The sequence below is a fragment of the Homalodisca vitripennis genome, chromosome 7, assembly GCF_021130785.1.
Source record: "Homalodisca vitripennis isolate AUS2020 chromosome 7, UT_GWSS_2.1, whole genome shotgun sequence".
In the NCBI taxonomy this organism is placed as follows: Eukaryota; Metazoa; Arthropoda; class Insecta; order Hemiptera; family Cicadellidae; genus Homalodisca; species Homalodisca vitripennis.
The window spans coordinates 79,262,794-79,334,882 of NC_060213.1; the positions used below are offsets into that span (position 1 = coordinate 79,262,794).

The window sequence follows — 72,089 nt, forward strand, 5'->3', positions numbered from 1 at the left end:
TTTATTCCTTGAAATTTAATTTTAGGTACTGAAAACTGTTAGTTGTTATCAAAAATTCCCATCAAAGTTTAACGCGAAAAAATATATTAATCTAAACTTATAAAGTCACTAGTTAATTATGTTTCACATATAAACTTACACATAGCAGCTTGGTTGGTCTAAAATACAGATGTAGTTTACAGATTTGTTAATTATTAATAATATTTTGAAAAAATTGGTAATTCTCGAATACATATATTCTTATCTTAAATGGTATCAGTGATAATAGTTGTTTTATATAATTTGGTGTCATAAATATGTAAGTATTTACTAGCTTCTTCATGAATGTATAGTACATATATACGCATGGGTTAAAAGTTACAAAGGAACAAATAGCTATACCGGTAGACAAAGCTTGAAATGACACTCATCGTAGTGACCTGGGACAAGAATAACACTTCAGATAATTGTGATGATGGAGCATTAGGGTTTGTTTGTTGTCAAATCATCATAATTTGTACTCACTGGTCAGGCATCTTCATGGGAGATCCGGCGACTTGCCAGTGGCAATGATATTTCCATTAAGATTCCAGTCTTGTTGTCAAATTAACTTTGGCTTGATATTTTAAAACTAATTTATTAACTTTTTGACATATTAGAAATTATTTTTATGCTTTCTCAATGTTTCTCAGTCTTAAATACATTATACATTATGTTAAAATATAATTATCGAAAAGTATACAGTATACAGCTAAAGTCTACATAGCTTATGTAATTATTGGAGGTGTATTTTACAGACAATATTTATTAATAATATATATCCGCTATTTGCTTAAAAAAATAAAATGCACGATTTATGTATTTAACTATAGAATTTGTACTAGTCATTTATTTTTGGCCACAAGTCGCTTCTTTGTTCTTAGTTAGGCTTTTTCTTTGCAGTTAACCTACGACAACGTAAAATATAAGAGTAAAATACAATATTACCTTATGAATACAAATTTAAGAATAATTACATTTTAACAGTGCGGAGAAATTAATAACATATTTTTAACAGCAAAAATGAAAATGTATAAACTACTTCTGTAAATCCTCAATATGCATTAAATAAATTTGTACTTTTAATATGCAAATAGATCTATAACTAAGTTATTATAACTAATTATTGCTAATAAATCGTACCTTTTTTTCCACACAATCACACATTTATTCCTCTGACAATGTCACACCAACAGAATGTCAGACCGGACCCGCCTCGGCTAACAGCCTAAGATACATATCATTTAGTTTCGCCACAAAGCAGGAATAGCCATCGATGGAAGTAATTGTTTGCGAAAGGGCATTTCACAACCTAAGCCGTTGCATGCAATGACTTAATAAACACTGCAGTCCTGTGCTGAGGCATTCTAATAATGTACGACCTAGAGCAAGTGCGTTTATCTTATACCTACAAGAGACGTAGATTACCTCAGTGCAGGCCTATTATAACCAGGTTTTTGTGATGTGCATGTAGTCGGCACACTATGTAGATGTGGTTATCCCTGAAGTGTGCGTGTCGAAATGCCCATTTATGGTTAGTTTATTTTAACCTAGATTTTAGTTATATGTTAGGTTAGTTATTCACCTGAGGAAGAGAACATATTAAAGATCTAAAACCATAGTGGTTCTGGTTAATAGGTGAACTTAAAATTTATAATATCCTACCGGGCAAAAATTATTTTCCTTCACAATTCTTTCTTTGTAAAAAAAACCTTTGGGAAAGGATTTATTGATATATAAGAATTTATTGATACATATACTGGTCTTAAAATATATTATATTGACAATTTCCTTTGCTTTATTTGTATAAAATATTTACAAATATTTTATAATTGTTCTACTTTGATATATGCATTTTAAAATATATTTTTTAGCTAAAAAGTATTTTTTAAGAATCCATCCAAAATTTCAATGATTAGAAAGATCAAAATTTAATAATTTTTGTGTGTATTTAGAGTACTTTGTTGTTATGTTTTAAGTAACTAAAACCGGAATAAACAAAATTTAAAATGTAATATTATGTGCTTAAGTCATGTACATATATGTACTACATTGTTGATATTACATTATTTCCAAATATAAAAATCTAAAATTTACGTTGTGATTAATTTTCCTAGATGAAATGAGCTGAAACAACGATATTTATTTGTATATACAACTATAAAAACAGCACACGATCATCTCCCAAACTTTTAACAGTCAATTAAACAAAGCTACGTCACTCAGGAATTTGTACGTATATCTACCACTTCTAAAACTGTCTACCTCATCAAACGGGGAATCCATCAGTCAAGTCATTCTACGTCAAGGAACGAATGAAAATTTGAAAACAACTAAACACAATTAGGAATGCCTTAGAGTATTAAAACGTGTTCCCTTCTCCCACCCTTGAGTGGTACGCTTCGTTCCGCAACGTGTGCGGAGGTCAGTGTCAGTGTCGTACCAGAGGTTGTGGCGGCTCCCGACACCGCTGTTACTTTCTTCCTGCTAGTGAACTACACAGTGCCTTGGACTTCCCCTTTGGTAAAACTATTCCAGGAAAAATATAATATTTATTATAACAGTTATGTATTGTTAGTTATAATCCATTAATTTAACATATGCTGAGTTTCAAACTCTCTTAAAATAATAAATAGCTATAATTAAAAATTTTACAAATAACGTTCTCAATTCTTTGTTTGGATTTTATTTTTGACAATGGAAGGACTGCGAAGGAAACAAGATTTTTCCGGACATTTTCCACCGTTCAGTGTACAACAAATCATCAGTAATACTATGTTTCGAGCTCTGCAAACTGATCTATTCTTCATTTATTTTAACCTAATTTTTAATGAAGTGTTATGTTAGTTATATACCTGAAGAAAAGATCAGATTACAGATATCGAAACGTATATCCGTAATCTGGAAAATCCGGAAAAATCCTGTTTTCTTGACATACCAATAATTAAGATTTTAACTAAATGTATCAGACAATTTATTCTTACATGTACCTCCAGAGTATTATTGCAATGCAATCATAAACAGATGTCCTAAATAGGATGTCCACATACTATCAGCATGTGGTTTAATGTACTAAATGTTTTTATGCCTAATGTGTCATATATCCCAGTGTCAGACTGACTCTACTTTTCGGTTGTTTGTACGTCAGATACAGAAAATATGACTAAAAAACGGGTAATAGGTTATATGTATCTGGAAACATTCAAGGATTTAGGTCAAAATGTTTCCTCTTATTCTGAATAAAATTCTGCCACGGTGTTAAACTATCATAGTTATTGGTACATTTTGAAAAAAGTTATACATTTAATTAGTTTATTCTGTTTTGGGTTTTTAGGGAATAGTTCATAAATTACTTTAATTATATTTCTTTATGGATTTTAAACGAAGGATGTTTTTTGTAACATAATTGTAGGTTATTCTGTGAAAACACCATTATTAAGTATTATATTTTATGGTCGTGTAATATTATTTCCTTCATCAATAAGCAATTCAGAAGATGAGAGTGTTAAATTTTCTTAGATTTTCTTTATTAAAATTTTGTGACAGTGACAACAACCATTTTCATTGTGAAATAATAAATCCCTACAAACTTTTTTATCAAAAGAGAAAAAGCTTAAACGTTAACAAAGTTGTCATATTATTAAAATTATGTCATTATAAAATCCGTTTTTCATTATATGTAAAACTTTTGTGAATCCTGGAAATGTACCACTTCATTTGTCCTAATATATAAAATATCAGTAATATACCTAATATTTGTATAACTTATAAATGATATTGTTCTAATCAAAGTATCTTATCATATTTTAATCTTTATAATATAAATACATTTTTTGGAATAGTCCACATTGATATGGACGTGGATTTGTGTCGTTTTCATGCAATAAATAGTAAAAATTACTCATAAACAGTTAAATTTTTCATGTAAGCCTACCTGATAAATTAAAAAAAGAATATACTATCAGAAGGTAGATACAATAGTGTCAATAAATAGGATAATAATCCAGGCGAGGATTTAAGGCACAAAGTGAACATATAATTAAAGCGCGTTCATTACGCCTTAAAACTTTTACAGATACAGTAAAACTACAGTCTCGTATGGTGAATACTGTTTTTATCTGACAGATCCTGTTTTCACTAAAATGTTTGGAGTTTATACAAACATTTGTTTTAAATTTATCTTGCGTTTGATTAATGCATTAATTTAACACCATAGTTTGATTAATATATGGTGTTGTGTGGAGTTGTTTTTAAATTACTACAGGTCTTGAAATGTTGTCTATCATTAACAATTCTTTTTACATTCTGTAAAAGAAAATATCATAATTTCGTAAAAGTAGAAGCGGTTTTATTTAAATTACTTTCTTAAATAATTTGTTTTATTGACCTCATTTGGTTTTAATTTCAATGAAATAGGAAGGGATTTGTCGTATTCACTTCTACCAATCCAAAGTAGAATACAACTTATCAACATATATTTCAGAACCACATAAGTTCATCTGAGTTGTGACTTACCTTTACAATAGCTAACTATAACACATGTGCACGGTATGCAAACGAGCTAATTCCATATAAATTACAAAAATTATCATAATATGACGGAAAGTGACCAGCTTCCAACACTATAATCAGTAAATCCATCCGCCGTACAATCGCGAGCGAACTGAAGGCCGCCGTTTAAATGCAAGTCAATACTAATTGTACTGGAATACATAATAATAATGTAATATATACATTGTACGTAAGAATCTGTAGCTAACTCATAGACGAGTTGTACTGTGTAACACCCAACCTTTATGGTTTTTTTTCTGTAAAAGAGACATCTGACACCTTTAGGAACTTTATCTAGCATTCACATAAGATAAAGGCTTCTTTGATATTATCAAGATGATTGATTAGGGGATAAGTTACGGCATAACTGGAAAGTATTTTTAGCAAAGCCAGGATATGACTTTCTCACTCTAGAAATGAGAATCATGCTGATTTAAATGAACAACGAGTTTCACGTGTTTTTTAAATCCCGTAATCAGAAGTTATAGAGATTTAAAATTATTTTTCAAAAGTTTATAAAATCAATACTTATGTAAGCATAACAATTTATAGAATTAAGCATAACTATGGAAAAAGGTGCAATCAATGTTATATACTAATTTGTTATTGTAATATGGAATGCTTAAAAGAGGGGTTTAAAGAATATTTTATTACCATTCATTTAACGGTTACTAAGAAAAACATAAAGACCATTTTTGTCAATTAGAGCGTGTGAGGCTATGTGCTCCTCTTTTATAATGAATCTCAATATAATCCGTCAACTTTATCTGATTGGTTACCTGCTATCTCAATGTTCCTATTTAAGGATCTCAAAGTTGAGAATTTCTTCTGTCGGGCATTCACATTTAGAGAGAGTTATGCTTTGAGAAGCAGATAACTAATGGTCAATGACAATCGACAATGCATTGTCAAAGCCACAATACTTTCTCTCATACGAAGAGAATCCGCGATGTAACCAGCATAGAAAGATGCGAAATGATTTATCAATATCGAAAAGATTAGAAACGGTAAAACATCATCCATATATTCTTACACTATGGATTGCTATCTCCAAAGGTTAACGGCAAAATTAATAGTATTTGGAAACTAAGACGCGAATTTAAGGATGTTATATAGAAAAACGATTAAATTCACTTCTACAGCATGTTAAATGTAAATGAACTATTCTGTGTAAACATATATTTCTAACAGTGAAACCATATGGTTAAATAATTTAACCTCAATTTTTAATTTGTCTTCATTGATAGTGTTAAAAGTAAAGAGTAAGCTTTATCGTAACATTACATCATATATAAACGTTTTCTGCAACCGCTGTTTAGCATACAGTGAAAAAATATCCTAAAAAGAAAATTTTATTCTAATAGACATTTAAATGAACATTGTAAGTATACAATGTAAATATAAGTAAAGAATACAGTGTTTTGTTTGTACTGTATTATTGATATAAAAAATAAAATAATTTCTTAGTTTGAATATGTACTTAAAGCCTATTATAAAAACCATCTTAGTAGTCTTTTGACACAAGTACTTTTTTCTGTCCTATCCTGTCCTGTGATTTGCTGTGTGTGTGTGTGTGTGTGTGTGTGTGTGTGTGTGTGTGTGTGTGTGTGTGTGTGTGTGTGTGTGTGTGTGTGTGTGTGTGTGTGTGTGTGTGTGTACCCGTGTATATGTGTGTACTTTTTGCGATTCAATGTTTATTGTAATTAAAAATAAGGCTATTGCCATTTATACAACTTAATGTAAATAAAAGTCGTTTGACAGGTATTTGGTCTTCCGATCATATGTTAGTTTGCTTATTTAAACGCATATGTGACAGATACGGCCAAATACAAATTAATTGAATCGGAAAAAGTAAGCGCTCTGTGGTGTAATGGTAGCACATTCACCCGGCAAGTGAGAGATCCGGGTTCGACTCCCGGCGGAGCAAGTACTTTTTGCGATTCAATGTTTATTGTAATTAAAAATAAGGCTATTGCCATTTATACAACTTAATGTAAATAAAAGTCGTTTGACAGGTATTTGGTCTTCCGATCATATGTTAGTTTGCTTATTTAAACGCATATGTGACAGATACGGCCAAATACAAATTAATTGAATCGGAAAAAGTAAGCGCTCTGTGGTGTAATGGTAGCACATTCACCCGGCAAGTGAGAGATCCGGGTTCGACTCCCGGCGGAGCAAGTACTTTTTGCGATTCAATGTTTATTGTAATTAAAAATAAGGCTATTGCAATTTATACAACTTAATGTAAATAAAAGTCGTTTGACAGGTATTTGGTCTTCCGATCATATGTTAGTTTGCTTATTTAAACGCATATGTGACAGATACGGCCAAATACAAATTAATTGAATCGGAAAAAGTAAGCGCTCTGTGGTGTAATGGTAGCACATTCACCCGGCAAGTGAGAGATCCGGGTTCGACTCCCGGCGGAGCAAGTACTTTTTGCGATTCAATGTTTATTGTAATTAAAAATAAGGCTATTGCAATTTATACAACTTAATGTAAATAAAAGTCGTTTGACAGGTATTTGGTCTTCCGATCATATGTTAGTTTGCTTATTTAAACGCATATGTGACAGATACGGCCTAATACAAATTAATTGAATCGGAAAAAGTAAGCGCTCTGTGGTGTAATGGTAGCACATTCACCCGGCAAGTGAGAGATCCGGGTTCGACTCCCGGCGGAGCAAGTACTTTTTGCGATTCAATGTTTATTGTAATTAAAAATAAGGCTATTGCCATTTATACAACTTAATGTAAATAAAAGTCGTTTGACAGGTATTTGGTCTTCCGATCATATGTTAGTTTGCTTATTTAAACGCATATGTGACAGATACGGCCAAATACAAATTAATTGAATCGGAAAAAGTAAGCGCTCTGTGGTGTAATGGTAGCACATTCACCCGGCAAGTGAGAGATCCGGGTTCGACTCCCGGCGGAGCAAGTACTTTTTGCGATTCAATGTTTATTGTAATTAAAAATAAGGCTATTGCCATTTATACAACTTAATGTAAATAAAAGTCGTTTGACAGGTATTTGGTCTTCCGATCATATGTTAGTTTGCTTATTTAAACGCATATGTGACAGATACGGCCAAATACAAATTAATTGAATCGGAAAAAGTAAGCGCTCTGTGGTGTAATGGTAGCACATTCACCCGGCAAGTGAGAGATCCGGGTTCGACTCCCGGCGGAGCAAGTACTTTTTGCGATTCAATGTTTATTGTAATTAAAAATAAGGCTATTGCAATTTATACAACTTAATGTAAATAAAAGTCGTTTGACAGGTATTTGGTCTTCCGATCATATGTTAGTTTGCTTATTTAAACGCATATGTGACAGATACGGCCAAATACAAATTAATTGAATCGGAAAAAGTAAGCGCTCTGTGGTGTAATGGTAGCACATTCACCCGGCAAGTGAGAGATCCGGGTTCGACTCCCGGCGGAGCAAGTACTTTTTGCGATTCAATGTTTATTGTAATTAAAAATAAGGCTATTGCCATTTATACAACTTAATGTAAATAAAAGTCGTTTGACAGGTATTTGGTCTTCCGATCATATGTTAGTTTGCTTATTTAAACGCATATGTGACAGATACGGCCAAATACAAATTAATTGAATCGGAAAAAGTAAGCGCTCTGTGGTGTAATGGTAGCACATTCACCCGGCAAGTGAGAGATCCGGGTTCGACTCCCGGCGGAGCAAGTACTTTTTGCGATTCAATGTTTATTGTAATTAAAAATAAGGCTATTGCAATTTATACAACTTAATGTAAATAAAAGTCGTTTGACAGGTATTTGGTCTTCCGATCATATGTTAGTTTGCTTATTTAAACGCATATGTGACAGATACGGCCAAATACAAATTAATTGAATCGGAAAAAGTAAGCGCTCTGTGGTGTAATGGTAGCACATTCACCCGGCAAGTGAGAGATCCGGGTTCGACTCCCGGCGGAGCAAGTACTTTTTGCGATTCAATGTTTATTGTAATTAAAAATAAGGCTATTGCCATTTATACAACTTAATGTAAATAAAAGTCGTTTGACAGGTATTTGGTCTTCCGATCATATGTTAGTTTGCTTATTTAAACGCATATGTGACAGATACGGCCAAATACAAATTAATTGAATCGGAAAAAGTAAGCGCTCTGTGGTGTAATGGTAGCACATTCACCCGGCAAGTGAGAGATCCGGGTTCGACTCCCGGCGGAGCAAGTACTTTTTGCGATTCAATGTTTATTGTAATTAAAAATAAGGCTATTGCAATTTATACAACTTAATGTAAATAAAAGTCGTTTGACAGGTATTTGGTCTTCCGATCATATGTTAGTTTGCTTATTTAAACGCATATGTGACAGATACGGCCAAATACAAATTAATTGAATCGGAAAAAGTAAGCGCTCTGTGGTGTAATGGTAGCACATTCACCCGGCAAGTGAGAGATCCGGGTTCGACTCCCGGCGGAGCAAGTACTTTTTGCGATTCAATGTTTATTGTAATTAAAAATAAGGCTATTGCCATTTATACAACTTAATGTAAATAAAAGTCGTTTGACAAGTATTTGGTCTTCCGATCATATGTTAGTTTGCTTATTTAAACGCATATGTGACAGATACGGCCAAATACAAATTAATTGAATCGGAAAAAGTAAGCGCTCTGTGGTGTAATGGTAGCACATTCACCCGGCAAGTGAAGTGAGAGATCCGGGTTCGACTCCCGGCGGAGCAAGTACTTTTTGCGATTCAATGTTTATTGTAATTAAAAATAAGGCTATTGCCATTTATACAACTTAATGTAAATAAAAGTCGTTTGACAGATATTTGGTCTTCCGATCATATGTTAGTTTGCTTATTTAAACGCATATGTGACAGATACGGCCAAATACAAATTAATTGAATCGGAAAAAGTAAGCGCTCTGTGGTGTAATGGTAGCACATTCACCCGGCAAGTGAGAGATCCGGGTTCGACTCCCGGCGGAGCAAGTACTTTTTGCGATTCAATGTTTATTGTAATTAAAAATAAGGCTATTGCCATTTATACAACTTAATGTAAATAAAAGTCGTTTGACAGGTATTTGGTCTTCCGAACATATGTTAGTTTGCTTATTTAAACGCATATGTGACAGATACGGCCAAATACAAATTAATTGAATCGGAAAAAGTAAGCGCTCTGTGGTGTAATGGTAGCACATTCACCCGGCAAGTGAGAGATCCGGGTTCGACTCCCGGCGGAGCAAGTACTTTTTGCGATTCAATGTTTATTGTAATTAGAAATAAGGCTATTGCCATTTATACAACTTAATGTATTTATATATATATATATATATATATATATATATATATATATACTCGTGATAGCGAAACCAGTCAGTATGAACTAAGGAACATAAGTGCATAATTACCTACTACGTCAAAAGGCCAGACAATGTTCTTTAGCGTCTTAGATTTAGAAAACCCAACTTTCCCTCATGGCCAATTATATTATTCATGCTCACGTGGTTTTTAACCATCTAATTTATTATATTAGCAATATACATATTAAATAAAAATACTGTGCACCATTTAACGCTTAATTTAATTTTATTGTAATTAAGAATTACTTCATTGTTTACAGTCTAAATTAACCTATCCATACCTGATTGTTGAAATTTAATCCATTTATATGAAGAATTTTTATATTAATTACTTATTATTTACTTTACTGACTATTATTAAACACATAATGAGCATAATTTGTTGATAATATTAACCTAAAATAGCACAGGAAAGCATGCCAAGGCCAGCTGGTATTTATATAAATTCGTGTTTTTTCGACTTACTTAGATATCACACTCACATCTACAGCTTTGAGTTTTTTTAATAAACCTGGAGGTGATGCAGATGTCACGTTTACGTAGCGTATTTACATTTCTGTAGCGTAATTGGTATTAATTACAGCATCGAGAGACAAAGACGATTACAATTGTTGACATCCCTCTCAAGAAGAATTGTTTTTATCTGTTAATTTACATACGAGTATGTAATTGATGGAAGTGTTTCAGATTACCCAAGAGTTATATATATATCATGTAATGAATATACACACCAGTCTTTCCTTTATTCATTTCCCTGTTATACGTCAAACAAACATTATCCGTAGCAAAATTGTACTATGGTTCTAATAATAGAATTGTAAATGATCAACAATTATTTATAAGAAATAGTGATGCTTATCTTTGATTTTCTGCAATTATCGATGTTACAGTTACAAATTTTTCCTGATTATCCTCCAAATATCTGATATCAATGCACCACATTATTATGCGCATTGACATAGTGAACATAGTTATATAGTCCTCTCAGTAAAAGTACACAAACACAGATATACAAGAGCTAATAATAATTTTTTGTTTAAAATAGCTATAATTCTTTAAAGAAATTTTACAATAATGCACAGGATATTAGTTATAGATTTAAAAAAAAAATTAAAAATTTAGATTCAAATTATTCAATAATCTAGAATTATTTTTGCAGAATTAGGTTTAGTTTTTTGTTCACAAGAACTATCTAGGTTGTAAAAAGTTCCACGGTTTAAGAAGGCCCTACGTTATTCGCGTTTAAATTTTAGCTCTCATTCGTTTACTGCAGTTGTATGAAGTTTTTTTATTGTATTTCTTGTTTACAACTTTTCTTACATTTAATTCCCCAAAATGTACTACAAAAAGAGACATCGGTTTCAGAGTGCTTAAAAAAACTCAATAAAATAAAATTACCCTATGTTTATTTTTAGAATTTTTGTATTAACACGGCAGGTCTTATTTTCGTACAATAAGATTAGAAAATGTATAATAGGATTATGGAAAATAGCTGGTGGGAGATTTCAGTTTAAAGTAACATTTAATTTGTTAAACTTTATTTTAAATGAGAATGTCAAGTTTTATTCCTTATTAAAACTATTAGCTATTAATATCAAAGTATAGAAAAAGTTATTAAGATACAATTGTAAGAAAAAGTCATGTTTAAAATGCTCAAAAAATAATTAATGAAACTATGTCTAAAAATATTTATGGTTTGGTGAGTCTCATTTTGTTGAAGAGATTTGCTTAACGACCAGCTTGATAGTTTAGTGTTCTACGAGAAACAAGTAAGCTATATAAGGCCAACGATAACTGAACTGACCTAAAAACAAACACATAATTGCGTTCATTGTATTATTTTGAGAAAAAAGTTTACTTAATAACCAATTGTATAATATTTATGGGAATAATTGAACATTCATTATCACCTAGCTGTGAAAATATAAAAACAGTTATGTAATAATATAGCAGATACAAAAGTTTTACCTTACCTTCTTATTAATACCCGGAAATTTATCATTTATTTACCCTGGTTAATATGAAATGAATATACAAAAAATCTGTTTTAATAATAGGTGTAGAAGTTATTAATGTTTGAATGAATGCCACAAAAAGTAAGGTACAGAGTAAGGCATTTTGTACAAGTTACAAAAATGAAGTCTATTCTTACTTAAAACAAGGAAATGGATAAAACTAAATTATAAGAAATGTTTAATATTTCTGATATTATTCTACACTAATTGGTAAATTTGTTTAAGCTATGAGTTTAATTTTCCTCTTAAAAGTCTAATAAATATTGGTCTATGCGTATAAAACTAAAGTATCAAGTTATTATAATATTTGTTAATCATGTTATCTTTTACTAGCAAGGCCACGAAGTATATTTGGAAAAATCTTTATTAGTTGGTCTACAGCCTTAGATTACCACTATTTAAAACCTCAAACAAGCAGTTATTATTTACTATAAAATACGTCTATCACACAAAAATCAGTATAGCTTTCATTACACGACGTAAAAACTAAACTTTAACTCAAAAGTATGGGGAGATTTAATAACACTGTTTACTAAAACAGAATGGTACTCCAATATGTGGTGTTTTGTGCTTTAAGAAAGAAGAGGGTGTTTTTTATAACTCTTCAGTCACATTCTATGTTTAAAAATGAACTTAGATTCTCACTCTAAATTAAATTAATCTGGTTAAATCACTTAAATAGTCATAAAAAGGTCTTATGCTAATGATTTTTCAAATCAATACAGGTTATTTGTTTTATAACTCAATTATTGTTTTCAACATCTATTTGTAAAATGTAAATTTTTAAAATGTAGTCTATTATTTAAAAATTTCAAAAACTAATTCTCTTAATGTGGATACGACAGCAATGTAACGGAGCTCACAATCAATGATAATGTGGTCCGTTATCTTGATCTGAGGTTACCAGAATATTTACAGTCATCCCCACAACAAATACCGGCCGGTGACCTTGGAGTGACCGCGGCGCACGTGGCGGTATATGTCCACGAGGCTCTCGAAATGTTGACGTTTAGATTCAATCGTCATTCTACTCATCAACTTATCTTTCATTGTGTACGGCTCGACTGTCCTAGAGAGGCTCTGCCGTAGGCCGGCCCATGTCAATAAACACGGTGTTTGTTACATTAGTAAATATTTTCATTAGTTACTGGAAATTAACAGTGAAATATTTGTTTGTAATTTTAAACAACACCGATCTTCAATTGCATGAAATATAAAAAATTTACATTAATTTTGTGTAATGTAAGTATGTATTGCATAGTATTGTGGTTAAGACTATATTTAATACATTTTATATTATTAAGTAACTTTTGATACATAATATCTATAAGTAGTAAATTGCTGTATTCAGTCTCATTTCATCACTTTTAGAATTATATGGCGTAGACTGCAGCAGACTCTTTACGTAGCTAGGTCAAATTGAGAGGACTCATAGCCATTTAGTATAGAACTGGCGAGAATATGAACGTTTTTGTTATATATCAATACAAAATTGCGTAGATTAAATTCAATATATACAATGATAAACACTATGGTGGCAAGGGAGAATTGGATATCGGACACTAGTAACCGTTATATGTGTTTTAATCCTTTAAAATTACTCTTTAAAATCATCCATTATCTTTACGAAACTTTAAAACTTTAAACGTACAAATATTGAAATAGCGAGATTTATTGAAATAAATACTTATAAGGTTTGATAACTCACTAAAGATAATGTAGTAATATATTTTTATATAATGGTAATAATAAATTAAGAATCAAGGAAAAGTTATATTAATATGCAGAACTGACATAATGAGTATAGAATACTTTTAAAGCTTTTTTAAATCACAACAGATTTATTATAGAACACTATGCGCTATTTTAAAATAGTGTCGTTCCAGTAAATATATTAGTATACATCAAATATTTATGTCAATGTGCATAAAAAAATCTAGAGTATTTTATTGTTTTGTGTTTTCTCGGGTACAGGGCGAAAGAAAAGTGTAAAATAGGTAATTTACTGTCATAATAATGAAAACCAAGTAGTTTATTTTAGTGTAATAAAATTGTTTAATGTTATATTTTAATGCAAGCAATTTTTGTAAAATAAATGCCTGTCATGACATTAAAGGTTAACTGTAAGGAAAGCTCTAATTAACTATATTGACTAATTAGTGCTTTGTGTTATAACTATATTCTGCTGCAAATTACCCTAAAATATTTTAGTCAAGATTATGAATACATGAAATACATTGACATGAGGTGAATCGAGAAATAAGATGAACAAATGTCAAAAATAGCTGTCATGTTCTGAAAATGCCATACCTGTCATTTTTGTCTTTCAATAGATTTTCAAAACATAACCTATTTCCGGGAACAGTTAAAAAATAAATTAAATGCAAATAAGTATTAAAATTTACGGAAATGTGCAAGTAACCAACTTTTATTACCATTTAGGTGATATTTTTGTAGTTGTAAATAAATTATTATAATATACGAATTGAAAAAAAACCTTTTTAAAAATGTTGTTGAAACACAAGTATTCAGATAACTGTTGCGACCTTTAATTACGTAACTATTTGATAGTTTTAAAGATATTTGAACAGTACCCTCGTGAGCATAATGAAAGGTTACCAATTATTGTATGACTATTAACTGGAGATTTGTCTTGGTTAGGGATAATTAGACGTGCTAGTAATTATACCAATTCTGTCACACAGGCACAACCATGTCAGTTCTGTTACTGCTGGTCTCAATACTCTGCCTAATACCAGTGGTGTTGTACCTTCAGTTTCGGTGGAGACATCGGCATATCCTTGCTACAGCCAACAAACTACCTTGTCCACCGGCATGGCCTTTCATAGGCAATGCTCTATTCTTCGTTGGTGATATTACTAGTAAGTACTAATGTGATTTTAGTGTTATTCCTTCGACATTTTTATAAAACCAGCAAAAATTCTTCGTTGTAATATCTTTTAAGTAATTGTAAATTACATTATAGACTACGTATTGAAGAGTAATATTTCCAGTATCATAAATACTGTCACTAACATAACACCAAAAGTGAAACAGCTGATGGAAGTAAATCATACCACCTCTACTGGTTATTATATCCTAAACAACTAAAACTAACTCATAGCTTTTGAAAACCCATGGCATAAAGATATTCTCTGATGGGTATAACTGAAAGAAAATTCTATATACGATACTAAACTAATCAGAATCCTTACAGTATCTATAATGCTCGTAAACCGACATTGGTGCTGGACTGTCTGAAACCTACGTTTAATTTTGAAACCAGATTGACAAGTACAGGCGTAATATCAGGAAGATACTTTATATATAGTGTATTGTAAAAGGTGTATTTATAAATGTGCTTCTAAAGATTTAATGTTCAAGGGACAATACATTCGTTAACTATAATTTCTCCCAAAATTGTACGATTAAGAATTATTGATTGGATTTTTGAATATAGGCTATGTTAATATACGTTTTCAAATATTAAGGGGGCTGGCCCAGTAAAAAAAAATTATTTTTGCAATTTTGTTTTATATTTTTTAATTTTTTCTTGTTTATTTACAATTAATTTGATGTAAATATCATGGGCATGCGATTTTTTTTTGGCTGAGTTACAGGTAAAAGTGTAAACGTATGTCAGACAAGACTTTGTTTTGATTCTATTTTCCAGTCATTCATACCAACAAGCAGTTGCTTCAAACAGTCTTGGGACTTTTAAACATAAAAACACTATCCCCAAAGCCATCATGCTGGAGATAAACCCAATATTTGTAGACCTAACAATGCCAAACCTCCTCCAAAGATGTCTTATGGGAAAAACAAAGAACTCCAACGAAAGTTTCAACAGTATTTTGTGGTCACTGTGTCCTAAAAAAGGATTTGCAGGAAGGGATATTGTGGAAATAGCTGCTCATGAAGCTTCCCTGATATTTAATGAAGGGAATAATGCAAAGTCAAAAGTGCTAGACCACTTGAAAATCAAACCCGGAAAACACTTCAACAGCTGCATGGAGACTTTTGACGTTCGACGAGTGCGCGACGCAAATAAAAGAATTATGTTGGCAAGTCTGGAAGAAAGGAGAGCAAGGAGAAGGCTTAGAATAGAAAAGGAAAGTCAAGACAAGGAAAAGGAAGGTGTTTCTTATGCTGTGGGAGGATTTTACAGTACCATTTTAGTAAATTTATCAATAAAATATGTTTGTTTGCGATTTCCCGAAACATTGTTTTTTTTCCTATTATTTACATCATAACTCCAAAAGTATTGGAGCAATCTTCACCAAATTTTCACCAGATCTTCATTTTAGCTGTGTAAATGGCTTAAACTAAAATTAAAATGGCGAGTAAAGTATTTCTTATATTCCAAGCCTATTACCTTCTAAAAACTTAATTTTTTGGGGTAAAACTACTTTAAAATTCAGTAATTTGTTTTATTTGTACATTTTTTTATATATTTTTAGTTCAGGCCAAGAAAATATTGCCTAGGAACAAGATACATTTTATTTTGTGAAATTATCTCATAAGGTAGATTATTTATCATGTTAAAACCATTAGACTAAAGATTTTTTTTGCAAAAAAAAAACAAAATTTAAAAAAATAATAAATTTTATATTTACAATTTTGTTTTGTTTTTTCTTAAGTGTTTATAAAAAGTCTATTTTGACTTAACCTGAAAGTTTCAAACAAATTGGGCAATATTTGACTGAGTACAAAATTGTTTTCCAAAACCATGCAAAAGTGATTGCGATACTGGGCCAGCCCCCTTAATGAGCTCCAGATCTTCAAGGGCCAAACAATACAAATCTGTGAATCGTAATATTTCACATTACGTGAGTACAGTTACGAAGGTTATTTTAAATTCGTATTTATTTTAATAATAAATTCCACGTGTTATTGCTAAATATTTCTAAGAAGTATATTTGCTTTACTAAGAGGTACTAAGAGGTCTAAGAAAGGTTTGTTTACTTAAAAATATTCTCTTAAAATTTCTAACTGCTGACATAAAAAAGGTTATAAAAATGAGAAAACAAATTATTTTTATCAACACTTGGTTGTATTGTTATCAACACTTGGTTGTATAGTTATCAACACTTGGTTGTATTGTTATCAACACTTGGTTGTATTGTTATCAACGCTTGGTTGTATTGTTATCTACACGAAAAATATTGTTAGCAACATTAAATGTCTTGAAATTAATATAAATAACTTTAAAACAAATGTTTGAATGTTCTACATTTAATAATGCGAATGCATTATGAGGCATATGTTTTTACCGATATGAGTAAAAGGTAATTATCCTAATTGTTCCTTATACATATTGTATAAATAAATAAAGATTTATTTCATTAAATTAACTTAATATAATTAAAGCAAAAGAACCGTTTTCGAAGAATGATGATTATTTAAATGACTACAAATGGTCCCGAGCTCTAACTTTATTATCATTAATGCAGGGAACAGGTATGTAAATAATATATACTGTAACGTGATAAAGCAACGAAAAAGGTGGACTTATTGTATCGCTTGATTGACGAAATGTACTCTTGATTAACCAACTTGACGGATGACTGATTGATGTATTACTCGTCAATATGAACATACCCTCTTCACTGGTTTTTGTCACATATGTATTCGAGTGACAAGTGGATTGAGATTTTACGTAAAATTAACCAAACCTTTGTTTGACCTTCACTTACTACCGTAGAGGCAAAACTCTTAAATTGAATTTCACAAATTCAATTCCAGGTTAATATTAAATATTAATACAAGTGTTTACAACATTCCATTTAAATAGTTAGGACGGTTATAAAAGTTAATAATGGAAGCATTAAAACCAAAGAGTATCGGCTAGTAAAGGAAATTATTTTTAGTCCTCCAGTAATTGGTAAGTGAATTGCAACATGTAGAAAGTCAGGTTTTGGCTAGGATTTTATTAAGCAAAACTACGACAGTAATATACGAGAATAAATGATGATAACAGTTTCTTTTCTGTTTCAGGTATAACTAAAAATATTATAATATTTACAACACAATTCAAAGGTCTGTTCAGTATTTGGGTTGGTCCGGTTCCTGTATTTGTGGCATCGGATCCGTCAGACGTACAGGTAATCCTCTGGTACCTTTTGGGTGCAACTTCTGAAGCTATGCCTGTAGAGTGGTGAACTTGTGACCGTAAAATACGAATTAGCTAATAGATTATGGTACCTTTACATAAATGAAAATTTACTTCAGTCGAAAGTGATTTTTATGTTTATATTTTACAACAATGCCTACTGTGAAACTAAATAAAAGAGCGAACTTAAATTGTAGCATAGAAGAGGTAACTTAGTTCCTAATTTGTAATCGCAAGTATTCGTAGTTTTTTTTCTGATAAATTTAAAGAAAGTACGAAAAATTATTTGCTATATTTATACACTATTTAATTTACTTTTTATAAAATCATTACAATTTCGGGTTTTTCGGGCATTCAAAGATTTAAATTTTTCCGTAAATTTCACATTGGTTAAAAGCCAATTGCTGTTATACAATATTTGTGTAAAATTTTATAAAATAAGTTCAATCATAATATATTGGTGGCCTATCCATAATATTGTTTATTGTTCACACGTATGTAAGAGTTCATGGTTTTTTCTTATTGTTTAAACAATTTTTTATAACTTGAATCGCTGTATCAGTAGTTAAAATTATGAAATTCAATTCTTGTATTACGTTATATAAATAGTGTTACATAACTAATTATTGAAAAAGTACTGGTAATATTACATAAGTAATTTTTGATTGAAAACGTTTGTATATTCTTGCGTAATGTTCTAATTTTTTTAACTGAAATAAGATAGTTACATAGTATAAATCCCTATTACATCTCTCAGAACTGGGGCAATGGTTCAGCATTTAAATTTATAGTTATAACGTAAGGCTAACTATGAAGTATAGAAATATTTTTATGTAATGAACATGTTTTTGGTTAGTTTTGTATAAACGCTTGTTCTATGTAGGATTAAATAACCAAAAGAACTATAATAACTATTACATTCTTAACTTAGAAAATAAAATAATAATAATTATCATTACTACATTTGCCATTAATTATACAATGACTTCTAATGAAGTTTCTGTTGGCATATATGAAATCTATCGTAGAGCATATGTTATTTGTTGCTACAAATTGATGGGCCTAATGTAGAACAATCCACTGCAATTTTAATAATGAGGAAAATTTAATATTTAGCTTACCTCTACTATAAAGATCATTGCAGTAACAATAAACAACGGTTTCAACAGAAATTAATTTCGTACTCTCATTGTTCATGACAATAAACTCTCTAATTTCTTCTAAGTTGGTAAACGTTTTTATAATGACAATAGAAGCTAACCGCCACTTTGTATTCATACACTGTTTAACAGTAACATATTACGGTGATTTTCTTTTCCAAACTGTATAATAGACACAATAGTCAATCAGAAAGACCTGACTCATCGCAATATAAAATTTAAAATATAATATGCAATTCAAATACGAGGTCATCAAATTAAGTCGTCTTTTAATTTTAATTAAACAGAAACTCGTAAAAACATATAGAAAATTATTTGGGCAAAATTTCTTTACCAAACAGGACTTTATAGTGTATGGTAATGCTCACTGTTTTCTAAGTTTCCTGAGTGCTAAAAATAGTTTCACTATCTCTTACATTATTGGTTGTAGTTTTGCAAAACTTATCACTCATGAGACTGGAAAAACTTAATTTCTGTCTGTCTGTCTGTCTGTCGAACTGTCTGTCCGCATGATATCTCGAAAGTGAACTGATAGACTTGAAGCTTGAAAAAGTTGTGTATAAATCTATATGAGAAACATCGAGTTCGATGCAGGTTCACGTTACTCCGTGGGGTTAGACTGAGTGTTGACGAATATTTTTATATTGGTGTTATGGGAAACCGCGATCGCTCAACTCAATACACCGTAAGAGATTCAAACCCTTGATATATTAACACATATACCTAAATATACCACAATCTAAAACATTATTATGTAATCAGGAAGTGTGTAGTTTTTAATTTTTTAACGCTGATAAAAATACAGTCTACAGGCATTTTTTATTTAATATCGTGTCAGTATATAATTATATAGACAACAATTTTATATGTAGACTTTACATTTTAATGTAACTTAATTTATTGAAGAATTAATTTCATGACGCGTAATTTTCGTTTCAATTTCTGTTTTTGATGATTTAATTTTTTTTCAACTTTATATCGAAATTTCGAGAATGAAAGGTGCAATAAATATTAAAGTTTCTCTTTAGCCTCAGCGAAGGCTGTTACGGCACATGGAGTGACGCACTCCTACCTTGTAGCCTTGTAGTAATCTTGACATATAATACGTTTTTACTAGTGATACTGTACTTCGATATTATGTTGCTCGTAAGATTATATAGTGCACGGTTTAGCATTCTATACTTCAATATGGAACAGCCATCATATTTGTTGTGTAATACTAATAATAATAAATGTGTTTATATAAACGTAAACAATATATACAACAACTAATGTTAAATGTAAACTAGTCTTTATTATATAAATACTTAAAAAGGAATGATGTATAATTTTTCATTTCAGATAATTTTAAACAGTTCCAATACTCTAGAAAAGGATGTTGTCTACAATTTCCTGAAACCGTTCATAGGCAATGGGCTGCTCACGGCTCCTGGTAAGTAACTACCACTATTTCATAACTGGATAAGTTACTTCAAGTACTTTATTTTGCCTTTTATTACGCTAAGTTCTTGTAACTATAAAACCAACAATAAATCAGAGATTTCTCATGGTTTGAGAAATGCTTCTGTAGAGGAGTTTTATCATACTATCTTTCTAGATAGTAATTTATTTCTTAATTGTAAATAATAGTTTGTTGTCTTCAACTGTCATCCCTAATCTCTGAAATATTGTATACATAGTGTTATCAAAGTGATGATTTAGCATTTGGATTAAAATAATCAGTATTTAAATGTACATAACTTTAGATAGTAATAAAAAAAATGTTTCAACTCTAAAACGTCATTTTCAAAGCCGTAATACAATCGTTAGTATTTTTTGGGCAGTAGGCGTTGTCATAATTTTAGCAGTCTTTTACTTGTTCACAACTAATACGCACCAGAAGGCCTACCAAACGTGGTTGTAATGATTTAAAAAATATTTTAACTTTGTTTCCGTTTTGAGGTTTTATTCAATGACGACGTCAAGTGCCAAAACATTCTAACGATTTTATAACTGCTTGACGATTATTTTTTTAACATCAAAACTTGTAAGCGTAATACCTTTTTTGGGATTTTTGACCAAAGGTATGTAAAAACGTATTTTAATAGTATTATCAACGCTCAACACCGAAACAAAACGCTTGAATTGTCAGTATCTGAAATCTACTGAAAATGTACAGTAATACGAAAATGGAAGGTATACGTATCTTTGAACAATAGAAACTGCCTTTGAGTGATAACCCTATGATTTAGAGTTTAGTAAATAAAAAATCTGCCATAAATTTAGTTTCAAAAATAATGTTTTGTCTGTTATAACACTTAACGACGGAAATACCCGGAAATATCTTATCCTCTCAGTAAATAATCTTATTTAACTACCAATAAATACAATATTTTATACTGATAAAATTAAAATTATTCTCTTACAATGATTTTAGCGATTCAAAAAAGGTTCTGTATTTCAGCGGTCATGTGGAAGAAGTACCGACGACTTATTAGCCCCGTGCTGCATCCTTCTAATGTGGAACAGTACCTATCTGTATTCAACGATGTCAGTAAGGACTTAGTAGACAAGTTGGCCTGTGGGACTAAGGAAATCGAGCCCACCAACGATATCTTCTGTACAGCTCTGGATGCTGTTATGAGTAAGCAACGCATTTGATTTCAGGTTTATTTGCATAATATACATCTAACTTGTAACCTGTATATGACTGACAATAGTAAGATTTATATTGGATACGTCATCTTGGTATTTTCCAATCAATGAATATTCTGACAATTATTCCTCAGGAATACTTTTTTAAGGTAAAAGATATGCTTCCCTGAGATCTTCAGATAAGGTAATTTCTCATGTTTTCCTTGTAGTAATGAAAGCTTTGCATTGCCTTCGTGATGCCCATTAATCTTTACTACCATTGGTATCTCAAAAACTACTAATTTACCGAAAACGGAGATACTTAACGTGCTATTTAGGGACAATTAAAAATATAAATTTAGAATTTGAAACTTTTTATTTCCTTTTTCAACATGGCAGCTAAGTTTAAACTGTCATAACAATATATCTTTTCCAATTGCAGTTCTACTTAAATAGTATTTTGGTATTCTACTCCACCTAGGCTCATATTAAAAACTGCATTCTGGCTCCAAGTAGATAGTGAAATGATATAATGATAAAATGTTTATGTCCAAAAATATAATTATTAACTCTATCAAAATTGTTAGAACTTTTTTAGAAATTGATAATAAATCTAAAGTCTTGTCCTCAGCATCTGATTTTTTAAAGATATAGCACAAATATAGATAACAAATTACACCTCTAACATATTTTCCGGAAGTTTTAATAAACAAAACCTTTACAAGGCAGTAGTAGCCTCTAATCAAAGGAGTTAAATAAATGTCAAGAATACAAATTACAAACATCTTCTTACACAGAATATTTACAAGAAAATATAGGGTGTTTCATAAGATGTTAAACATTTACCCATATATTTGTAACTGATATCAAAATATACATTTAACTTTCACGAAAAATTAGTGTCCCTTACAGTTCCTGTAAATACAGGGTGTATAAAAAAAATCATCCGATTTGGCATGTCTATATTTCGAAGAGTAGTAAGCTGTTATGAGTAGTAAAGGTATGAAAAAACTAAAAAAAGTTATGTAAAAGGTGTTCAATATGTCCACCTTTAGATACACGGCATATGTCTATGCGGTATTCAAATTCATCCCACACTGCAGCGAGCATGTCCTGAGTTACTGATTCCACTGCTGTTGTAATGCGATTCCTCAGCTCATCCATTGTTGTTGGTAGCGGAGGCATGTATACGGAGTCTTTGATGAAATCCTACAAGAAAAATATCACATACAGTAAGGTCCGGTGACCTTGGAGGCCAGAAATGTAAGGATGCGGCATTTTGTCCAGTGCGGACGATCCACCGGTCACGAATTCTTTGATTTAAAAAATGCCGGACTGCCAGATGCTAATGTGGCGGTGCCCCGTCCTGTTGGTAAACGAAGTCGTTCGAATCAGTCTCCAATTGGGGGAAAAAATAATTCTCAAGCATATCAAGATATGTTATTTCTGTAAGGGTTCTCAGCAAAGAAAAATGGACCGTACATCTTTTCCCGTGAAACCGCGCCAAACACATTAAATTTTGTAGAGTCTCTCTTATGTTGCACTATTAAAAGTGGCTTTTCTGTGCCCCATATTCTAACGTTATGGTGGTTTACCTTTCCATTTAAATGAAATTGATGATTTCATCATGACGATGATGATTGATTCATCTTAAGTAAGATACTCTTTTTAACAGTACGTTGTAGGCGCCTTTAGCTCAACAAACAGAATAGTTAAATCGGATCATTCTTTTTGATACACCTAATATAGTCGGTTGTAATATACTAATGAGGGTACTTTTAGAAATGCCAAACATTTTGTATATATATATATATATATATATATATATATATATATATATATGCATATATTTACGATAAATATCTTTTGCTAAACGAAAATATAAACTGGAAATTATTTTATACGTAGGATTTGAAGGGTCCCATTGCTTTACACCAGTTAATATATTGACGTTAGTACATTATTGACACTCGTTAAGCAACAGTTGATCTGTACCTGAATAAAATAGTTGAAATTACATCCATGTTAGGAACTTATTTAATTAACGTGACAAAATAAAACTTTTATAGTTTTGATCTCCTCAACAATGCTCCTCCATCTCCTGTGTCACAGATGCCAAGTCTGCTAATTATAACTCCTGCTGGTTATGAATTAATCCACCTTTGACTTAGGCGGCCTTGTAGCCTCTTCGTACACTACGCTAATGCTCTGCCCCCAGACGTGCCGAGCCCAAAATGTCTTCCTAAACATATAATACATACTTACAACCTCAAACGTACATTTTGTGTAGATAACTAATCAGTTATTAGTAGTTTCTTCTATGTCAGCAAAAGAATTCTTTACAATTTAATAATACCAAGCGGTTAATCCAAATGTTTGTTATAAGCTCAAGAAAGTGGCTAGCAATATTATATAAACCCAATGTTCATATTCTTAAAGTTTCACAAAGGTTAAAGGTACCAAATAACGTTTATTTGGGTTCATGTGTCCAAATTCTGTTGAAATATTCAGCAACACGTTTAAAATTACTGTAAGTTAATATAATTTTTGTACTTATTCATGAATATCTATTAAATATTGTATGAAATGTTTGTTTACAGGCACTGTAGTTGCCAGAAATCAACTATCAAGTCAGACAAAGGAAAACGTTAAATACCTCTTGGACTGGTACGTTTTGTAAAATACACTAATAATATTTAATACTTTATGGTGTAATATGTCAGTTTTAACAGATGAATTATGAGGTAGGTCTATACCCCAAATTACTAGCAATACAGAAAGTAAATAAATGTTTAAACTGTAGAAAAAGTCTTTCCTATTCTACTTATAACTATTCAATTATACTAATCACAATACGAATTAGTTTTAGCGTCTATGTTTGGGTTATTAATGGTTAAGGAGTTTTTCAAAACCTAATTAAGTTTCATCACAAATACAAAAAAATGTTCCTTCAAATATTCCACCGTAGTTATTACACTTATACCTCACTATTTCTAAAACCTCGTTTATTTACAAACTGTTTTTTCTGTCCACAGGGGAGGTAAAATGTTCATAGAGAGATTGTTTAAAGTGTGGCTCCATGTAGATTGGATTTTTAATCTTCTATGGGGTAAAGAATTTGAAAAAGCAATGAAACATTACGCAGCCTGCATTGATGTCTTCGAGCAGGTACCACCAATTATTTATTTATTTATTTAACACAACGTAAGATTAAAATAGTTAGATCAACACTGGGAATCTTTAACTCATTTGCATTGTACAAATTAAAAGGCAGCTATCTTATATTAAAATAGTATAACGCTCTATCCTAATAATATTATAAATGCAAAAGTGCTTTTAGTTTATTTGAGTCTATTTCACACATCCTCCCGGGCTAAACCTTGCTGGTTTTAAAGTGGAGAAAGATCCTATATTTATCTTCAAAGTCGTAAAATATTACAGGAAAGGGCCTGTCAAATGTAGTAAACTATTTTATTTAAACATTGTTTCATGCCAGCAGAACCATATGTCTAATTAATATAACCACTATTAATTAAGTATACATTTTGTGATAACTATTACATTTCAAGTAATTTTTAGAATTTAGCGATTGGGTGCGTACTCATATAATTTTAAACAGTCCTAAAACTTAATATGGTGAGAATGTGACACACAATTGCCATAAACATACACTTGATGACGAGTGTGTCGTAATCGTGGAAAGAAGGAAAACTAAAAATTGGCGTCGTGAATTGAATTCACCCAAACTAGCAGTGATCGTACACGTGCAAATCTACTAAATTGCGTGCAAATCATTTTAACTGCTACGAGTGCATATAAAAAAGAAACTATTATATTTTAAGAGCTTTAAAGAGAGCTATGAAACATAAACCTAACTTTTGTGACGGAAATATACTCAATCAAACCGGAAGTGCTCATACATGTTCATAACCAACGAAACTGCGTGCGAAGCCGAGCTTAACTGCTTGTTATCAATTAAATTAAATAATTAACTACTGGTACTTTTACGAGATAATGTGCAATAACGAAAATTTGGCAACCGGAAAATGTTTTTTATAGAAAAAGAAAAGATTAAAATAATTATATTTGCACAAAAAACACCTAAAACTTTTATACATTGTTCTGGATTTTGGTAAGCATTTTATCATTAATAAATTAATTATAAATTTATATAATGTTTTAGGAATGGAAAGACGAGGAAAATACAAGAAATTCAGCTCCAGAGTCTAACCAAAGCTATGGATCTGAAGGTAACTATGAGTTTTATCGATAATTTCATAACGCTTGCAAGTCACAGCTTTGACAATATTTTAATAAGTATGTAGATTATCGAGTTTATCTGTTAATTCATGATCATTATTGATACTACAAGCATCATTCATGGTCCATGTAGTGATTTCAAATGTTAATTTTAAAAATATCAAACAACTAACAAAAGTAGTGTCCTAACTGACTGACACTTGAAAGCCAAGCAAGAATTATGAATAATATAAAAATGTAATTTTGGTACTAGGTATAATTAATGTGACCTAAGGGATAGGCAACACTGGCCTCTAAATTTGTGACAGTTTCAATAAAAATTCACTACTGGAAACTTATGTTAGAAGAGCCCGTTAAATGTAAACTGTTATGTTTAAACATTGGAAAATAACATTACAACAATATGTTTAATTACTTGAGTGTTTTTCATTTGTATATATTTATATTTTTGAAGGTTTATATTAGTATTAAAAGTAACTAAACTTCTTATTTCAACCGTTTCTGTAATCACTATTGAACACGGTGTTTTATAATATGAGAACATTTTTAGTTTTAGTAAAAAATACTTTAAACTACATAATTTTATACTTTACATACATTATATTAGTACTTGATTGGTACTTTAATGCGGATACCAAAAACAAGTTATTGCATAACTTTTAATACATATTTTAATACTGTTACAAAACACACGTTAGTTAATTTTTACACAGAAGTAGGCTTTTCAGACCTGTTTATGTACGTATGTTTTCTTGAACGACTGACCAAGTATTAAGAACGGCATAAGAAATACCTTAGTCTTAAATAAGTTACAATTTTCCTCATTATAAACTTTTATAAATTTTTCCTTGATCGGGGCAGCAGGGCTAACTCAAACTTGGAGTCGGAAATATAATTAATAAAGAAAAAAACTTTGAATTAAAGGTTCTACCTGAGGCTGTTAATAATGAACACTAACATAATATTTTTATAAAATATGTAGACTTCTATTTTCAACCCACGAAAGAGCTCCATAATTTATTATACAATAAGTTCGTAACTGTAAACCTATTGACTTCGACTTTAGGATTTCCCCATAGTTACAATTGTTACTGAAATTGTGGGTACTATTCAATCAAATATCATGGTATGTTGGGAAGGAATTCGAGTTATTTATTGGGTACTTATAAAAAGTTTCACTATTCCAGTTTACGGTTCCAAACCCCTGTTCTTTCAAATTTCAATTGAGAGTAGATTAGTAAATTTAAGTATATTTCAGTACCCTATCACTAATCTAAGGAGTTTTTAGTGATATGCGTTTAAAAAGGGTGCCTGTTTTAACGGAAAATTGAGTTCAAACCCTTAGGAAACTACTAGTATTTATACATTGGTAGTTGTTTATTTGATTGAATTTGTTTTATCAAATTAGGGGTTATTTTACGGGTTAATAACTTCAAGTTTCTGTTACTAATCAAATTAAATTTTGTTATTAGGAAGTGAATTTGGAGAATAGTATAATGGTACATATGAATTAAAACGTAAAATATTAATTTATTGTGTACTTACATTCACTAAACCTATATTTTGTAATATTGGTGTTTGGTAGCTCAACACACTTTTATATTCAAATTAGAAATGTCTAGAATTTTACCAATAGGCATTTACTTTACAGTCCATTTATCTTGTTTCACTCAAACGTTCACGATGACTTTTGCCTTGGGCAGAAGTTATGGGACAATACACAATACACAATACACAAAGCAGGCCAGAACTTTCATCCACCTGAAGCTACTTTCCATCGCTTTGAGGAAGTCATACAAAAGCATTCACAATCAAGTTTTAATTAACTTATTAATAAACAATGCGTTTAAACATTACATCTGGTTTCGGCATTCAAGGTCACGCATGACGCATCCTGGGCTCCCGGATATCGTAATATCTCTGGTCATCCTTATGACAAGCTGGACCTGTGACAAGAATACTGATCGGGAAGTGTGACCATTGACGTTTCCTCGGACATCCCATCATATTAATCTCTTCCACAAGGAAAAGTTATAATTGCTTATATGGTCTTCAAACGTGTTAAGCATACAATAAAAGTAATTAGTATTTAGTAAATTAAATCCTAAAATGATTTGTGGCACGTATAAAACACATGTTTTACTACTTAGGTTTCAATTGATGTGTAATCAAATATTTGTATGAATTTTAAGTCAAACTTTAGATGCATCCAAGTTTATTTTGTGTAATCTGTATTATTCCTAATACAGTAATTCATTGCATATTTGGAACTACATAAATATCAACATATGCGAGATGATTTATGCAGTAGAGTTTTTAAAGTTTAAAAAATATTGTAAGCTATCATTAAAGTTTAGAGTAAATGAAAGTAAACTGTGGTAACTTTAGTGGGTATAGTAATAATGCTAGAATTTATGTAGCTGTTCTAGAACAAAGGAGTAATCATGTCTTACAAAATACATTTTTAGTTTAGGTATCTTTTATGTGTCGTTTAGCTTAAAATAATTTGTACATACAAAGTGCAATCTGTTATTATATTGGTTAAGATTAACATAGTGTGATAATGCGATTAGTATTGACACAAAACCTCAAGTTTTTCCCAAAAGGAAAGAAACGACTTTAACAGAGTAGGAAAGAGAACAGAGTAGCTGCTGACATCCTCAATATCCATAAGATCAGTGAGAAAATTCAGTCTAACGGTAATCCAAATTTTATGGAGTAATTTCATCATCATAACCTCAATTTAGCATGTAAAACATGGAGGCTCGTGCAAGATTTCAATAGTCTAGGTATATCGCTTTCGAGATATCGAACGGACAAAACAATCTAAATTAAATGTTTTCAGCCCCTTGACTGATACACATTGCTCTCGATCAGTCAATGAATGAGGCGGATATACTTAAATAACATATTATTTGTGTACGGAATTTAGAAAGTGGGAGTATTAATAATTCATACATCATTCTCAATATTACGCTTTTCTTCTATGATATGATAAATATAATACAAAGTTATAAGTTACAGATATTATCGATTAAGTTACGATTGAAAATGAATAAATTTCAATATGGATATTAGCGGTCACAGACATCCTAATCTGTCGTGCCGATGGTAGAGCAGTATAAGACATTGGACCTTGAATCGGAGCTAGTGATAGGAAAGGTTTAAATCCTTTATACGACCGAATTACTTTTTATCAGTACCATCGATTTTGTACTGTATTGACCTTTCCCCTTATCGTGTATGATATGATCCTCGCACAAACAATTAGCCTATGAGAACCAGCAGAAGAAGGATTAAAAGGAGATCGGCTTAATCCCTAAAAAATCTCCTTTGCTGTTTACAGCCTACGGTAATCAACCCCCATGAAATTCTGCCACTAAAGATTATACAAATTACCTTCTAGTTTTTTTTTTTTTTTTTTTTTTTTTTTTTTTTTTTTTTTTTTTTTTTTTTTTTTTTTTGTATTTCATGTCATAAAGTGGCAATTCTGGCTGTTTCAATTTGTATATGCTCCATGAACTAAAGATAAAATGGCTTCTGAAGGTTTGTTGACTTCCTTAGGAAATTTAACACTCGTAATTTAATTGTACACAGGAATATTTTTATAAAACTGAATCCCATTTACAGCTTTCCCTGGGAAAAGTCTACTGGATGTGTGTTTTGAATATCCACCGGATGGGTCTGATGAGCATGAGTGGAGGGACGAGGTTACGACAATGATAGTAGGAGTAAGTATTATCCATAACTTTTTGTAGTAGATATAAGTTATAATGTTATATATATATATATATATATATATATATATATATATAATATTATTTACTTTTTAATAAAAATATATGTTATATGTAAAAAACTACAAAATTCTCTTCCTAAAGACTAGGTACTATAGAACGAGTTTACATGGAACTGGATAAATGCTCGTCTTATGTCTTGTCTTCGCTAAGAATGGGCGGTGTTAAAATGTTATGTCTAACCACGTGTATTTTCACGAAAAGTTTTATTACATTCAGAAATGTTAAATTATTTTAAAATGACATTGCTTTCTACGTCCTGGACAACAAATGTTTTTACAGATCTAAGCCGATGAAACGTTTCTTTCAATGGATTTCCAAAAGTTTTGCCTCTACCTGAACTCCAGTAGCACAAACAGTTTATTCAATACTTTATGAAGTGGGCTATACAAATTTATCTATGGATTAAAATTAAATTAAACTGTTGCATATTTTAATGTGAATTCCATTACCTTGACCATTATAGTGTATATGGGGAAATTAACGGATTATACAATAGTATTTGAATGAAAATGGGAATAAAAGTATTCATAACCTTAATTTATGTTCCATTAATTTTTTATTATGCATTGGTATTGGTATACTGTCCATATCACATTCATTGATGTACGCTTGTGATGTACTTTTTTACAGCTATAAAATTCAGTTGCTATATCCACTTATGGTTCAATTGCTACATTTTCAGGCTACAGATACAGTCGTCGCAGCGTTATCGTTTCTACTGGTTACGCTGGCAAACTATCCCGAAGTTCAAGTAATGCATAGTAATATAATATTAGTTTACAATCTTATGTATAAATTAAAATTTCTGTAAGTAGAATAGTAATAGTAACAACTGCACCTTATATGTATTTACAATACAATTACTATATTTACTGTGTTCATATATTCAGTCGACATAAATTTTCGTATCTCTAGCAATGAAACACAGCAGAAGAATGTTCATTTTAAGATAATAGCCGTATAAAACGAAAATAAGTGAGGTATGAGTGTTCTAAAGGATGCATTGTGATTACCTAACGATATAATCGTGAATCTCTGCTATTACTATAACAGCGCCTGAGTGACTAATCTCGTGATCTCTGTCTGCCTCTGCGTCTGTAAAGAATGCCGCCTAAAGGTCGAACGCTAAACAAAAAAGTGTACGAGTACAGTTATTACAAGAGTAGTTGAGTAGTTAGTTGATGACCTTGGTTTTTGGTGTCTTTGTCATTTCACTGCATGCAATTTAGCAAATGGGTTGGCTAATTCTTTTCTCATGATGTAATAGAGGATCCAGTCAGATTTAAACCTCTTCTGTAAGAACGTTACACAATTCCCATAATTTTTTTCACTCTCGTATGACAAATCTAAAATTATCAATAGTCATAGGGGTATTTTTTAAACCGATAGTGCAGTTTTACTTTATGCCCTCTCTGCATTTCATAACTAAAAAGGGAGCATGTTTTTCCCACAAAGAGTAGTGTTGTCCTATATTATCTGTATTTTGAAACGTATTTGTGGAAATACCGGTAATATGTAATGCAATCCATAGTAAAACTTCACTTAAAAATGATTAGTCATCTAGGAACTTGGTCAAATGACCGTAACTTATGAACACGTCCGGATTAATAACGAGTAATTGAAGTTTTTTTAAGTTCAAATTACATCCTAACTAATTAAAATACTCACTTAAACCACAATACATTATTGTTTATAGCATACATTATCGACACTTTGAACAATGCATATGTCTTACTTACAGGTAGATTCTGAATGAGAGTGCTATGTAGAGTGATATGTCACTGAGTAAAGAGCTGGTGTAAATGTGTTAATTGTTATGGCACATATTTACTTGTGGTATGTGTTATTAACACGTAATCGGAGGCACAAAACGTGTATATATTTGACGAAAACCAGGATGATAACACGTTGTGTCCACAGAAATTTCATTTGCCAATTTCTCGTTACTTTTTATAATTTTTTTCGTAATTTTCACGTTTATAGAATTTTTGGAATTATTAAAACATAAAATGCTAACTATAACTTTCTCTTTAGAATCGGAAATAATACATATATGACATACATAGTGTTATTATAATATACATTACAAATAGTAGTGTTTTATTGAAAATTATTATATGCACTCCAATAACGGATCTCGTATTATTATAAATTATCTTTACTAAACTGATGAATAGTGCTGATGAAACTGGAATATATAAAGAATTTTCAAAGGATACAGCTAATATTGGTTCACTTTAGTATTTGTTATAAAATGAGTACATATACTTTTGAGTATTCACTTACAGGAAACTTAGCCAAGTTTTTTAATACTGTTTTTGTGAAAACAAAATTACTGCAACTAAATTATGTACGGGTTTTAAATAAACATGCCTTTAACGATATTTAATATAGAAATACTCATTATATTAATTAATATAATGTGTATGGTTCCTAATGTTGCTTTTTAAAATAATCACTTCTAAAACAAGGATTGAACGAAAATCCATAAAGTAAGCGTACTGTTAACAATAAAAGAAACTAAGAAAATCTTTTTTTTTATTTTTAGTTGTACACAAGGCTTCCTGACATGCATGCATGTCAGACAAACAATATTTTTACGATAATTTAACATTACGTAATAATAATCCTCTTTATTGCTAGAAACTATCACACTTCACTTTATCAACGCTCTTTTAGAGGATAATTACAAATTACAAAGGATAATTCTCAGATTCTTCATTTGTTTCAGACAAAAATCCAAGCCGAAATTCACGAAGTTATAGGAGACTCTCGTGGTGATCTTACACTCTCAGATCTCAACTCTCTAACATACCTGGGGTATGCCATCATGGAGAGTATGAGACTGCATGGAACATTCCCAGTAATAGTACGGAGAGCCACGAGGGACACAAAACTCTGTATGTAGTTTTATATAGTTGTTTTTATTTGACGTTTGTATAAAATTTCTTAGTGAGTAGGATTCTTTTATTTTGCAGCAATGTAAATTTATATATATTTATATAATTTTTTCGTAAAGATTAAATTTGAGGTTAGGTATGGACGTATGGTAGGGAAGATAGACGTTCATTAAAAAAACTAGTTACATAAGGTAACAACAACGAAAATATGTATTTTAGTGTAATTGAGGAAAATCCAAATGATAAACAATTTATTTTCTTAAACTATAAAATGTTCAAAATAAAAATAAAAGAAAATGAAAATAAAGTGTACGGTAATTAATTCAATGAAGTTTACTCTTTTTTGGGTCCAAGAGATGAAATCTGAATCGCTTCACAGTCTCCACACACAAAAAAACTTCTAAGCTCTTTTTAATATTTATAGAGAAATTAATAATATTGGTTTGAACAGTTTACGGTATGAACTTACTGTAGAAGGGTTTATGTAATGGAGGATTTTATCTCAATTTTGTTTTGGACCTTTTATAGTATTTTTATATTTGTGGATTACAAGAGCTTCCTATGGGCAGGGAAATTAGAGAGCCATAGGATTTTTAGTAGATATGAAACTCTAAAAATTTTACACTTGATCCAGACTGAGAAAGTTTTAAAGCAGAAACTGGCAGATTCAGGTACTAATACAGTCTAGAGATACGTGAGCTATCTGTGGTCAGTTTGCTCCAGAAGAAGTGTTACAGATAAGACGGATTATTAATAGAGGTATATACTAGATATACGCAAATACTTTTTGAAGCTTATAAGTTGCAAATAGTAAGGGTTTAATTTTACTAGGCTGGTGCAGCCTTTAAAAAGATAGCTTCTGAGATCAGTTCGATCCAGATACCAAAATAAAATATGTATCTCGTGAAGCAATTATCCATGGTCTAAATAAATCTTTATAGTAAAAAATTAATGGTATTTAAAACATTACACTTTTTTAGTTCAGCATTAGCAATAAAATAAAGATAAAAACGGCTATTCATGTGCTTTTAGCTGTATGTACTCTGCCAGCGGGAAGCAGGATTCTGATACCTCTCCACGCCATGGGGTGGCATGAGAACCAGTTTCCTCATCCAGAGAAGTTCATGCCTGAACGATTCGCCCCAGACATGCAACAGGAGAGCGCAACAAAGCGTCACATGTATGCCTTCCTTCCCTTTAGTGCAGGGCCTAGAAACTGTATAGGTAAGCACGGGGTTATTTTGGTTATACAAGTGATGTGTAGCCAAAACATTTTAATAACCAAAGATTTTTTTTCCATGAATGCTAGTTACATATAAAAAAAACTAGTTTGTTTACTTCACAATAATTATTGGCCTTAAATTATAAATGCGTATTAGCTAACAAATAAAAATTGTTAATTGTAAAATATATATGATTACAAGATAGGAAGGAAAAAGGTAAGAAATATGAAATAGCTTGTGAAAATATTTAGAGGTAAATCATTTTGTATTATTATTTTATATTCATAATACTGTAAAAATGCATATTAAAATATAAAAAACCCCTACTTCTTCTCATATTAATCTATGTAAGCACGAAAATTTGATTCTCTCTGTGGGTGATGGCTTGAGATCACCTAATAATGTATGAATACATTAAAAAAGGAAAACCTTTTGGACATCTGGTTAAGAAATTGAACATTATTGGTAATTTTTGTATTAAAATGCGTAAAAAGGAACACGTGTTTAGATTTTGAAAGAAAGTATAATGAAATACAACTTTATAGCCTAGTGCGTCGTTCAAAAAAGTACAAGTGATATTTTTTTTTCTACAAACAAAAATATTTTCTAAGGTTCGTGGGCTGTTTGATAGAAATGGGTATGGATATATATATATATATATATATATATATATATATATATATATATATATATATATACTTGTTAATATAGTTTTTCAACCCATTTTTTCACAATGTATATTATAGAAATAATGTTTCGTTCCATGGTTATATGAGTATTGGTCAGAATTATTTATTTATTTAATGTTACTCATGTTGAGTTTTGTCCGGCTCTTTTTTCGGAATTATCTAGAAGGCATACCAATTCCTTTAGAAAATAATTATATAAATTCGCAGTTATTAATATACATGTTCATCGTGAACAAATGTGTTATAATGCAATGTAAATATTAACTTTTATCTATTGAGGAATGTGAGAGTTAAATTCCAACTCAACGCTTATAAATTAACATCGATTTGCCAAAGTCCACAAAAACTAGGAGTTTTATAAGAAATATGAGTAACGTACAAGGTTAGGTCTTGGCTTTAGCTCAAAGACAATCCACTTAATTTACATACTCTGACAGTCCGTACTACTGAAGTCTGAACCTTTTAATAAAATTATCTGTGTTATAATTCGTATATATGTTTTCTAAAAGGTCTTCTACTTCATTTTTGTCATGCAACTCTAGCAATATAGAAAACAAGCCCTTATTCATATATCTTTTAAGTTTGTTTGTTCATGTTTTCAATGATAAATTAATAATTCTAGTAAATTCTAATTTAAATGAAACTATCACCTTTTAAATCGGCAGAATATATTATACTAGGATGGATTTTAGTGAAACCAATGCTTTTAAGTCAATTATTTATTGTATGTCAAATATATTATAAAATATAAATAACTAATTTTAAATTTTATTCCATACAGGAAAAACGTACGCTATGATGATGATGAAAACTGTAATGGTCCACATACTTCGAAGATTTACCGTGAACACCCAAGTGCGCCTGGAAGATATTGAGTACGAGCTGAAAGTTGTTATGTTTAGCAAGACTCCTCTTCTTCTTAAGTTTAATCCTCGATGAGTATTACTCCCTTTAGAATTGACTGTGATTCTTAGCTAGGCTTAACAATATATTTTTAATTAGAAAATTTCATGGTTCCTTATGTATATTTTTGCCTCTCCTACGTGTCTGGTTTCCATTCTTAAAATAATGACGATATTGATGGATGATAATGGAAGAAAGAACGTAATGACAGAGTATAAAGCTTCAGGAAATGCTCTTAGAAAATTTCCTCTAAAGCTAAAAAAACAACTATGACCATATAAATCCGAAAGTCTTCAGAAATGTGCGTTGGTTGGATGAAATACTTCAAAATCTTCTCAACTCACCATAATGCCTATGGACTCATGTAATCAGATTCTAAAACGTTAAACGGCGTTCGCTTGGTGTCACATAGTGTAACTGCTGTTTATCATATAGGGCTAAACATAATGATGGAGAAATATGCAAAATATTAATCATGAATAATATAGCTAGAAATAATTTACAATTAAAATAACATAAGGTGAGCTTTATGAAACTTCCTGTAAGATAGAACATCTGAAATTGAGTTAAAACAAAACAGGCCGTATTTTAGGTTGAAAAAGCATACGCAAGAAGCAAATGTTCACATTCTTCTAACTATTAACTAAACATTTTCTTTAAAAACTCTTTAGTGATTCATACAATTCAAACTTAATTTAATGAAGATACCACTAAATTACCATATATGGATAACGTTCTGCATTTTTACTTGATACAAGTGTTATTTTGTGTTGTTTTATAAGTAAAGTATGGTTTGACTATGTAAAATACTTTTAACAGCCATGTGTTTGCAACAATTATTTTCGGATACAAAACATATTTTACGATCATATATTCTGTTTTCCTTTGCGTTCTCCTAGCAGGGTGAATAATAGTATCATATTTTTGGATCACTTTGAACATGTTGCCTTTAAAAATTGGAGATAAACACTTAAAATCGGGTTAAACTATCCACTTGAGTTTTTTGTGCAGGTTAAATGAAACTAACATTCCAAATAAATTTCCAATACACATCAACACACTTAAACCAACAAAATTTATAATGGAAAACGAGGGTTACAGTAAATTTACATTTCTAGACGTTTTAATAACAATGGTATAGAGCACTATTAACACATTATTAATTTACAAGGAGACTTTTTAATGATTAAATATTCAATATTTACGGGTAATATTTCTTAGTAATCATACCTACTCACAACATCAAATTGTAAGCTTGAATATTGGCATAAACCATCTTTTTTCCTTCCAAAATAGATTGTTGATAAATGGTAGTTACCATGGTTATTAACCTTGCATTTCCTTTAAAAGAAATTATTTAGTTAATGTTTTAGATTAGCGTGTACTGAATACCTCAATAACCGTTCAAGATTAAAAAATGGTTAAAAAAACTTACAATTTGCATAATTGTTCAAGTAAAGTTTTTTTTTTTTATAGGTTCATGAAGAATTAATATATATATATATATATATATATATATATGTATATATATATATATATATATATATATATATATTACCCTCTAACTGCTAGTAAATTATCCTAATGCTGCTATTATAGCAATTATTTAATATTAGATATATTACAACACAAAAATATAACAAAAATGACGTGGTTTTTATAAATAGAGAAGACAAAAATTTAAAACATGTGTTTGGGTCTGGTTCACTTGAGGAAGAATACACTGATCTTTTTAACTTCCACCGTTCATTGAAGGTGGACCCACTCTGGGGTCATGTATGGTGAAGTATACAAAAGTTGTTTGAAAGTGCTTAAATTATGTCGATTGAAATATGTAGAATTGGTTACAAATTCTTCCTAACACTCATAAATATTAAAATAAAATGCAATAAAATAACGGTTGAAAATATTCAATCTTTGTTCTCCTGCAGTATATTTATTAGCAGTCTACCTTTTACTGACAGTATCATTTTTATCTCCTTCTAAGTGAATACATTATTTAAGTTTTAAAATATTTTGAGACACTATTCTTAATATCTCTAGTCTTTTATATTTATTATAACTACTTTACTACTGTTTTTAGTTATCAAAGGAAAATTCACATTCCAACTTATCTCTTGTTTACTTTTTATATTGTAACAAAAGTCATGTTTGATTGTAGTTTATACTTACAATAAAACATACAATGGTTTGATTTGAAATAATAACAAAAATAATTATAATTCAGTAAAATTTTATTATTTATAATAACGTAGTAAAACACTATAGAAGAAAGACAGGAGTACAGTGTCGTACGCACTCGGTCTGTTTAGATCTGAAAGCGGAGCTGGCCTCATTGCTAGGAGAAATCGGCAACTTGAATGAAAGAGATACAATTCTCGAAGAAATTATTACAATAGGCGTGTAACGAACTCCTCTTGTAGCAAAGAATTCCTCCTTCACAATGGAATAGAAGTACGCAACGTGAAAGACTTTCACGCCTTCGGCTTTTTGTTGGTTTCGTAATATCTTGTTTTTCTTGCCTTCACAGTTTATTGCGTGAGATGATATAATATACTTAAGTCTAATTTAAAGCGTTGAACAAAGTCAAAATGTTGTAAGATTATTCTATGATCAATGATACGGTAAAATCAATCCTGATAGCTCTGCATTATTAATAAATATTATTAAATAGAGTATAATAGTGTTTTCATTAATTACTCGAGCATTTCGTCTGGTTCAGTATTTTATTTTTTTAATTCTACAAAGTCTGGTCCAATAGTAATAAAGTTTGTCGTTATTTTAACAAAAGCATAGAAGGTATTGTTAAATTTTCTGTACCAAAAATCCTCCTAGAAGTTTTATAAAAATATTGTAAGTATAAATTATAGAGTACTAGCGGGCCCGGCGCGCTTTGCTGCGCATTTCAATAATTTTTTGCAAAAGTTGCCCGCGGCTTCGCACGCAATTTCCCGTTGAAAACAGTACACTATATTCACTTATTCTTTTTCTATCACATTCTAAACATTGCTGAGATAATTGATAGTCGTTCCATCGTGAGCCTCTTGGGCGTATTATGAAGGTATGTACCATATTCCTGCCTCTATCTAGCTGTTACCCACGGCTTCGCACGCAAATCTTAAGAACCGAAGTCCTTATATTACTTAGTAAATTTTTTTTTTTACTATAATAAATTTTAGATTAAATTAGTTATATCTCCGATGCCACGATTGAGCTTGCTTTGTTGTCTCGATCGAGAGAATATGTACACACGGAGTTTTGAGAACCATACTTCTGTAAAAAAAAACAACTAAGGTTGATTTTATAACATTCTTTATATTTGTAGCCAACGTAAGATAGTAATTATGATATCTGCATTACTCTTCTGATCAAGCATGAGCATGGTTTATATTAAATAAATATTGCAGTTAAAGGTGAATTTTTACGTCAAATTTGAATTGTATTATCTGGATAGTAAAGTCTATGTTTAACAGTGATTGCAAAAACAGTTTAAACAAAAATTTGTCGTTTCTCTTAAGCTTACTCTATGCTTTAAAACTATAAGTGTAATATATGTTTACAAAGAACAGCTGATTAAAAATTTGAAAAGACGTTAACATATGTTTGCTGCAATGCATTTCTTATGGGTATTTCTGTAACCAGTGGGGCGGAATCCTGAATCGGGAAAGGGATGGGCATAGCTTATAAACCTTCTCCGTGGAAAAATACATATACGTACAAATTTTCATCATGATCGGTCCAATAGTTCACGATTCCATAAAGGACAAACATACAAACATTCATTTTTATATATATAGATGTTTATTATTAAACGCATTTATGTGTAAATGCTTAGTGTATCTACATTTCACCTGCCGCTTAGACCAGCGTCTGAGGTCTGCCTCTGCTAAAGACGTGACTCCTGGATTTAGTAGTGAAGACAATATTAAAACCTAGACGAAGAGGTCTAAACGGATACGGCAAGACCGAAACAGTAGAGTTCCTTGCCAACACGACTTTTGATTTGTAATGATTTCATTGTTTAAGAATATTTTCAGCAGCACAATGAGTTCTAAATTATGTTCACGTTGTACCATTTCGACATAATACAGACAGTAATAGACAGTAATTCTTCGAAGAGCTTGGTCTGGTTTACCCAGCAGAGTTTTAGTGCATTATAGATGAATAATTAATTGTTCTCATCATCTCAGAAAATGCACAATTGAGTGCAAGTCTTTGACATTGGAATGTGAAATTAAGCTAAACTCTCAACATGTTCACGGCAATAACCTTTCCCTCCAAAACTGTATTGCGTGCATTTACATATGTACATATATATATATATATATATATATGTATATATATATATATATATATATATATATATATATATATATATAGTTTTATTCTATACGGAATCTTCAGATAATGCATTGTTCTCGTAAGTATTTTTTTCTTATATCCATTTCATAAGGCTAATGCCGAGACGACCGCCAGTAGAGCAAACCATTATTAAATAAGACAAACATTTAAATTATAATAGCTAACCAATGACTGAGGTGAACGTACTTAAAATAGAACGGAAGTATTCGTTTAGTATAGGTGAAACATTACCCAGCATGGATCACTTCTGGCTGGCTTATACCCTCCAGTTGAACCCACCACTGGGCACAGAAAAAAACCAATGTGTCACTTAAATCTGGGCAACCTTATGGATGTCCAGGAGCGGCACATCACTAACCGCAAATGTCGAGATTCTGGGGTTCATGGGCAATTCGATAGGTCTAGTCTACTGTGGGAGATGACTGTTGGAGTTGGTGGGGTTTGTTCCCTAACCTCAGAGGTTCTTGCTAGCCACAACAAGGGTGTGCCACCCCCTGCCTACTTTGATTGGAGAGGCTGGTTTAGAGCTGGACTCCCCTTTTTCCGGGGAAACATGACTTTGAGATGCAATGCCCTAAATCTTCCTCATGGATCTCGATAGGAGGCGACCCCTACTCCTTACCCATCCTGAATATCCTATCACTCGAGAAGCAGCGCAAAGGTTCTTACAGGACTAAATGCAATTTATAAGCTTCTTGTCCTAAGAAAACAAAACAGGGTAAAACATTGAATACCTAGTGGATCCGAAAAGCTATTAAATACTTACATACATCGATTTTTAAACTTCTTATATATTTATAATAATATTTATGTATATATTCCTTTTCCGTATAAACATCCTTTTTTTTCAAATTGAATTTTAAACTCATTTGACCTCAAGTGGGTACCTTTCAATAACATTTTAATTCAATTATTACCGATATCAGAGATAATAAAACTGAGGAAGTCATAGAACTGGTTATTGTAGTATGTACATATGTAAATTTCCTCAAACACCTTATGTATGTTTTACATTATTCTTAAAATCACTGTGTTGTGATTAATGTAGAAACAGGAGTGAAATGAAATGGACACGTCATATTGTATGAAACCATTTTTGCTACATGACATTTTGCAGAGCAAAAGAGACATCAGCGATATTGCTGACGCTCACAACGGTATCAAGTGACGTCTGCCAGCAATTTGTGCTTTATCCTGCCTCGCTGCTATCAAATAGTTCTGTTACAATTTCCATTAAATGTGTGGCAGATTTGATTAATGTATAAACTTCCTCTGCATAAAATAAATGTGGTACAAAATAGCGTACAAAATTTACTTTTTGTCAAAGTAGTTTAAAGAAAATCATTCTTATTATTCTTACCATTATAAAATATTATTTAATTTGTTTACGTAATATTAAGGTATTTCTAACAGTACGGCAAATTGGGAGAAAAATATATTTATAATTATTGTTTTCTTATGTTGTCCTAATGCTTTTGGCAATAGATAATGCACAGATACTACATTATATTTTAATGTCGGAATATTTTTCCCAACTAAAAAATATGTCTGTGTCTATGTATACTTTTATACTGGCTCAATCATACGGCTGTACCTTGTGCCATGGAACAAATATACGGATCCAGTAAATGTTATTACTTTTTTATTATTTTAAAATTATCTTAAATGTTATATTAAACCGAAATTATATATATATATATATATATATATATATATATATATATATATATATATATATATAAATATCTTGTAGAAGCCTACTTTAGTCAAAACGAAACTGATTTAGGTTTCATAACAACTTTTAAAGGCCTATTAAAAGGTAGACTACTTTGTCTTTTATAAATGCACTGCTAGCAGTTACGCTCTTTGTTGCACGCAATTAAGTAGGCGTTTCTTAAATATGACCACTACTTTTACGAGTAAACATATTTCTGCCCCCAATGTAGATTTTGCCTTTATGCCTCAAGCAAATAAATACGTCAATAGTATATATTTTTCACTGTAATTTAATTAAATTAGTTATTTAATGGTTACAGATCATAGAATCCTACATCCGTCATAAATGAACTAAAATGTTTTAATAAAGCTTTTAACACTTTTATTTTTGTTATAATGTACATTTCGAAATCTGTGATTTCATCTTCAGGCACTAAGGTTAAGTTATGAAAATAAATAATTAAAACCAATTTGTCATGTTTTTCACTACCTTGGTGGCTAAATTTGTTGTATTTAATTTTACGTGTTATCAATGTATATTGTTTAAAAGTCTATCGAATAATACATTTTTTGTTAGAAAATCTTTGTCATTTAATAATATATTATGATTAATTTTGGCACTTTTGTAGACTTCAAAATGTTCTAAAGTAGATAATAAGCGACTTTTTTTTGCTTGTGTGTAAAATTTCAAGATTGTTTTCGATGTCAGTGTATATATGGCCGGTGTATTTTCAAGGCTACATCTCTAACATAAAATGTTTCATGTCAGTCTTTACATTTATAGTGAAAGTTAGATAGTAATTTATATTTTATATCTAATACTTAATATATGGTGAAATGTACAGTTAAAGTACATTATTTACAATGACACCAGGCGATTCTTTCTTTATAAACTGAAAAATATTTTTTACTTTCAGAACATTTATAGCTTGATTTAGTACATTGATTCAAAAGCACAGACCAGCGAACGTGTATGTAAAATATTTCTGACCGACTGGTTAAAAAGGAGTCTTCTGATTACAATTCTGGCCGTCTTATGTTTTAGGACATTTTTAAAAATAGGTGAGTACTTACCTATTTTAGTATCTTAATATTAGTTATAATACTATTAGGGTATTATGTGGCTAATTATATTAACAAGAGCCAGTTTATGACTTACTTTACCAGAGTCACTAAAAGTAGACAGCAACAATATCTAAAACTCTATTTTTAAATGATTTTTCATATGTTTTAGATAATACAATAAGAAAAAATTTATCTATAAAGTATTTAAACTATTTCTTAACCGAGCAAAGAATTAATATGTTCATCTTTTATCGACTCTACACACATTTGGTACACTATTAAACTTTATAAAATGTATTTAAACGGTCCTTGTAACTTTTAAAAGATAATGTAAATTGAAAATGGAGTGTCTTCCGTGTTTTATACACTGCTCAAAATTAATGTTTAAATTATGTTTCTTACTATTTAATGATGATGAAAGGTCATAAGTTAACTACAACCAACACAGATACAAGGATAGAGCTAACCTAATGTGTTAACCTGTGCATATTAAATACGTTTGATTCAATTCGTGACTTGTTCAAAGAAGTACCCTTACAACGTTCTCTTCTCTAACCTTGATATTGTATTCATGAAAATAATCTTTAAAAAGATGATTCTAGTTATTATATAATAAACTGTGTTCCGACATGACGGCGATAGGTTTATACTATATATCTGGATTAATACTTTTGTAATGTTTAATTGCTATGAGGTTTTAAATACTAATAGAACAATCTTCCCTAAACAAATAATTGTAACTAATAATTGAACTTACTAGGAGAGAACAATCTATTCAAGCTGTTTAGTTTAATTAATTATCAATAATGGAAAGTTCAATCATTCATCAACTATCAGACGGACTGAATTTAATAATATTTGATTGATTTAAATACTTTAACCTAAGGTTTGAAGTTTGGCATTATAAGTTTGAGATAACTACAGGTTTTAGCGCTGTCCCAGGTGCCTTCATGTCCCGAACACTTCAAGCAATGAAGGAAGTATATTACTTGCAGCAAATTTGTTAAGGCGTCTTCTAGAAACGCCTCTCTAAGAAAAATCTAAGGTTGTTCTATAAAGCGTATTATTAACAAGTGAAGAATTTATAAACATTCGACAGAATTTAATACAAATAAAAGCAGTTTACCTACAGTTGATGTTTTGATGCTTATACTTAATTACTTATATGAAGCAATAATTCTTAACCATTAATAGATTTTATTTCATGCATATCGCATTACATAAAGAGTTTTGGAACTGTAGTACTACACTTAAAACCTTTTAGATGTATTTTAAATGTCAAGGAATTACTTTGTATTTTTTTTTTTAATTCATAGTATATTTTTTATTTCTACCGTGAGGCGGACAGCTAACGAAGTGTTTTCTTTTTCATATGGATCAGGGTTTTTAGTCTTTTCATTTTGTATTACCATCGTTAAATTTTGTATAACGTATCCAAACAAGCAACAAATAATTTAATTTAGTATGAACGTCCAAAAAGGTAACGGGAGCCTATTCTTAATCCTTAACTGCTTAATTATTAAATATAATAAACTATAAGTTTCATTTCATTCTTTTTACATATAAATAACAACTTGTTAGTGTTTAAGTACATATACACTAACTACACTACCAAAGTAAATCTCAAAAGAGGCATAACATTTTTCTTTCAGGAAACATGTTAGTTCCTAGTCTAACATGCAACTTAGGAACGGCTGAGATCATGACGATTAAATGCAGGATGTCTATGAAACGAACAATAACACAACACATATACTCATGAAATAAAATAATAATTTTTGTGTGGGAATTAGCTATCATCTCAGTTGTATCCTCGGAAAAGGGTGTCTACCATTATCCAGAAGTTATGTATTTAAAATTGAAGTTTAGTTTACAATAATGGGGTTCAAACTTAACTTAATCATCAGCGAGCTTGAAAATATTAGCTTAGAAATAGACGCAAACAGTTACTTATCTAATACTAAAGGATTTAGGATCTTTGTTTTGTAAAATATTCTTGCTACATCAGGTTGAACTACTTTACAACCTATCAAGAATCTTAATGACCTTCGTCGTTCTCACATCGTAAATTTCTTTAATGGCTCATACATTGCTATTAAATTACTCATGAATGGCTAATGGATTACTTATATGTAACCAAATAAAATATAAATGTCCAATAAAAGCTTCAGGGGGACTGTTTTCACACTTTAGAATATAATCGTTTACAATATTTAAGAGCGTCACGTGAACTGCAGACGTCTAAAGCTATGAAGCGATATATTTTTAATAGTAATGTAATAACTAATACTCCCTTCAGTTTTAGCTAAAATTACATGAATAAATATATTACAATAGTTATTATGAACTTTATTAACATTTGTAATAGTTTTTATCTGAAATATTTATTTATCTTAAAATACTGTAATATCATTTTTAAGAATAACTATTTTACTTTTTTTTATATAGTATCGAATTTCGTTCTCAGTTAACAGTTTCAATTAATAAATGTTTATTGAGCTACGAGCAAACATACTGGTAGTTGATGATTGGTTAAAATCTAGATTTTCAGTTGGAGAGCTGGAAGAAACTCGTTTATTTTTATCTATGTCGGCACTATTTCACCTCCAATTTAATAAACGAGCTGTATTTCCCGAGAGAAAAACAACATGTTTCACTTCTGCACTGTTTAAAAAACAACAATTATGTCAAGTTTTCCTTATTGAGTCTTTGAAAAATAAATGTATCAAAATATATTTTGTGCAAAAATGTCCATCTATTTAGACACTTATATATAATTAATTATATATATATATATAAAATTATATTATATGTAATTAATTATATATATATATATATATATATATATATATATATAATTATATTATATGTATAATGATTAAAAGTTATTTTAATGTATAATTAAATTTTGAAAATTCATATATATGTTATTGCAAATGCTTCTGATTTTATATGCTTAACTATTTAGTTTTAGGAGTAACTCAGACCACAACAAATTAGTTACAATTTTTAATTCCTACATAATATTATATTTTCAACAATGTATTATAACATGAGTAATAATAATATATCATAAATAATGTATTTATTCATAAAGTCATAAAAATGTATATAGTTAGAACATTTAGGAATATTGAGTGTTTATTGAAAATGGAAACTGATTGTAATGAAAATTACATTATAAAACACGATATAAAAGTATCTTTATCTGTGGGATTATCGTACTGACTTAAGACATTCTGTTATTATCATCGTACCGAAAACAAATATTTATAAAAAAACTACTATGAAGGACACTTTTCTTATCTATCGCCGTATTCGTTAATAAAATTTTTCTAAGCAGCGTATTTACATTAGTCACAGAAACTAGATGTTGGTAAAGTTGATAATCCTTTAAGTATATACTATAGGGAAGGTTTCAAAACCATGTAAATGCACACAACTATACTTATTAAGCAACACCTGTGATACGCACCAGACATTGTGAAAGACCCACTAATTAGTTTTAAGTAAAAGTTCTAATATGAAGTTAGCCGTCAGAAAGTTCACCGACACAAACTAATAATAATTTAATATATACAACTATGCTTACATCTATGTCTACCCTGCTGTTTGAATAGTATAAGTTAAACAAATTTAACGTTGACCGTAGTGCAGCAATATCACGTCGTCTAAATTTCACTTATACTGTTTGAAATCGCTAGCATTTAACAAACATTTGGACCGAATAAACATAAAGATATTTAATTAATGAAAAATAGGTTGGGCCGAAACTAGAGTTCCCAGTATCTCTAAACTGTTGCTCAATAGCATGTTTAACATGACAAAATATTTATCTCCATGCGGGCCAAAAATAAAAAGAAAGTTCGTTTATAATTAAATCCCGTTTTTTGTTGTGACTACGTATTAATTATACCTTGATACATAAGACTGTGGTTTAAAAATACACAGAGCCTTCTACGCCGTATGGTGGAGCTCAGAAAAAATTTTACAGGTGTCTTTAATGCATCATAATATGAATATATTATATGAATATATTCATATTATATGAATATGAAATATATTATATATAATATGAATATATTATATGAGGTCACATTTTCCCGACTACTTGATGATAACTACACGAACATGCGCTTTTGCTTGGATGTTGTATTATTTGCTACATCTATTGGCCATTGAATCCCTGCATTATACATTTGACAGGATAAAAATGTATAAACATATTTATTTATAGAACACCATACGAAAAGCATGGAAAACGTGGCTTTCAACTCATAAAATGTTTTAATTATTTTTTTTTAATTAATCAATTACATTTATTAAGGAACTTAAATTTGTTGCGATAAGCTATATGTACATGTAATCTTCCTTCATTTCTCAGGAAATTAAACGGCACCAGCGTTGTCAATATCTAACGGTTCTTAGAATATGTACCGTAGATTTGTTAAACTCATAAAAATCTGTAAACGATATAGTGTTTTAAGTACTTCGTAAACATATTACTATTAAGTCCGTTAACTATGTTTGATTAGGGAGAAAATAATATATAGGTATAACCTATAAGTATCGCATCGTGTGCCGGATTTAGCTAATGTATGCACTGAGAGTATTAAACGATTTTTTTGGCATTGTTTACCAAGAAAAGCAGGAGAATATCAGGCTTAAGAAGGAAGTTGTAGCTTGTCGGTTGCAGAATTGGATCAATACAATAGAAATAAAACCATTATAGTTGATGGTGTACCGGATAAAACTAACGAGAACTTAAGAGATATTTTGTGTAAGCTAAGTGATGTAGTCGATGTATCTATAGACGTGTCAAGGAACATTCAGGCGTTTCACATGCTCCCTACAAAGCGGAAGAACGTGCTGAAATCAATTATTCTGCAGTTTACTAATACAGAAGTAAAAACACTTTTTTTGAGTAAAGGTAAGAAACCTCGCATTGAATCTTCAGATGTTGTCCGCGGGGTTCCGACTACAAGAGTCTACGTGAATGAGCATCTCACACCTAACAATGGAGCTTTGTTGTATCACGCAAAGTAGCTAAAGAAGTGTGGGTACAAGTACGTCTGGGCTGTGGACGGCAAAATATTCACAACACAGTGGGATGATATTGAGAAAATATGAGTGTCCACCCTAGAGAAGATCAACAACCTGGCAGGTACGGGAGGTCGAAAATAGAGATGGACTCGGAAACTGAATGTTATTTAGCGTGTCTTTAGAGTTAAGGAAACAGTTACTTGTGTACTATATTTTTTGTATGGTAACAAATAAGTTAGAAAATGTTAATGTTTTTTGTTTAAATATTCGGAGTTTCAGGAAACACTAATTCAGTGAGCTTGTTCTTTACTTGAACTCGTGTGCAGACACGTATAAGATAATATTACTAACCAAAGTCTGGGTGAAGAGTGGAGAGGAAGACAGATATCAACTACCAGGTAACAATATGGTTTTTCACTGGCAGTGTTATCAGGCCTTATCTATTTGTCCGATGACGTAGTTTATTCGTACAACTTAATACTGTTTCATGCAGCAGATATTGCTGGTGTTTTTTCGATTACTCATAATAGTACTAGTTTTAAGATATCTCTTTTTGGAATTTATCGCCAATGTAAATGCAAATATACACAATTTAAAAATGATTTTAAAAATATATTGGAGAAATCAATTGACCCAACAATAATTGTGGGTGACATTAATATATGCTTAAAACAAGACAACAACTTCAGCAAAACATATTTAAGTTTAATATCATTCTATGGATTTGAGAGCTGTTTAAATTCTTTCACTAGGGTTAGGGAAATCTTAACATATTGCATAGATCACGCATTAATTATGAATTCTAAAATTTTAAATATTGATTGTAGTGTTTTAATGCTGGATATAACAAACCAATATGCTATAAAAGTGTTTTATCCGAGACTTTAGTTGGTAATAGAAGTATGCCAAGTTTTTATAAAGTGTTAGGCAATAACATGTTACACATACAGTTGTGAATAGCTAATTAGACTTGGTTTATAATAGCGGCGATTTTGACTCCTGCGTAAATCAATTTTATAATATTTACAATAATAGTCACACTAACTGTTGTACTCTATAAAAGTTAATTCGTAGGAATAGGAGACGATTTGAATGGATTAATGTTAAATAATAAAATAATAAATAAATAAAATAAATATAAACGTTTATCTAATACGGTTAATAGGAGAATTAGGCAAACTATTATTCTACTCCGGTACTCCGGTATTTTGTAATGGTAATAAAAAAATATTTTGGAATGTTATTAACGAAATTGTAAAGAATAAAAAAGTCAATTAGCAGTGTTTTAATAGTCGGTAAGTTGTTCGAGGTTACTGGCAATTAAAAACTTATAGGCGATACATTTAACACGTACTATACTAATATCATTTCAACTCTTAGAGTAGAAGTTTTTGGTAGCGACATGTTTTTAATGGATAATTTACAGCATTTTTTTCAGCAAGTTTTTATCATATTATAATGACGTTATTAAAACTATTACTTTGTTAGGGAATAAAACTAGTTGCGGTATTGATGGCATTAGTATAACTATTATTAAGGAAAATGTTGAAGTTTTCGCTCCTTTGTTGTTTAATATTTTTCGTAAGTCTTTCGCTTAAGGTGTGGTTCCAGATCAATTTAAAGTTACCTCGGTTTTACTTGTTTTGAAGGCAGGAGATGACACTCTGGTCTCTTCATATCGTCCTGTTTCAGTAATTAACGTTTTAGCAAAGAGTTTTGAAAGTTACCGTATATTGAAAGTCAATTAATGTCATATTTCAACTCAATATTATTTTTTCTCCTAATCAGTTTGGGTTTTTAACTGATAAATGCACAGATTTAGCTGTAAGAGGGCATGTTAGTAGTATAGCTGCGGATGAAGATAAACACAAATATACTGTATCGGTTTATCTGGATTTTCAAAAGGCTATCGACACTCTGGTCGTTCAAAAATTTAAAATGCTGGTTTAGGTAGGGATGCTTTACAATGGTTAAGCTCTTTTTGTAAGGTGAGGATGCAAGTTGTTAAACCCAATAGGGTTTTAAGTGTAAACATGCGGAGTTGCAATATGGTACAGCGCAAGGAGGAGTTTTGGGGCCTAGATGTTCCTGGTTTATATTAATGATTTATTAAATGCTGATTTTTGTTCTTCTATATGTGGGTATGCTGATGACACTGCCTTAGTGTGTTCATCTTATGACAAAGAGGCCCTAAAATTACAAATGAATACTGATCTTGTAAAACTCTCACAATTGTTAATTAGAAATATGTTATTTATGAATTTATCAAAATCTAAGTGCTTATTGTTTTTATAACATAATATGCTTAATGAGGTTTTAACGTATGAACTTAAATTTTGTCGGTGTTTGCATATAGAGTTAGTTGATGCCGTAAAGTACCTGGGCCTTTATAATGATAATTACCTCAAATGGGATCACCATGTCAAATTTTTGGTGCAGAAATTAAGGAAAGTTAATTATGCATTGTGCCACATGAAAGCTTATTTAGTTGGTGATTTGTTAAAAAATGTTTACTTCTCCTGGTTTGAGAGTACATTAAGGTATGGTATTGCTCATTTTGGTGGGGCTTAACCTACAATTCTTTCATCTTTAGTAATGTGTCAGAGACAGGCTGTACGTATAATTTATAATGTAAAAAAAGGGAAAGAATGAGTTATTTATTTTCTCAGAAAAATATTCTTACTTTTAAACAGTTATACCGGTATTCTTTATTAATGCATGTTCATAAATATTTACCAGAATTTAAAATAAAAAGTGTAATGGTAACAACTAGTTCTGCAAAAAACATTCTGTTAGAAGTACCTTTTGTCATAAAGAAATAAGCCAGCATCAGTTGTATTACCTAGGCCCCAAGATATTTAATGATCTAATTGTTTGCTGTGTTAATGATATTCTGTTTGAAAAGAAACATAAAGTTAAAATGAAGATTTTAAATTATATATGTGAACACGATTTTTTTATTTTATTAATTAATTAATTAATTTGTAAAAAAGTTATAAAAGCATTGTGAATTTTTGTTCCCTGTCTATTTAGGTTAAGGATTCGGATTATTATAGTTTTTGCTGCTATAATTATTAGCTATTTATTAAATTATAAAATTTTCTATATCTTTATATGTAGCTATTGATAAAATTTTTATTTGTTTGTTTTCTAAATAATTTATTTAATTGTACTATAGTATAAATGTATTGTGAATTTTTGTTACTTGTATATGTAGTTTAAGGATCTGAATTGGATAACTTTACTGGCATAGCACGTATTTGGTATGAGCTATTTATTAAATGGTAAATTTTGCTATTATTTTATATGGCTACTGTTAAAATTTCATTTGTTTGCAGTTATATCTTGCCATATTTAAAAGATATATTTATTAAATTAACTATTTAAACCTTTTTTATTTTATAGACATTTGATGCTAAATAGTTTATTAGCTTGTATTACATGGTATCGCAGAGATTTATTTAACGCTAACATAAAGAATATTTGAGATTTTTCTCAAACAATTTACGTTAAGAAGTGCCTAATGTAATTATAAATTACAAATAGCTGGGACTGCAACACTACAAATCTGTAAAAATCATTATGTTAAAACACAAATGAGTTCCTGCACGCGCTCGTTTTATTGGTGCATGGGATGTATCTTGTAAAACTTGCCTGTTTACTGAAAAAAACTTTTTTGTTTACAAAGCTTAAATGGTAATAAAGCCATCGTTTGACTTTTTATATAGACTACTAATTAAAGATTAAGAAATTGAATAATTCAATGAAATATAAATAATATTTCTTCCAGTTAATTATAAATATTGCGCTTTATTGTCCTTGGTTTATTTTTATGTTAACAAATCAATAGTAAGATATCGTCTTAGGTTTTCTAGATTTATTTAAAAAAGAAATGTATTTTCATGACATGAAAAAGCTCACTAAGAAAGTAAAGTACAAACTATAGAAATACATTTCATTCGATAAGCAGTAGTTTACAAATAGGAATAAGATCACTGCTTTTTTGCCATTTAGTTGATTACATATAATGTAACCGCACTCAAAAATAAAAAAAAATAATTTTAAGTCTATAGGTACTTTTAAGAACATGAAAGTAAAAAACCTAAATACAGAACTATTACATTAAAAACATTAGAAGAAAGACGGAATAGGTATAGTAAAATGAATTATGGTTAACTAATTAATGATACTGTAGCTGTTCTGTAATAAAAAATGAGTTGACAATGTTCAATGTTGCTAAAATGGTAAAATTAACCTTAACCTCCAAAGAGTGATGCTCAAATTTAAATTCTCTATTTCTGCACATATCGTGCAGAATATTCAATGCAGATATATTTGAAGTCACGGGCTCATATAGCTGTGATATAAAAGCCCTAATGGAGCAGAATGAACGATACGATTTTAAAGAGAGAACGAGAGGGAAGAAACTACTTTTTTTAATTAAAATGTTTATTAAAATATTTTTTTATGATTATTGTGTTTTGTTATTAAGAAAACAAAAGGAGAGTTTTCGTTAAAACTTTAATTTTAGTAAAGACTTTCTTTGAGAATGGGAAATATCTATTTCTGTATTAAACATCCACAATGTACCATGTTTTACCAATATTTATTTATTTATTCTCGTATATTGTTTTACTGTCAATAGCATCCTGAATATACAGAGATAGTCTTTTTTTCTTGCGTACCTGAACCTTGAAGGGCTCTGAGGGTAGAGAAAACTTTTGTGTGCACTACAAAAAAGGAAAGATATATTACTTATTCCGGTGTTAGGAACGCAAATGGTAAAATATTTCCCAGCTTTTCACAAAGGCGTTCCAGAAAGTTAAGGAGTACTTTCATATGATTTGTAGGCTTCTATTCACATTTATTTCCTGCTGAAGTTCTAGTATTTAAGAATTCCGATGCAGTTATGTATTTGGTGCAGCATAACTAGCCACCTATGCTTAATCCTGTGTGCAGGCGGCCAAGGGAGGATAAGTTTAGTGAATATTCTCAAAATCTTCGCTAGATTATATAAGTTATAAAGGTAATTATTGTACTACTATAACATTTTTAAATGTATCGAAAATCTGCACCAAGTAAAGTTAAAATTATACGCAATATGTAAAGGTACAAAGTAAAATGTAACTAAATAAGTAGTAAAAATGTTGATTAAGCATTTAAACAATACTTGTGTTATTAGCATACTTATTACAAAAAAGCACTGCAGCGTAAATTGACCGCATAAAACTTAGCTGTTAAAGAGGTAGTATCTTGGTGACTTTTTATGGAAACCGTCACAACTTTAATGTTTTTGTAAATGTTTTAAAGGAAAGATCTTGTTTAATAGTATACAATTGAGACGCTTAAAGTTTTCATTAAATAGGTTTACAAAACGAGGTATTATAGTAAATTCATATATATTTCTTTAACAATTTATGAATAAACTAAACTATCTGTATACAAGAAGTGTTCCTCTTAGAACTGCAAATATCAAATTGTGTACTATAGTATATGCAAACAAAACACATAAAGTAAATTTCATAAAAGGCATCATATGTTTTCTGTAATATTATAAAGACATATTATTTGGTTTTTATTACTAAAATTGATTAACAGTTCTTATATATGAATGTGTGAGAACATTTAGAAAATGTTCATTATTTTTTATCTATATTATTGTAAATTGCTTTCTTAAGAATTAGTAATACTAATAATGTTCTTATTGTCATAATTCAATAACACTTTCAATCATTTCTGACCTACAAGGGTCTGCAAATACTCATAAAACTGACCTAGATTCATCCGAATGCACGATCTAAGCGTGGCAGTTCCTCACAATAACGTCTTGACGACGTAACTTTGCTGCAAACTTTGCTCTCAATATAGTAACTGTATTATTTCAACAATTTATTTATGTATCATACCAAGATAATAAACTTTATTGACCTTTGAGTGGAATCATTACTACCGCATTTCCAAGAATACTAAAGACCCGACTATATACAATAGGTTATTTAGATGTTTATATAAAGAACATGTATGAAATATATGATGGTACTGATGATTTAATCTATACGGGAGTTCAAATAGTTAAGTATTGGAGAAACGAATGAAACAAGAACATATTAAAACATACAACAAAACAAAATATCTCTCTTAGGTATCAGGAAAAGGTATAAAGTTATTAAATTATAAATAAAATAGATTATAACAGTTAGGTGTAGAATTTTATTTCTAAAATTGAATAAATTGCAAATTCAGGTTAGTAAAAATTTTGCTTTGTGGCAATTAAATATGTTATTATACTAAAAATATTAAAATACTATTATGTACGAAATGAAATGAATTATACTTAAATAATAAAACCAAATATAAATTGTTTAAACACAACTAAATTTATCATGTTTTTCCACGCCTCAATAATAGTTTCTGCAAAGGTAGAATTTTATTAAAAATGTTTACAGTTCAGATATATAATCCATTTTCTCATCCTCCATTCCTATCATGTCATGTATTTCCTTCATATGTACTTTTATATGTTATTTTAAGAAATATATGTTATTTACATTATATTTCTTATATAATGTAAAACTAACACACACACACACACACACACACACACACACACACACACACACACACATACAAATACATCCACAGACATACAAACGAATTATTTCCGATCCACGGCATAGGTTTAATGAAGAAGAAAACATAAATTTAAAATATTTTTAAATTGATATCGGTGTATGATAAAGAATTAATTAGGTCTTAAGAAACTACAAAAAAAAGTAATATCTTAAAGGAATATATAATGAGGCTTAGTATTATTTTCATATGAAGAATTGATTATACATTTTTAATTTATTTACAAAAGTAAATTATTAAACAATAAATATAAAATATATTTAATATACTGCAAAATTATAATAGTCCTTTACAAATTACACTTAACTAAACATTTTGTTTTGTTAATTAAGGGGGCCATTTACCCAAAACCAAATAGTTTTTTAATTAAAATTTTTTTTTTAATTTGACTATTTTATTATAACCTGGTTAGTTTTGTAAAAAAAAATTTCAATGAAAAAAACTTTCTTTCCCCCCCACCCATTGCCTTAGGGGGGGGAGAGCAGTTTTTTTTTTGTTTTCACGGGAAACACTCTAGTTTTATTAGTATTATAGATAATTAAGTATTTCTTTTTTTTAATTGTTAGGGTAAGCAAATACCTACACACTGTAGCATGGGATTTTTAATAAATTCAGTTATTTATTACCATTAAAGATTTTTTTTGTGGGGTTATTTGTAGTATTTTTTGTAATTTCCATGCTACAGTGTGTATATAAAGTATCTAGGAGAGTACATAAAAAATTTCAAGTTGATATATTAACAAATAAAAAAGTTAGAGTGTTTCCTGCGACGCAAAACACAGAAATTTAAAACTTTCGGGAAAAGTCCAAAAAACAAAAGCTTGACACAATTCTTACATTTTATTTAGTTTAAACACTTACTTATAAGGATATATAAGTTCCTAGAAGTTCCCTGCTCCATAAGTAGGCCCTTCTTTCTTCTTCTTCTTGTCTTCTAGTCTCTGCTTCTTCAGCTTCAAATTCCTTTCGATATCTCTTGTAATGCAGATTGTTCTTGCGCACAGTGCTAGTAACTCTCTTTTTGTCTCTGATATTTATTATTATTCTACCACTGAACCTTCAGGAGAGACTCCAGCAGCACTCATGCTCAATGAAAATACAGAGTTTCCAAAATTAAACTGTGAAACAGCCTCAGCTACTGCGCCTCAAGAGTCTTTTTCGAAACGTTTCTTGTTTTAGGACACTTTTTTCCATATGGTACCATGCAAACTCTCATTTGCATTTTGGGTCCTTCCTTTTACACATCTTTCCAACAAATCCTTTGCCACTAACCTTTGGTAAACAGGAAAGATGTGTCTGAGAACCTGTGGCGTGATGGCAGTACCCAAGTTGTCCTTATGCGGACCAGGTGTAACGTTTGTAGCTTGCGCCCTTTTGTGAAAACACCACCTCTTTTCTCCATCAGGACATTTTGAGTGGCGAGGCGCTTCATCTGTGGATGTACAATGATGTAAAGTGGCAAGTATGTCACTTTTCATTTTAGAAATGTCATCTTTTATTCCTAAGGATGCTATTCTTGTAATATTTTGTCAGTTTTATAATTGTTGTTTCCTTGAGCATTCCGTAGCCTTTGCCACCAAGGGTTATACCTTTAGCACGACATGTCTTAATAATATTGCGAAGCCCAGTCCCAAGGCGTTTGGCAACGTGGTTAACACATTCTTCTTTTGTTAGGACTAACTCATTTCCATAATATTGAAGGCTCTGGAGGTGACCAAATACAGAAGAATCACCGTCCGACAAAATAGTGATGTAACGAAAAGTTTATAGGTCAAAGATCTCTGCCAAAGGATTTCCGCAGCTTTTGTTTCCATTGCTGGGGGATGACCCATCATAGTTTTTGTAGCACAAGTCTTTATGTCCACTAAACCAAATATTATATTCTGGAGAATCTTCACCTAACTCTGTCTTAGTAATTTCACACACCTGACAATACTTTGACAGTTACGCAATAGTCTACGACTAGGCCAGTTTGTAGCTCTATCACACATCCAATGCCATAATTGGATGTATGGCCTCTCTTGTGCCACGATCAATTCGTAGCTTACACCGAGATCAATGACAGAATCGTCAGTTACAGTACAATCCATTTCTTTGTATACTTCACGCACTCTTTTTTCGAGCCATTTCAAGATTACTTTGACTGACATCAATGGCAGTATTTGCTACAACTGAAGCATGCTTGTGAAATGTTTTTGCTACTCAAAATAGGCATGTTCATAATCATACAAAACTGCTCTACAGCAGCATAACCTTTTCCTAATGCTGTAAAAACTTTTCACAACTCTACGGTTTACATCAAAAGTTGTTAGATTCATCAATTGTATCAGAAGTAAAAGAAGAAGCTTTTTAATTCTTCGCAAGTACTACATGAAATCGTAAGTTTTATTGCAAACCCACGTTGGTCTGATGTCTTCAAAACTAAATTTTGTTGAAAAGCATAGAGGGCAAGCTAGGCTAGTAACAAGAGGCTTCAAACACCTAATGTCAACCACTGCGTACTCCGGTGTGTTATGCGTACTGCCGTGAAGGCTTGTGTTATCCTCGCAGCTAACTTCCGAGTTACGCCTAGTAAAAAGCTGTGTTTATATCATTTACTCTAATAGTAGGTAGGCCTAATGATTTTGTAGACCTAATTAAATCACTCTTATTCTCAGATGTTTTAGAAGTACTGGGAACAGGGTTAGAATCATCACAGGATGTGGTAGGCCTATAAGTTTTTTCCACTTGCCCCCATCTTTTACTGGCTGCTAAAGCAGCTTTTAGTTTTTTGTTACTCTTAGTTCTAGCACTTTTCTGAATAGTAGAATGTTTTTATCGGTGCCATTTTCACTAACAATACAAAAAATTCATAAGCTCACCACCAAAATTCTTCAAAACAAATCTGTCTACCTTCAAAACAAATCAAAGAAGACAGCACCGTCCTTCAAACACTTCCACTAAACATATAAAACTAATATCAATTCACTATTTATAGTTTGTGCTTTTCTACTGAAAATAAAAAGCAAACTTCAAAAATTAACACACTGTGTTTACTGACCACAACAAAACAAGGCTAGAGAAGTAAACAAAACACAAACAGCTGGCTTTCTGCTTGCCAGTACAAAAAATCAGATTGTTTCTGGCTGGTATTGCCAACCTAACAAATCAAAAACTCTGAGAAACAACCACTGTTATATTGTATAATTATATAATAATTATAAATAATAATATAATAATTGTATAATAATAATAATTTTGTTGGATAGTTGTATTTGGGTGTAGCATAATGAAGGTTTCTGCATGCAGGCGAAAAAAATGGGAGTCAGGCAGTGGTATGCATGTACAAAACCACACAAAAAACCATGATTTAGTCAATAAAAACTTATTTAAATGTCAAAACATGTCTTCCAGAATGTTTAAGAAAATGAAAACAGAAAAAAAAAAATTTTTGAAAAAAAAAAATCATTTTTATGGGTAAATGGCCCCCTTAAGATTTTGGTTAATTTAATATTTAAAAATTTTAACAGAGATCAAAAACTTTCTGTAATACATATTCCAATATAAAGTTTTTTCAACATTAGTTTAATGTTGATTTAATGATTTAACTGGTTTAGCAAAACCTGTAACAGTAAACTTTAAAATACGTTAAAATATTTATGTGATAAATTAACAAATATATTACTAAACACAGATACAGAAAAATAAAAGTGTGTTAATTATTTGGTTCATACGTAGGTTCCTATGAACGCATACAACGAGAATGCATACAATATTTACAAATATTTTACACATAACAAACATAACCGTATATATACAACAGTTATATATGGTTTTACATTAAAAGCACTCAATCATTTAGAATTTTCCTCCTATATAAATTTACGGTGATTTAAGATTTAGTACCTGCATAATGTTTAATGAGTGTTCAATCTTTATTTAATAAAAATTATCACACCCAAATTTGAAAACTGACTTAATTAGATTAAATAACATTTAAATAGCTGAGAAAATTAAGCCAATCAACTATGGGACAATTGAAACATTTTTGTAGGCATAGCTGTATCCTAGTATATTTGTATGTTTTTATACGGCACAAAGTTTCATAGGGAACACTACTGCATACTGAAAATTCATTTCATGGAAACTTCACTATTACATCATCAACTAAGTTATGACTTTAACGAGCTAATTTCTTTATTAAAGTATGGTTCTCTTTACAATTAATATTTTATAGTTAATTGCATCATTCGGGTTTTTCATGGGATCAATTATGTGTAACTATCTAAAATAAATAAATAATAAGAAGCCAGTCTAAGAAAAAGTGATTTCACAGACTGGTCTATCGTACTACATATAGCTAAATTTACAATATAGTGTTCCATAAATAGAATTACACAGTATACTGTTTTCACCATTTTATCCTGTATCCGTATATTTTGGTTGATTTATATTTATAATACAAATAATTATTTAAGCATTTAATTTCTTACAGCATTTTCACTGATAACGTGACGCATGACTATTAGATTAAAACATCAAGTACTGCTACAACACGATATAATCTAGATTAAATCGCGTGTACAGTGAGGTAGTAAACAGAAAATATACCATCTCATGTAAACGTGTAACCAAGCCTCTAATGTTTACTTTTTTGGACTAACATGGAGCTTGTAAACCGTCACGTGCTGTTTACCATCAGATAATATTTATTAACTATGCTGCCGAAATAAAGATTAAAACTCTTACGAGTACAACATTTAAATATTTAAGTAAATTGCAGCCAGAAGGTAAAATAAACACTGTGTAATACTTTATTGTTTGCAATAGTAATAGAAAAAGTGTTCTAAAGTTTACTATATTACTTTATTTTCGAAATATGTTAAATTTATTCTAGTACTTTTTTTAGAATGCATACCTTGAGTGTGATGTGATACATGTATTATTGTAAGCTGCATATTTAATATAAATAGATCATCGATTTAAACCATTTAAATCCGTTATTTACACGGCGTTTCGCAGTCATTCAAACTCCGTCGTCTTTCTACAGTCTACTTCGCCTTTCAGCGACGTTTTCCACCCTCCACTATTCACACATCGCAGTTACCACCTGTCGCCTCCCGTCTAGCTGCGTCACCTTACGGAGGCTTGCGTCTCATTGTGCTACCTTCTCAGACTCATCACTACTCCTAAATAGCAGTCACTCGGTCTGCGTCATTTCCAGGCTTGCTGCGTCACCTTACGGAGGCTTGCGTATCATTGTGATACCTTCTCAGAATCACCACTACTCCTAAATAGCAGTCACTCAGTCTGCGTCATTTCCCGGCTTGCTGCGTCACCTTACGAAGGCTTGTGTCTCATTGTGTAACCTTCTCAGTTTCTCCACTTGTGAGGTACTAAAAAGTACAGTGCATTTTTTTTTATTATCTTGGGTCGTCCATTCAAGATTTATTGTGGGATTAGTTTTCCCGTCAACAAAGATTAACGGGATCGAGATGAAACAAGTTCGCCTCAGCTATCGTGCCACGACATGTTCGCCGCTTGACGGGTTGCGGCATGAACGATAAGTCGCGCATGCGCTACAACGCAAACTCGTCAGACGGACCGGCCAGCAGAGGAGCGAGAGGTCATTCTACACCATCCTATCACGACGATAAGACGTACACTGCGCTGCGATCTTAACCTCACTCCTGCCGACTTGTTCGTGAGATGCGGACGTATCGATTTCTTCTTGCTATTGGTAATATATTACTTCAATTACTATACTATACATAATTAACCTTTCATTAATATTCTGTATCGTTTTTATATGTTGTGCCACGCGAAATTTACTTATAACGTATTATTCTTGGTATTCTTTTCCTTTACTTACTTTCTTACTTAATCTATGTTCGTGAAATACGGACCTAACCTTTAAATTTAAGATTAGTGGTTCTTTACTTTACTTACTATCTTACTTAATCTATGTTCGTGTAATACGGACCTAACCTTTAAATTGGCTATTGGTATTATTGGCTCTTTACTTTACTTACTATCTTACTTAATCTATGTTCGTGTAATACGGACCTAACCTTTAAATTTGGTATTAGTGGTTCTTTTACTTTACTTACTATCTTACTTAATCTATGTTCGTGCGATACGGACCTAACCTTTAAATTGTTTATTGGTATTATTGGTTCTTTACTTTAATTACTATCTTACTTAATCTATGTTCGTGCAATACGGACCTTACCTTTAAATTGGTTATTGGTTCTTTACTTTACTTGCTATCTTACTTAATCTATGTTCGTGCAATACGGACCTAACATTTAAATTGGTTATTGGTATTATTGGCTATTTACTTTACTTACTATCTTACTTAATCTATGTTCGTGTAATACGGACCTAACCTTTAAATTGTTTATTGGTATTATTGGTTCTTTACTTTACTTACTATCTTACTTAATCTATGTTCGTGCAATACGGACCTAACATTTAAATTGGTTATTGGTTATTGGTATTATTGGCTCTTTACTTTACTTACTATCTTACTTAATCTATGTTCGTGCGATACGGACCTAACCTTTAAATTTGGTATTATTGGTTCTTTACTTTACTTACTATCTTACTTAATCTATGTTCGTGCAATACGGACCTAACATTTAAATTGGTTATTGGTTATTGGTATTATTGGCTCTTTACTTTACTTACTATCTTACTTAATCTATGTTCGTGCGATACGGACCTAACCTTTAAATTTTGTATTATTGGTTGTTTACTTTACTTGCTATCTTACTTAATCTATGTTCGTGCAATACGGACCTAACCTTTAAATTGGTTATTGGTTATTGGTATTATTGGCTCTTTACTTTACTTACTATCTTATTTAATCTATGTTCGTGTAATACGGACCTAACCTTTAAACTGTTTATTGGTATTATTGGTTCTTTACTTTACTTACTATCTTACTTAATCTATGTTCGTGCAATACGGACCTCACATTTAAATTGGTTATTGGTTATTGGTATTATTGTTTCTTTACTTTACTTACTATCTTACTTAATCTATGTTCGTGCAATACGGACCTAACCTTTAAATTGTTTATCGGTATTATTGGTTCTTTACTTTACTTACTATCTTATTTAATCTATGTTCGTGTAATACGGACCTAACCTTTAAATTTGGTATTATTGGTTCTTTACTTTACTTACTATCTTACTTAATCTATGTTCGTGCAATACGGACCTAACAAATAGATTATTGCTCTGGGTCTATTATTATTTCTCTTACACTTTTCTTACTTAATATTTGTAAATACGATACTGACCAAACATTATATATTGTTCTTAGTGTTGATATTACTTTTGCTCATACTATTTTACATAGCATACAGTGTGTTGCGATTTGAGGTAGCTTTGATTTAGATAGAGATCTAGGTAGTTACTTTTGTCTTTTCTTTAATTGATGATAGTAAATATCTTATTTAACGACGTCATTTTATTTCAAATTCTTAATTTTTTCAAGGCCAGTTGGGTAATGATGATTTACTAAATGCTTGAACGTTACCACCACCTTAGGTGATAGCAATATATCTGAACCCAACTGCCATACATAATCCAAAAGAATAAAATTTAGACCCCTGGATCGAATCCCCGCTTGATTGGGCTCATCTAGGGTATGCGATACGTGTCATTCTTAACAGTAAATGGTTGTGTTGAGAAAATACACGTCACACACTACCCCCACATGACTGTCACTCGGTCTGCGTCATTTCTTGAGTTGCTGCGTCACCTTACGGAGTCTTGCGTCTCGTTGCGTAACCTTCTCAAACTCTCCACTACTCCCACATCGCATTCAATTGGTCTGCGTCATTTCGTGACTTGTTGCGTTTACAGAGTTTACAAATGACTTTATTTAAAATGACATTTTCAAAGCGTACAATGTCAGTTGCTTACAGAGCACGTTTGACTAAATATGTAGTGTATTAACATTAAATTGCCATATAATTTACAATAATTTTAAAGTTGGTAAGGAGCGTCATCTTCCGGAGGCTTGCATCTTATTGTGCTACCTTCTCTGACCTTCCGCTTCTCCCACGTAACAGTTACGCGGTAGCGGATTGCCTCCCATCAGGTTGCGTCACACGTTAGAGCCCTACGTGTCATAGTACCTTCTCCGATCCCCCGCTAGTCACACGTCTCGATCATTAGTCCTGCGTGGTCACCTAGATACAACCGATATGCGTTTTGAATTGACGAAAATTAAATGGAATAATTCTTTATGGAAATTTGTTTTAATTAGTATTAAGCATCGTCCCTGAGAAAATTATAGATTTTCTTTAAACATTATTCAAGTTTTTTAAAGCGGAATTCTCAAAAAGAAACAGAAATTGGTTATTTTATTATATGTTAAAACTAACATTCGTAACCATTCAGGTCTTAAGACGCAGTTTACGTGACATTTTAAAAATGTTTGGGCTAAATTGAATTCCCCACAGTAATTGATAGCTTCAGAAAAAAATAAATTAGCATTGTCTTTACAAACCCACAGGTGAATGTTATTCACATTGCGTTCTTATCACGATGACAGAAGGCAATTGTTGGTAATTGCCTACTTTTTAGTAATTTACAACTGATAGCGCCTTCGGTTTGTATATTACTAACGGACTCTCTGTTGATCGTACATCTCTTAAAGGTGAACTGGTACTGGTCGGCGTGAGTTATTTGATCAAACATTTTCAAAACTGTTTTTCAACTATTACATGTTATCTTATTAACCTACCCGTTGTATAAGAGTTTTTGTCTTTACCCTGTTTCTGTATACTCGAAACTCTATCCTGAATGACTAAATATATTTTCATACAGGACAAGGACGTATGAAATCGACAACGGGATATACCGTTTTTACAAGCTAGCTCTTTCAGGCCTGTTTTATCTTAATTAACAGTTTCCCTGATTCTTTGAAGGGACCTCATACGCCGAAATCAATAAAAACTTGCTTAAATATCCATTACCTTCTACTGTCTCCTACATGGTGGAATAATTCTGTGCTTACAACTTGGAAACGTGTAATATACGCGTAGCTAGAGTGTGAATGTGTGTATAAATCTTAGGATTGGTCTGTCTGTTTAAAATACTGAATTGTACTGTTGAGATTTGTCGTGATGAGTGACAAACATGAGTTGTTACACCAATAAAAATATTTGAGTTTTATGTTTAGTGTTTCTATTTGTCCTATAGCCCCATATATTAAATAAAAATATATCTCATTTATTAATTGTATTTTTTATGTAGAGTGAAGATAATACATTTCAGTTTTTATTAACGGTTCATTCAATTAAAATCATTGTAAAAATATTTCCTTATTAGGTGAAGAGCATAAAATATTTGTAGGAAAATATCGCACTGAAGGAAAGGCTTTTGATGATTGGTAAAATCTAGATTTTATGTTCGAGTACAGGGAGAAACTAATTTATTTTTATGTATGTCTGCGCCATTTCACCTCCCATTTAATACACGAGCAGTATTCCACGGAGAAATAACAAGCATCTTTTATATCTGTAGTGTCTTTTAATAAAAATTATGTCACACTTCCCTTTTGGTTTTATATAAAAATAAAAAAAACATTACTTCTGTCTAAATAAGCTATCATTATTACACTTTTATAGTAGTAAATAATATACTTAGCTTTGATGAATTATAGCACTATACAGACTTCACAAGTTGTAATGCGCTGCTGTAAACGGCAAATCTTTAGTATTAACCCAGTTTAACCGGTTCAAGATACTCAACTCTGTTTAAAAAATGATATAAAATTCTAATTATCTGTATCCTTAGTTTATTATTATTGAGGCTATTTGATGTCAAGTAGGGTAAGTGCATTATTTATTCAGTGTGTTAAACGCAGGAATAAACAGCTTAAAAGATACAGACAATACGGTGGAGAAGTGAGAAAAATGAAAATATGGACAAGTACTGCGATTTAGCAAATATTTTGAGAATTATCTCAACAATCAGCTGATATCAGTTAGTGGCCAAGGTATAAATTTTCAGACGGCAATGTAGGTAAGTGTCACCTGTCCCAGTTGGTATCTAATCACTGGATTTATTTGTTTGTGTACAATCATGGACCTTGTGGAAATGGGTGATTTAAGTTATTCTGTAAAGGCATTATTTCCAGTTAAAACATTTCCATTCATTATAAATCTAGGTTTAATAAATCTTGTGCTCAATAAATTAGTGTTATTTCCATAAATATGTATTCGTACCAAACACTGACATTAAATTGTAAAAATAAAAAGATTAAAAGAAAAATATTAATTTCAGTAAATGTATCAACCAAAATATTTAATTAAAATTATTTTACATACAATTTATGTTACAGCGCAATATGAAAAACAAACAATTTACTTGTATAATACCAAACAGCGTACAGATAAGATGAATAATATTTGTAAATGTTTCTTATAAAATTGCGGCTCGAAGAATTGAATAATTTAATGTACAAACATTATGATGTATCACAGCTATTTTAAAACCATTATTATTTTACACCTGTCTTCAAAAAGAAACAGGATATCTAAAAGTATGGCCACAATATTTGTAATATAAAATTAAAAAATTTCTAAACAACGTTTAGAAAGTTTAACAGTGGACTACAGTATATGGAAGACATTACTCGTTTTTTAAATTCACTTTACTGTGAAATTTTTTGTATATAATACTTTTAATTCAGTATAAACTCGTGTGAATGCGAGTCTATATCTCGGAAGAATACCTAATAAATATTACCTGATGATAAACAGCACGTGACGGTTTACAAGCTCCAAGTCAGCACAGAGAAGTAAACAGTATAATAGGCTTTGTCACGTCATAACATTCTTGGAAACCCTAATAATCCCATAAATATTCACCAAACGTGAATACAATCATTACTTCCAAAACTCTGCCGAACTTCCCTATTTGAATTATTTAATGTCAGCCTTTTCGCTTTGCTGTTATCTTTTTTTAATTGACTTGTTAACTGTTTCAAATAAATCATGTATATTGTGGTTTTGCTTATATATTTAGAAATTAAGAGCGGGCGCTCTTTAATAATCTGAGTATTTATTTCCTAAGCCACCGTAAATATATCTAAGAGAAATATTCTACATTGTGGTGACAGCAAGGAAATATATATACTAGTAAATTCCTTCAGACTCATTTCGCATGATGGAAAAGCAAGTCATGTTACATAATCGTAAGAGGAATCGTACACTTTTATCGGAATACTGAAAATGTGTACATTGTATATTATTTGCAATTCGGGCTTTGTTTAACAAGTCGTTTAAGTATAAATGTAGTTTTAATCACTGCTGGAGAGGAGTATTTTGTTCGGATAGTGGAGGAACCGTAAAACTTAATTAGTAGGGTGAATACTTTAATTTTCATAAAAACTTATGTAAACGTGTTTGTAGGCTCATGGGTAGAAAAATGTAGGAATGTGACTCGGCACAATTTGTCACGTTATAGTCTCCGCTGTAGGTAAATGAAAACGTTGGGTCTATAGCTTATTTCATTATTGACAGATAAGGCGACAGACATGCATACGATAACGAGAGTTTTTAAAAGTTTCTGGCAAACGAAAGAAATATTATATCAGCCTATTAAATGATTGGCATCCATGACGCTCAACCAAATTCCAATTGTACATATAGAAGTTAAGTATGCAAAATAATAAAGTATATATAAAGTATGGCTGTAGACAATTTTTATTTAATTACTTGGGTTAGATATCATTGTTTAAAAAATACAAGAGTATACACCAAGACACCATAAAAAGATTCTTTATGCTTTGCAATATTTAGCCTACATTTATTATTATATCACATTTCAAAATGTATTGTGAACGTACAAAGGTTTTTAATCATTTATTTATTCTGCCCTTATATCATTTCCATCATAGTTGCCCATTACATCCATGTTAAACTAGTCTATAAATATCAACCAAATTCAATGAAGTGACACCCACCATCGAACTCTAATTTAAATCTATTCGCTAGCGCTGAGCAAAATAATATTGACTGATATGTACCATATGTGAACTCAGTATTTCTCCTATGTAAAATGAAGCCTAATTTATAATTTCAAGTCTTCAGTGTAGAAAACTTCTGATTTATCGTATATACAGAGAAACATAAATGAAATTTTACAAGCCCAATGAGTAATGGCTTCACCAACCCAAGCCAATAAAATACCTACTCTTTTGATTAGGCATTTTTATTTATTGATTTAGTATTATGTAAAAACCGAATGACTAAAATGACTTTTCTCGTTACTTCAAAATTATTAAAGTTCTATAATCACAGTTTATATAAGGTTTATTAATTTCATATAAGAATAAATTAATAGTAATTTTAGCCAAAAATTAGTTGGGAAGAAACTCTTTGTAAATGTTTCATAAGTCTCATATAAATATGAGTAATTACTGAAACCATTTTACGTAAGCATATACGTCTAAGTAGCAATAATATAAAACATTTATTGTTATTTGCAAAATAATTGTTTTATCAATGTTTATTTATTTATACAAGTAATACAAATTAAAGTTTTATAAAATTTAAGATATTATTTGATTACCCTAATTAACATTTTCCATAACAGTAGATGAAACAAGTAGAATTCGACTAATACACTTAACGCAATATTTTACCTGGAAACACTTAACGACTAATTTAGTGAGAAGAGGTAGTGGTGCGTAGAAGTAGCAGTCTTATTTGCTTTATGACCACAGACGTTACCTCGGGAGTCTCTTTTAGCTTAAATGAAAGTACTATGTTTCTATAATAGTTCTCTAACGGGTACTTTATTACGGATTCACTTTAAACTTTTAGTAAATGTAGGTAAATAGTAACTTAGTAATAAATAGTCTAACTAATTTTTGTTACAATTGAAAACCCCACTTTTATAAAAAAAAAACAGCTTTATTTTAAACTGGAAATGCGCAGAATTATTAGCAAATATTTAATTCACATAAAAACGGTGTATTTTGTATGAACCGTTTTTAATTTTGTTTTATTACAAATTTGGTTGAAATTTTCTACGATGCCGTATTTTTTATATACAGTAATTAAAACCTCTTTTAATGTTTTCTTTTGTTTAAGTAAGTTATCTCAATGTGCTATGAGAGTAAATTAAAACAAATTTGATTATAACAAAGTCGATTGAGCCACTCTAACAGCTTCTACTTTATAAACATGAAGAAATAGTACTACGTGAGTAAGGTTAGAACAATTAAAAGTGGTACATTAAATGCATCAGCTATTAGAAGAGGGGAAAACGAGTTACAGTAAAATGTTATCTCTGGTCTTAGCAGAAAATCTACTTACACAGAGTAGTCAGTGTGACTACTCTAATGTGCATACATGTGAAATTAAAAAATATTGTTCCCATTCTTTCAAACTTTAAGAAAATTCCATACCGTAACCATTGAATAATAAATGCCGGATGTGTGTGTTGTAAATGATAGTGACGTCTTTAAGACGTTAGAAAAAATTACACTTTTATAAATATGAAAGTGATCGAATACAGTCAAAAAACACGTGATAAATAAGAAGTTACATACTAATTATTTGCCATATTGTAAGAAATTTCGATAATACAGATATGTACTTTATAAGAAGCTATGTAAATTAAACACGATCTGAAAGAATATTAACTTTGGATTTTATAGGATGGATCTTACTCATACATGGCCCCTATTGCTTCTTTGTAATATTCTTTAAATTCTTGAATATACTAACTTCTTAAAACATATGTTAACGTAGTGAGTAGAACACTATTATAGTTAATGGTAGTGCAAGGTCAGTATAGATACTATTTGTCAATGCAGTAACAGGTATTTTGTTTCTTCAATCACTGTTGTTTTCTACAGTCCTCACCTGCTCATATAATGTATGAACGGTAATTTATAAAGCATCAAATTACATTTAAAAATGCAGACTATACATTAATTTTAATATTTTGCGTATTTAAAATCCTTAAAAACTTCACAACGAGTAAATTTATTACGAAACTATTTAATATGAAATATTAAAAACTATAGTTATATTTAGATGTTTTTGCAACAGGTATTAGGTAGTAAATGTAAAGTTACGAGAATAAGCCAAACAATATAAGAAATACAATGAGTGTTTTGGTAATTGTTACAATACAATTAAAAATTAACACATTGTGCGAGTGTGTACGAGTCCCTCGTATATCCAAGAGACTGCAATATAACAGTTTGAGCTCATTATACTAAGAAGCTTAAGCTAGTAGAAACCAGTTTAGTAGGATTATTTTAAGTACGGTCTCTATTAAGGACAGAACCCCACGAGTGTGTACGAGTCCCTCGTATATCCAAGAGACTGCAATATAAACAGTTTGAGCTCATTGCACTAAGAAGCTTAAGCTAGTAGAAACCTGTATAGTAGGATTATTTTAAGTACGGTCTCTATTAAGGACAGAACCCCACGAGTATGTACGAGTCCCTCGTACATCCAAGAGACTGCAATATAAACAGTTTGAGCTCATTGCACTAAGAAGCTTAAGCTAGTAGAAACCTGTATAGTAGGATTATTTTAAGTACGGTCTCTATTAAGGACAGAACCCCACGAGTGTGTACGAGTCCCTCGTACATCCAAGAGACTGCAATATAAACAGTTTGAGCTCATTGCACTAAGAAGCTTAAGCTAGTAGAAACCAGTTTAGTAGGATTATTTTAAGTACGGTCTCTATTAAGGACAGAACCCCGGGTGAATCTTTTATCTACATAAGCAACGGAATGTTGGATGTGTTACTTCCTTCATGCACAACACATCTACATTACGAGTAGTAATAATAAAGAACTTCTAATCTGTTTTATTTTATACTTGCTGATAAATTTAAATGAAATATAAATCTAAAATGTGTTATATAAAGCTAGCTATATGTGTATTAATTGAAGCTATATATAAGTGAATATAATAGTAAAAACGAGAATTTTTTTGTAAAATTTTATTTTGATCTAGCTAATTTTAGACTGTACATTGTTGACACACGGTCACTATGATGTATCCGAAATCAGTCTTACATTTCAATTACTGATCCCCCGTGTCCTGTACACAACAGATGGCGATGAGATATTTTTTATTCAACCCGCGTGTGCAATGCAGCCAGTTCGATTGTACCCGGAAAATTTCTCCAAACATTGTAGTGGGAGAAAGTGCGTCAATAGTTTAGTGTGTCGATTAGTAAAAATCTGTACATTTCGATGTCGGATGACGAAGAAGAAATTTAGAACATTTCGTCTTTTATCGACGAAAAACTAAGTATGGCGGGTATTATTTTCGGGATCGGTGACTTGGACAATAGTGCGGAAATATGGAGTTCGTATGTGGAACAACATTTCCCAGGACAAAATGGTCAGTACGTTACTGACAGTCGTGGGAGTGAAAACGTACAGTAGGTTACGCGATTTGTATATGCCCGAGAAACCTTTATCAAAAACTGTTGACGACCTAGTGAAATTAATTCAGGAACATTTGTATGCGAAGCCATCGTTTATAGCTGAACGATATAAATTCAGTAAACGAAACCAGCGTGAAGGGAAAACAGTCGCAGAGTACATCGCCTGCCTCAAGAAGTTGTTAGCATACAGCGAGTTTGGCGCGGCTCTAAACGATTATCCCCGAGGCAGACTGAGCGGCATCAAAAGCGAGTCGACCAAGCAAGGACTGCTGGTAGACTACCTTGACCTTCGAGTAGGCGGTGAAAATCATTCAGTAGATGCGGCCGGGAAGAATACAGAGACGCTGACGGTCAATGGAGGAGTCAGCGGCGGCAGCCCGGTCCAGGGGATAGCAGCGCAGCACCACACCCACGCGACAGGCGGAAGCGGCAGCAGCCCGGGCCACAACGCAGCGCATGAAGTGCAGCTTTTATGCTGGGGTCAATATGGCCACTACCGGAAGCAGTGCAAATTGTTCGGTTTTGTGTGTCATAAATGTGGTCAAGAAACCATATATCTAAGGTATGCTGATCTACTGAAATCAGTAATTCATCAGAAGCTAATTTCAGTTCAAAAGAGATAGGTCTTATCAGGTTAATTTCCAAAAGGAACACAACAAACATAAGCAACATATTTTTGTAAATGATAGGTTGAGCATACTGATAAGAAAGATTACCATATAAACGTAATCGTTGATAATTTTTTAGAGGACATTCAAAATTTATTTAAGGTCGAGTGAAATTCGTAGTGAGAGGATCAGAGTTGACCCAATCAAAATTAAAGTTTTATTTCTATGTCGAGAAACCACTTTTGAGGTGACAACCGAAGCTAGTGTCACAGTGAGCAGTGAAAAGTTCTATAAAACTAGTTTTAGCACATTAAAGTTGTTAGAAAACGATCTGAAGCTGAATTCGTACACAAATGAGCCCATAGTACCAGTAGGTAAACTCAGTATTGATGTTTACTATGAGGAATTACATAGATAATTATATCTGTATGTCATAAAAGATGGTTCACATCCTCTAATGGGGCCTCTATTAGCTAAAAGTACTAGGTGTTGATATTTCATTAAAAAGTAACTTGCGTGTGAAAAACAAACATGTACACAGAAGAACTAATTTTGAGCCAATGACACCTGAGCTAATTAATGAATTTCCGGAAGTGTTTTGTAAGAAATTAGGTCGGTATAAAGGCGAACTAGTAATACTTAATCTAAAGAAGAATGCTAGACCCAGATACTTTAAGCCAAGACCGATTTCATTGTCATTGAAAAGTAAAGTTTAAAAAGAACTAGCAAGCTTAACTGATGAGCAAGTGTTAAGCCCAGTAAGTAGCTCTAAATAGGGGACGCCTATTGTGCCAGTCTTAAGAAACGGTGAGATTACGTTGTAGGGAGATTTTAAAGTAACTTTAAATAAGTACCTAGAAGTTTTTAAATACCCCATACCCAGAATAGAAGATATATTTTCCAATTTACAGTATGGGGAACGTTTCTCTAAATTAGATCTGAGACAAGCATACATGTGGTTGAAGTTAAATAGTGAATCACAAATCAGTGTACAATTAATACCCATTAAAGGTCTTTTCTCATACTTTAGAATGCCGTATGGAATTGCATTAACCCTAGGCATATTATTCAAAGGATCATTGAACTGTCCTTGCATAATTTAAAACTTATAACTGTATTCATGGACGATGTTCTTATCACCGCACCAGGTAACGAAACTTATTTTCATAGGTTACAACAAGTTTGTAAACGCTTGAGTGAAAATGGATTTTCAGTCAAAAAATATAAATAAATATACGTACTTTCCAGACAAGATCTAGTATCATGGTTTTACTATTTATAAAGAGGGACTGCATACCTCTAAATCTAAAATTTGAGTAATTAATGAATCACCTGTACCTAAATCTGTCACACAAGTAAAAGCTTTTATTGGCTAGGTAAATTATTTTGGAGAGTTTATCAAAAACATGTCACAATCTTAAGCCCGTTGTATAACTTATTGAAAAAGGACATGCCATTTAACTTTGATGAAATGTACCTTAAATCCTTTAACCATGTCAACAATATTTTATCTAAAGCGCAAGTTTTAGCTTATTATGGTCCTAGTTTGCCTGTACAAATAGCTGTAGACACAACCTCGACAGGGCTGGACTGGGTACTTAGTATCGTAACTTCAGAAGGCGTTGAAAAGCCTATTGCATATCAC

The 72,089-nt window shown here is 31.0% G+C and overlaps 1 protein-coding gene across 1 annotated transcript; it reads left to right on the forward strand.

Moving 5' to 3' along the window:
- The first annotated feature begins 2,459 nt into the window (after positions 1–2,459).
- Positions 2,460–35,701, forward strand: LOC124365992 (cytochrome P450 4V2-like). Its single transcript, XM_046822164.1, has 13 exons — positions 2,460–2,541; positions 14,641–14,817; positions 17,933–18,039; positions 20,549–20,639; positions 21,651–21,830; positions 24,421–24,487; positions 24,856–24,988; positions 26,004–26,070; positions 29,711–29,811; positions 30,563–30,631; positions 32,612–32,780; positions 33,813–34,004; positions 35,474–35,701. Exons 2-13 carry the CDS (start codon positions 14,649–14,651, stop codon positions 35,629–35,631), a joined length of 1,503 nt encoding a protein of 500 aa, XP_046678120.1. The 5' UTR covers positions 2,460–2,541; positions 14,641–14,648; the 3' UTR covers positions 35,632–35,701.
- Positions 35,702–72,089: the final 36,388 nt, after the last annotated feature.

Excerpts from the sequence above, each read along its gene's own strand:
- LOC124365992 (XM_046822164.1), top strand. The coding sequence starts at position 14,649 with ATGTCAGTTCTGTTACTGCTGGTCTCAATACTCTGCCTAATACCAGTG. Across the intron at positions 21,831-24,420 it reads AGCTCTGGATGCTGTTATGA|GCACTGTAGTTGCCAGAAAT; the intron begins GTAAGCAACGCA and ends GTTTGTTTACAG. Across the intron at positions 24,989-26,003 it reads GCATTGATGTCTTCGAGCAG|GAATGGAAAGACGAGGAAAA; the intron begins GTACCACCAATT and ends ATAATGTTTTAG.